At 42.0% G+C, this 57,167-nt stretch overlaps 1 protein-coding gene and 2 pseudogenes across 1 annotated transcript; 1 reads left to right on the top strand and 2 right to left on the bottom strand.

The window, feature by feature from the left end:
• Positions 1-44,258: 44,258 nt before the first annotated feature.
• Positions 44,259-44,919, bottom strand: LOC147614260 (uncharacterized; annotated as a pseudogene).
• A 2,711-nt stretch (positions 44,920-47,630) lies between these two features.
• On the top strand, positions 47,631-48,303 carry LOC147614259 (uncharacterized; annotated as a pseudogene).
• Positions 48,304-52,402: 4,099 nt separating this feature from the next.
• Positions 52,403-56,639, bottom strand: SWI3A (SWITCH/sucrose nonfermenting 3A). Its single transcript, XM_086780809.1, has 7 exons — positions 56,258-56,639; positions 55,285-55,856; positions 54,374-54,862; positions 54,062-54,216; positions 53,872-53,930; positions 53,225-53,412; positions 52,403-53,095 (listed from the first exon to the last, which is right to left on the bottom strand). The coding sequence occupies exons 1-7, from the start codon at positions 56,517-56,519 to the stop codon at positions 52,946-52,948; spliced, it is 1,875 nt and encodes a 624-aa protein (XP_086636935.1). The 5' UTR covers positions 56,520-56,639; the 3' UTR covers positions 52,403-52,945.
• Between the last annotated feature and the right edge of the window lie 528 nt (positions 56,640-57,167).

The following is a 57,167-nucleotide window of genomic DNA, read 5'->3' as shown; positions in this document are numbered from 1 at the left end:
TTGAAGAACTTTGTGTATATATTTACTTAAGACTAGTAATAAAGGTTGTACCAATTTTAAGTTTGGCCAACCTAGTGTGAGAACTAGTCACTTGTATATCATCACTTTTAATACTAAGAAAAATACAATCATTCCCTTGTAATAGTTTACTTGTTTCCCTTCTTCTCCCTTCCATCCACACATTTCCACCTTAGTAGGCAACTTCACCATCGACTTGGGAGATGTGAGGATGCAGATACCATTAGGAAGGGGGGTATACTATAACCACTCCTGTAGTTTAATAAAGTTTCACCCACAAGACCTTCATAAGAAGGTGCTTTGTCATCTTACCTGCTTGAACGGGTCTTTTCTTTTGTAAGATGACATTGGAACATCTAAAGCAACCTTACCTTGAGGATAATGTTAAATACAGAAAGTCGAAGCTTAATGTCAAATACACAAAGTCAAGGGACTCTGTGTTTTAACTAAGAATAGTAATAAAGGCTAGATCATTTTTAAGTTTGGTAAAAACTAGTCACTTGTATATGTCATTTTTGACACTAAGCAATATATAATCATTTGCTTATAATAGCTAACTTATGAGCTTCTCTTCTTCCCTCTTCTTGCTTACTTGTATACTGTTGGCTTCATGCATTCTAGATGGATGCTTGCTTGAATATGATTGCTTGTAGGTTTCCCTTTTCCAGTAGCTTCCCCATTCCTCCCATTTGTGAGAGAGAACCATCATGAAGGACCATCTCTTCTTGCCTTCATCTAGGCATTGATAGCTCTACCTTCACCCCATTGAAAAAGGAGCATTACAGTGTGAACGGAGTGAGAGCACGCGATAGATGAGCTAACACACCTACATTGGGAAGTTGCATTTGTGGGTCTAAGGCAAGATCCAATGACACATACTTTGGCAAGACTAAGGTAATCTCTTAACTTAAATACAAGAGATGAAAATAGAATTTTCTAATGTAAATAAGCTTCAAATTAAAATCAAAAGCAACAAACAAATACATCCAATGACTCTAAAAACTTAAGTTTTTCGGAGTGTGGCCCTCTAATCAACACCGGGTAATATTGGGTGATCTCAATAGCTTGGAATGGATGGATTTAATCCCTAGGCTAGTCCCCATAAATAATGGTACCAAATATGTTCGAGTAAAGAGCTTATCTTCATCTTGCCCGAAGCATGTGTCATTGGTTCTTACCTTCGAGCTACAAACGGCAACTTCCTTATGTGGATGTTCTAGCTCGTCCTCAATGTGTTGTCACACCGAATTGCTCCTTTACTAAAGGAGTGAAGAGAGATCTCTCTATGTCTATATGGAGGAAATAAGAGATCGCACGATGGTTCTCTCTCAAAAAAGGCGGGGATTAAAGGGAGACTAATGCAAGAAGCCAACCTACAAGCAAACCTATTTAGCATGCATCCATCAAGCATCCATCAAGCAAGAAAGACTCAATGGCATACAAGAAAGCAAGAAGAGGGAAAAGAAGAGCTCATAAGTAAACTATTGCAAGTGAATAATTGTGTATTGCTTATTGTAAAAAATGATGTATAAACAAGTGACTAGTTTTTACACTAGATCAACCAAACTTAAAAGCGCAAGGTAAGGCCATTGTATGTGTTCCAGCGTTGCAAAAGATAAGTTCCCATTCGAGTGGGTAAGATGGCAAAGCCCTTACGGGGTAGATTAGGTAGGCAAAACTATGTTAACCTACAGAGTGGTTAACATCCATGTATTTAATTCAAGTCAATTACCTAAATTCTTTAAGCATAGTTATTAGTAATAATTAAGAACTCTCCATGAGTCAATCTTATAAGCTCTATCTTCTGTCATATTTTCTTGCTTGCTTCAATCTATGTATACATGCACATAGTTGGAAGTGCGCATGTACAAGGGTGTGGAAGGCTACTAGTATGTTACATGATCCTTGAGAGGCATGTGTAGCATAGGTTGGTGAAATTCTCTACCCACACCACCCTTATGAGTTGATCTCTCACTAGCTCACCCTTCAAGCAAGGAGTGTTTTAGAGTGCAATGAAGAGATGGAAACAAGTGAAGCTAGCTCACCTTTGACATGGAATTTGCAATTTGAACAACTCTTTGATAAATTACTCATCATGACACTTTTTAAGGCAAGGTAATGAGCTAAAACCCCAACTAACAACTATGGCATACCACATAATAATGGTCTCAAAGAGTAATACATGGCATGCCTCAATAAAAGAATCCAAGAGGAGGTTTTAAAATGGAGGAATCAAAAGTCTCTGCAATGTTGAATACTTTCTAAAGTGTATCATATATTAAAAATGAGCTAGACTATGATAATTTCTTCTCCAACATCAAGATCTAGAAATCAAAAGTAAGACCAATGGATGTCTTCAACTTTCTACCAATATTTTCACATGCCTTAGGTGCACTTCAAAGACCCTCCACTGAGGGCTAGTGAGCCATTCCTAGAGTGGCATGTATGCTAATAACATGTTGTAGGCACCCATTCTAGCTCCAATATTTTAATAAGAATAAAGCACAACCCCAGTTGCCAATATGTTAAGGAAAATTGATGGTGATAAGAATGTAGAAAAAGAGCAAGATAGTAATGTCTTATACTATATGAAGAGGAAAAGAGGGACTTGCATCTATGTGTATGTAGTAGCTCAGTACTCCCAAGCAAGCCAATATGGAGTGCTTTGGGTGTAAACCCGCCCCCCCCCCCAAAAAAAAAGATTAGCATGGGTAGTGTCATCCTTCATGCAAGAATCTACTCAATATATAACTTCACAATATCCAATTCAACAACTAGGACCATCTACCTCACTGAACATTCTTGAGGTTAACACAAATAGGAAATAATGTCACCTCAAGAAGAAGATGTGTAAAGCATGTGAACAAACTCTTAGGTTAATTAGTTTTTGTTGATAATGGTGGTTTGTAAAAAGCACACTTTATGTTTTTTTGAGGAAAAGTAAATTGCTTTTGTAAGGTTTTATAGAAGGGCATGGACCCAAGCATAATAGAGAAGTTAGAGTTTTTGGCTTTAAGAGTCTCATCGAGTTTTTATGAGTGGTATGAGAGCCTTGGAGGCCTAGAAAAAGAAAAATATTTTTTAAAGCTTAGAAGTGTTTTTTTAAAGCAAAAGCTTTTTAAAAGCTTAAAAAATAAATTAAGCTTTTTTTTTTTGAAGATTTATAAATGCCTCAAGCGCAAGAGAGAGGAAGGTGGTGATTAGTAGAGCGAAAATAATGCTAATGGTGGGCATAGCAAAGACACATATAGAGCTCCTACGGCTCTCCACTCCTTCGCCTTCGCCATGTGTGGTGCATCTATCTGCCCACCTCTGTGATGGTGGCGAGACCTCCGTCATGTTTCTGCATGGTGCTCTGACCCCCATACTGTAACCCTCAAGGGTGTGCCGTACATCTTGTGATGGAAGGGGATGAGGTGGGAGTGGCCTTTCTAGGTCCTTTCGCTCAAGAAGGTGGAAGAGGACAGGCAAAGGAACTGAAAGGGCCTATGCAGGACCATGAAGTTGGTGCATGATGAATGATGAAAATGTTTCTCACTGTTGCACATCCTCTATGTCAACCTTAGTCCTCAGCTTGATCCTCTATGGCAACCATAGTCCTTAGCTTGCATTTGGAGATCAAACTTGCAAACCTGAACCTTCCTAGAAAGGTTGCTTAGTCCCAGCAAGCTTCATGCTTCGGTTGGTTTGCTAGCCTTCTTGCCAACCTATCATATGAAGTGGATTGACAAGAGCGAACCTATCATATGAAGTCGATTGACAAGAGCGACACGACATTTATTTGATCTGTGAAGTAATGTGCATGTGCGCGTAAAGTGAAAATGGGTGTGCATTATAAATAAGGTTGCCCACTACCTGTACATAGTGGCATTTTCCAAAATCTCACCTATATTTGGGTACAAAAGGCTTTTGAGGACATGAAAATATAGAGAGGGAATTTGTAGTTGAAAAGCTCTTTGTACTCTCATATGGAGAATTTGACGATATAAGGGCATTTGCAGTGTAAAGATTTTGTGTGCTCTCATGTGGAACATATAGTCTAGTGAATGAGAAGCATTGGCATTGGAAGGTATATATATATATACATATATAAAGAAAATGAAAAGAAAGGCTACATATTAGACCTTACCTGAGGCTACTAGACAAATTAGATTATAACTTGCAACAACAAACAAAAAACCTGAGTGCTCTCATGTGGAACATATAGTCTAGTGAATGAGAAGCATTGGCATGGAAGGTATATATATATATACATATATAAAGAAAATGAAAAGAAAGGCTACATATTAGACCTTACCTGAGGCTACCTGAGCCTACTAGACAAATTAGATTATAACTTGCAACAAACAAAAAACCAACAGAGGCAAGCTACATAACCACAACTAAGCAAATTGCAAGGGAGTCTAGTTTTGTAAATTTCTTAAATAGCAAAGCAACGAAATTTGGTTGCTATGGTCGTTGTTCCAAGAGTAAAATCTCGCTAAGGGTTGATCTTGGTGATGACTTGGATGATGTTATTATGTGCAACAAGATGGTTGGGCGTTTGATTTACTTACACATGAGATACTCTTCAATATTCACTCCTTGTACTCTTTGAAAAAAGGAAAACACGAGTGCAGATATTAATGGTTCTTTGAAATATCTTTATTGTGGTATCCCATTTGAGAAGCATTTGGTATAGGTGGTAGGGCTAGTGGTTTGGCATCGAGAGAATAGTTAGTAGTGCTAGGTTTTCGTAGTACCAAAAAATGGGTTATATTGTGGTTCTTATGGCACTTGTAATGAGCACAAAATTATTATTATCTAGGTCTTAACATTGCTCTATTTGGCTCCATTGTGCAAGAATCCCACAATGAACATGTGTCTCAAGACCTTGAGCTAGCGTCTTCGAGTAGGTTTAGAGATCTAAACGAGTGGCTTACTTTACTTTCAAGGCAAAGTTTGAATGCATAGAACTTGGTGGGATCATCAATTCGTCCCATGGTTTCATAAATTTGATCGAGCTTCTCAAGGTACTGAATAGGATCTCTAGTTTCATCAAATTTAGTCTCATCATCCTTGACATGTGCATTTGCTTGATTTTGCCCAATGCTAAGCCTCTAGATACTATGTTGGTTGTAATGCCGCTTCCCATTTTAAACACCATCTCTCCTTAGTATGTCTTCTACATATTTATGTGGCAGGGAAACATAAGGTGGTGGTTGTGCGACACCCTCTATTTCAAGGTATGGAATCTCTTGGTCTATGGGGTTGGGTTATATGGTTTCCAATGACACTTATCCTCTACTAGCCTAGCTTTGAGCTTGCAAGAGACTCGTTGTGGCTAAGAACACATTCTATGAATGCTTGCGTGGATCGCTTTGTGATAAGATAGTCTCAAACATTTACCCTTCCTTATGTTCCCTATTCCTCTTTCCAAATGAAGAAGAACTGGAACTTGCTTTCGTGGTAAAGGCACTTCTAAAATGAGATTGTGTGGAGAGTGGCATGTGTTTACACTTTGTGTTCTTATTATTGAATATATTGTGGAACACTCATCCTTGGTGATATAACAAAAGAGACATGTCTCGTTTTTCATTAACTGTGGTTGTTGGGCTGCTTGTTAGTCATGGTCTGCTTCTTAGGATAAACCCAGCTTAGGATCAACATCGAATATTTGAAACATTGTGGTATCAGACATAGTTTGACTGCTTCCTATGGTGGGAGTGAACCTTGATCTTCTCCTTCGCCTTCGCCTTCACCTTCGCCTTCGCCTTCGCCTTATGTGGTGCATCTATTTGCCCACCTCTTTAATGGTGGCGAGACCTCCGTCATGTTTCTGCGTAGTGCTTTGGCCCTCATAGTGTAACCTTCAAGGGTGTGCCGTACATCTTGTGATGGATCTTTGCGAAGGGGATGAGGTGGGAGTGGCCTCTTCTCTAGGTCCTTTCGCCCAGGAAGGTGGAAGGAGAGAGTCAAAGAAATGAAAGGGCCTATGACCATGAAGCTGGTGCATGATGTATGATGACAATGTGTCTCACTATTGCACATCCTCAATGTCAACCATAGTCCTTAGCTTGCATTTGGAGAGAGATCAAACTTGCAAGCCTGAACCTCCTCTTGGAACACCCTGTCCGTGCACAGGTACATGTGATGTTGAACTTGCCACGCCCTTGCTCTTTGCCAAGTATTTAAAACAAACACTCGAGCTTATAGGGGCTCCTAGAAAGGTTGCCCAGTCCCAACAAGCTTCATGCTTCGGTTGGTTTGCTAGCCTTATTGTCAACCTATCATATGAAGTCGATTGACAAGAGCGACATAACATTTATTTGATCTGCTAAGTAATAATGTGCATGTGCGCGTAAGGTGAAAATGGGTCTGCATTATAAATCAGGCTGCCCACTACCTTCGTGTACATAGCGGCATTCCTTAAAATCTCACTTGCATTTGCACTTAGCTAGTAGGGAGGAAGGCTTTTGAGGACATGAAAATATAGAGAGGGAATTTATAGTTGTTCTTGGTGTATTATATGCTCCTTCATAGTAGTAGACACTAGTCTTCTCTTGCTTCTTCTTGTACTCCTCAAGGAATGCAGCTTTAATATCCTCTAAAGAAGGTTCTGGAAGATTTGATAAAGTAGAGACTAAATGTCCATACTCTTTGGCATACTTTTTAATAAGATAGCAACATCATCTTCATCATCTATTGGTGCTCTAGCCAACTAACTAGTTGGGACATTAAACTCTTCATGTGATTTAGGTGAGTTGGAAATGAGTCAACTTCATTTCAAGTTTAATAATTTGAATTTTAAGACTAATTTTTGAATGCTTCCCTTTTATCCCAAATAATTTTTCCATAGTCTCCCATGCCTTGAAAGAGAACTTTGTATTTGAGATGTGATCAACCCTAATCTCAATCTTTTGGTATAATTAGTGGTTTAATCCTACCATTAGGAAGCTCCTATCAGCTCACATTGTATTTGTCCCTTGATTTGGTGCATCAATTGCTCACTCCAACAAAAACTAATCTTTTTTGCATCACCTAATAAAAATGACCATTCCTAATGATGGTGATAATCAATCAAAGAAGGAAAAGGTTAAACCCAATAAGAAGATCAACAGTCGCATTTTAAGCATTATTACTACTATTATATTGAAGCTATGATTTTTTTAATTACCCACATGCACTTGTATGGTGAAGGAAATTAAGCTCAATGCATTTATATTTAAATCAAGCATTAAACACTTATTGGGAGAGTCTCCTAATTAAGACCTTTCTATTCATCATCATGGCTACTTCAATGCACCTTGAAAGGTTTAATGGGGTAGGCTTTCACACATGGCAAGTAAGGGTAAAATTCATCCTCATGAAATAGAAATTATGGGCATTACAAATGGGAAAGAGGAAAAACCGAGGACAAGGGAGGTAGAGATTACATGAGAAGCTAAGGATGAGAAGGTACTATTATGAACCAAAAAATAAAGCAACTTTGGAGTGATGATTTGAGCAAGATAGACTTATAGGGAGCTCAAATCCTTTTAGGAGCATGAATAGCAATGGGTTCACTTTCATATGAAAGAAATATCCATGTGATTAGGTGCATTAATCATTTGCTAATCCCAAATTTACCAAGATAGCTCTCTGAAGTTACAGACTACTGAAACCGCGAGATGACATCGTTTTTTCTCAACTCTAATGCCACTTGCGTGTTTGCCATGTCAATTTACCTCGGATCTAGCTCTAATTAGATTTTAATACTTTATTCCTCTTGATATTAGGGTCTCCCAAAATGCAAGAGACTGTTGCAATAGCTCCTCCTATCGGTGCTGTTGGTAATGTTCTTTGATTCCTCCAAGTCGCGTGTGTGCTTATGAGAGTGAGAGAGAGTCTCCACTTGATAGCTTGGCCAATGGTGCCCTATGGAGTCAGGAATCAGTCTCAGGGGGTGCACTACTAAGAGATCCTATGTATTACGTGCGTTCAAGGGGTTCAAAACCCAAAAAACCCCTTTTGTAAGTGTATTTCTATAAATTTACCTTAAAATTTTGAATTAAAATACCCCTTCATTTGAACTCATGTGCTATACTTACATATTTTTAGGTGAAACCCCCAAGGAATCAATGCTCCACTACAAATGGGCTTGACAAAATAGGGAAAGCAAATATAATACCTAATTAGAGCTTAATTATAATTAAGAAAAGATTAATCAGCTAATGGTGGAGCTTAGGAAAGTGACAAGGCTTTGATACCACATGTTGGAAATTCATGGAGGCTCTAATACCACATGTTGGAAATTCATGGAGGCTCATAAACAACAAGAAAGCTTATAGATAAACATAATGAGAGATATTATGATTAAATTAAGAGCACTATGTTAATCACACATAATAAGTGTTGAGATTAGTATAATCACAGCATTAATGGAGAAGTGATAAATCATATATCATTCATGAAAGTGTGCCTCTTAAACAGGCCGAATACAAGGCGTGGAATGTGTCATGGATGATGTGAAGCACCTCCTCACTCATCTCCTACATTCACTAGATGCTTTCCTAAAATCTCTTGTCAAAGTCAACATTGGTATATTCCTAAATGCATGGGAAATACAAGAAACTCAAGTCTATGCTCCGCTCGTATGCTTATGTGTATCCCATGATCCAATATGTGAAGTATCAACAACTCCATGGGTTAAAAATGGATGCATCACTAATCGAATGCTCTTGATCCTCTAATAGATCCCCATGAACATCTAATGCATCCAAATGAAGAGCCTCATGATATTATAATGCATCCAAATCCTTATGATTGTCTAATGCATCCCAATGATCCCCAGGAAGGTAGGTAGGCATAATGCTTGATACTAGCATATCATCATCCACAATGCTCAATGCCACATATTTACCCTCGAGATCATGTGCACATGATATAGCTCACACACATCAATATCACATACATCATCACCATGTGTATCATGTGCATATGTGTCAGTATCATCACCATGTGCATGTGTAGCAATATCACCAGTATCACTATCATCATGTGCATGTGTATCATCGTGTGCACGTGTATCAATATTATCATCATGTGTTTCATTAGGTGCACATATATCAATATCATCATGTGCATGTGTGTGTGTGATACATCATCACATCATCACATCATCATCATTTGCATCATAAAAAAATGAATAATATATATACAGCAAGGACAAGATGCATTACTTGAAATCTAAGCCATCAAGACTTAAAATGCATATAACTAATTTAAACTTAGAGTGTATCTCATCTACATTAAGAAATCAGTAAATAGTCAAATGAAACGATTATCTTGCACTTTTGATGAAATGCTAAATATAAAGAATTTCACTCTAGTGAATCAATCAAATTCAAAAATTAAATCCAACATACATAATAAAGCTTAAATTAAGCTAATCATACATAGGATATTGATCATTTTGTAAGCTTTTTGGAGGACAAGCCTTTTAATTGTGTGCTTGTGTGCATGCATGAAATGGATCTAGACCAAATATCAAAGAAATCAACACATAAAGTCCACATCGAGCTCTATTTGATGAGCATCAAACACATATGACAAATCCATGTGATTATGATGAAAAGAGAAGAAATCCACATGCACATGTAGCAAAGAAGGTATGTGCATAAGGCCTAAGGGATTTAATCTTTCACCTATGAGGATGGCTATCAAGCTTGCCATGAGTCCTAGACCATGAAAGGCTATCTCCATTTTGGAGCCGTGATTACATGTAAGTGTCTAAAGATAAGAATGATCAAAAGATCCCTACAATGAACTCAAAGCCCTATTTATAGTAGCCTTGTCCATGGCCCTTTATTTACATATTTTAGACCTTAGTTTTGCTTTATTGCAAACCATCCCTTCCTAAAGATTTTGTCCTCAAAATCATAGAATATATCTACAATTCAATATATCCTCAAATGAAATCAATGGAAAGTGGTATAGGTCCCAAATATGCTCTCCAAATGTAAGGAAGTCCATAAAACTTCATCTCCAATGCATATGTGTGGAATTGTTGTGGCAGCCCTTGTTGTTTCCTTTGAAAGATTCTTCATGAAATCTCCATGAGATAGGTTGGAAATGATGTATAAACTTTAGCCAAACATGTCCTGCATCATATTCTTCCATTATGATAACCATTGAAGCTTGTTGGAGTAGAGCATCAACCCTAACAATGGACCTCACCAAAACTGTCCAAAAATTACGGCATGCTTATAATCCCAAGGATTGCCCATTTTCTCTATATAAATCATGCCACTTGGTCAAACAAGATCTTCCCCAAATATGCCATAGTGTTTCACATACTCCAAGTAAACTCATCCATGAGCAATGTGGGACTAGCCCATTCAATTATGAAAGAAGTGCTCTTGAAGCATAGTGGACTATTATGGCAGCCCATATCGATGTCAAAACCACTTGCAAATATCTCAAAAAGTGCCTCTTCCAAATCTATCCAGAACATTCCAGAATGCACATCTTCCATTGTAGGAGTCATAAATGCCCATATAATGAATATCAAATGGCCCAACCACATCTTCACATAATAAAGCTTGTTGTTGCACCTAAGATAGTGGTTGACATGCATCCTCATCCACAAATAAATCCATTAAAATGTGAACAATCATCTCATAGATGAATCCCACCACTAGGGTCAAATGGAAATGTATACCTTGTCATCCACAATGTGACCATTATTCCAACCACCGGGCCAAATGAAAAATCTATGAGTATCGCCCCCAAAGATGAGCTAATCCACATAACTACAACCACATGGATGAAATGTAGATCCAAGCCATGTAGAATCCAAAGCAATGGCTATATCAAACTGCCTGGATCGAAATAGAGAATATAGAAATCCCATGTTGGCATGATCCACATCTTCTAAGCCTTAATAATCAAACAAGAGACAATCACATGTCTTCCAAGCTGAACTTGAGAATGGATCATACAATGCATTCTCATCAATCTTCCACGAACCACTTAATGTGTCACCTAATGTATGATCATCCAAGGCATGGTCATCACACGTATCATCAACAAATGAGTCATCATCCCAATGAGTACTCATCCAAAATGTCCTCAATGACGATCTCCTCACAATCTCGTGGTGTCAAATCATGAGCTGAAAATTCCTCAATCAAAGCACTTATGAAAGTTGACCAATCATACCCATTTTCAGCTTGCATATCCCTTTTAACCATTGCCACTTAATTGGATTGAGGAAAATCGATGTAGAGGTTTTGTTAGTGTAGAGCTTTTGCTTGCTGATCTCCCTGCCAAGCCTTCTCACCCTCTTACCAATGTTTAAAATCCAATGGCAAGAGTTGAGACCATGTCTTCACTTCATGTACCTAATCCTCCGATGTACCACTTTTCCAAGGCACTCATGGCGGATTTAAGACATTCTCCCCTTGGCCTCTCCACCAATTGCCAAGGTACCCTCACCACATAACTAGCTCTCTAATAATGCAAGAATTAATGGAAAGCATAGAAATGAATGAGAGCATATGAGACACACCAATGGCATTTATAGAACGTGACAATGTTACAACCTCGTTACAACTCATATATCCAATAGTCTTTTGCTTGTCCCAAATGATTTCAGTCCAAAGCCCCTCACCATGGGCTCAAGAGTATAAAGAAAGGCATGCACATTGAGCATAAGCATGAATCAAATCCATTACAATGCATCCATTACTCAATGCATCCATTACTCAATGCAATCCCCTTTTCCAATATGCACTCAATCAAGCCAATCCCAATGACAATAATGTGGCTTTCATGACTTTCTTGACAAGTTGATTAGCATGTAATCAAAGCTTAATCCATGAGATTAAGGTTTCTTCAAAGAAATCCGTAATTCTTGATAATGGATTCAAGCACTCAAGAAATCTACCAATTAATGTAAGAAAATGTGTAGCAATTGTTCAATGATTACCAAGAGACCTCTAACTTGTGTGTTGATGAAGAAAAGCCTCTTCCTTATGTAGATTTGTGAAGCCCAATCTCTATTTTGGCCCTCTTGAAGAAAGCTCCAAGAACTCCAAAATCATCAAAGACATCACCAACGAACATCTTCTTTGAACTCCCAATGTCAGCTAATCTATGGAAGCCTCCATTTCTTGCACATCTCCAGTGATTGAAGCAAAGAAAACTCCATACAAGTTGAAAACTCCATACAAGTTGAAAATCGCCCGCCAGCTTGTAGGGGCCCTTGGGAGATGTAAATCACACAAAGTAAGCTTAAGATAAGGTTCTAATGCTAACATATAAGGATTATGTTGGATCTTGAACCCTACAACAGCTTGAGAATACCACTTCTAGGGTTTCTTGACTCAAGGGAAGAGGGAGAAAAATCAAAAAATCTAAGCTTCAAAAATACCTCAAACTGGTGCTCTATGTGTTGCTAAAGATGTGTCCGACCAAAGCCCCAAGGTAAGGTTGTGTGTGGAAACGGTTAGTGTGTGTGATGAACCCTAGCCATGGAAAGCTTGAAGAAAAGTGGAACAGAAAGTAAAAATATGATTATCCAAAAATTACCACTAATCACTCCCACTTAGTTTAAATTTGGTCCATAGCCTTTTAAAATTTGGTCCTATGCTCAGATTTGGTCCAAAAAATTGATCCAGTCTCTAATTCTTACCCAAAAACCTTAGAAAAATTTCTAGATGAAGCGAAATTCATGCAATCTCAACATTGTCCATCTTGTTGATCAAGAAAATAAAAAAAAGAAATTTTTAAAAAAATCCAAGAAAGTGGATCAAAATCAAAGCTTTGATACCAATTGAAATGGATCTAGACCAAATATGAAAGAAATCAAAGCTCTAATACCAATTGAAATGGATCTAGACCAAATATGAAAGAAATCAAAGCTCTGATACTAATTGAAATGGATCTAGACCGAATATCAAAGAAATAAACACATAAAGTCCACATCTAGCATTCATTTGAGCATCAAACACATGAGAAATCCATGTGATTATGATGAAAAGAGAAGAAATCCACATGCACATGTAGCAAAGAAGGTATGTGCATAAGACTTAAGTGGTTTAACCTCTCACCATGAGGATGGCTATCAAGCTTGCCATGATCCCTAGACCATGAAAACCCATCTCCATGAAAGGAGCCATGAGTACATGTAAGTGTCCAAGATAAGAATGATCAAAAGACCCCTACAATGAATGCAAGGCCCTATTTGCCCATGGCTTATTATTTACATATTTTGGACCTTAGTTTTGCTTTATTATAATGTAATAAATTTAAGGGGCCATTTCTTACACTAGTTATTTATATGAAGATTTTATCTCACAAAACTCTTATCAATGACCAAAAAACCTTTGACTTTACTATGGCTAAGCGCAAAACACACCAAAAAATCACGCCCGTAATGGATTCAAACACACGCTGATCATGAAAGCCAAGCCGCCCCCCACTAGGCTGCTATAGCTATGGAGTCTCTTCAAGCTTCGCCACCTTGCCTGCTGTCCCAGATTCCAAACAACTAACAACTCCTGCACCTTTTCTCTCCCCCTATAGCAGAACCCACAAGCTTAAACACACAGAAATGGTGTTATTTCTTTAAGAAAAGCTTTAACTCCTGCACCCTTTCTCTCCGCTTGTAGCAAAACCCACAAGCTTAAACACACAGAAATGGCGTTATTTCTTTAAGAAAATCTTTAACTCCTGCATCTTTGCTCTCACCCACAAGCTTAAACACACAGAAATGGCGTTATTTCTTTAACAAAATCTTTAACTCCTGCATCTTTGCTCTCACCCACAAGCTTAAACACACAGAAATGGTGTTATTTCTTTAAGAAAAGCTTTAACTCCTGCATCTCCACCTGTAGCAAAACCCACAAGCTTAAACACGCAGAAATGGCGTTATTTCTTTAAGAAAAGCTTTAACTCCTGCGCCTTTTCTCTCCGCCTGTAGGAAAACCCATAAGCTTAAGCACACTGAAATGGCGTTATTTCTTTAAAAAAAGCTTTACTCCTGCACCATTGCTCTCCCCTTGTAGCAAAAACCACAAGCTTATATAGACAGAAATGGCGTTATTTCTTAAAAAAAAAGCTTAGCTCCTGCACCTTTGCTCTCCCCCTATAGCGAAACCCACAAGCTTAAACACACAAAAATGGCCTTATTTTTTCATAAAAAAAGCTTTTAACTCCTGCACCTTTGCTCTCCCCAACCCACAAGCTTAAACACACAGAAATGGCGTTATTTAAATTATTAAAAAAGCAAAAAAGCTTGATGGATTTCTCCTTCTAGCAGGCTTAAGCTTTCCAATCAAAGCTATATGGCTTTATATATATACACCTTTCATCAGCATTTAAAAAATGCTTGCTTTTTCTAAAGCACCTTTCAAAAAGCTCTTCTTAGCATTTTAAATGCTTGCTTTCTACAGCTAATAAGCAAAGCAAAGGAATACCATGAATGCAAAGGAATACATAATTTATTGTAGAAGCCTTTTTACCCTAGATGAGTAGTTAGCTAGGCTAAATCATCTTCATAAGTAACAAAGATAAACTATTGTTTCTCTTTTTTAATAAATCGTCACAATACTAGAAGAAGCATTTATAGCCACATTAGAGTCTTTGGTTCACTAGCATATGATCACAAACTAGATTAGAAGAGGCCAAAGATGAGACGCCTCTGGCCATGCATCTTATTTTATTGATTCTGCCCTTGTTGCTTCCACATTATATGAAGGAGCCACTTTCTCATTTTTTGATGCATTGGAGGATGATCATTGGGTTATAATCATGCATTCAACCTTCTAATGCTGAATCTGCTGACATTCAGCATATTCAATAGAAATTGAAGAGGATACAACCATTGTGATAGCAGCCGGACACGCGCTGCCTCTGGCCATGCATCTTATTTTATTGATTCTGCCCTTGTTGCTTCCACATTATATGAGGAGCCATTTTCTCGTTTTTTGATGCATTGGAGGATGATCATTAGGTTGTTACAATCTTGCATTCAAACTTCTAATGATGAATTTGTTGACATTCAGCATATTCAACTCATATTCAACAGAAATTGAAGAGGATACATTAATTGAAGAGGATACAATAATTGTGATAGCAGTCGGACATGCGCTGCCTCTGGCCATGCATTTTATTTTATTGATTCTGCCCTTGTTGCTTCCACATTATATGAGGAGACATTTTCTCTTTTTTTGATGCATTGGAGGATGATCATTGGGTTACAATCATGCATTCAACCTTCTGCTTGTTGCTGATATTCAGTAGATTCAATAGAAATTGGCCTTGATGCATTCAACCTTCTGCTTGGCTGACATTCAATAGATTCAACAGAAAATGGCCTTGATGCATTCAACCTTCTGCTTGGCTGACATTCAATAGATTCAACAGAAATTGGCCTTTTTTTAATGAATTGGAGGATGATCATTGGGTTACAGTCATGCATTTAACCTTCTGCCTGTTTGACATTCAACAGATTCAGTAGAAATTGGCCTTGATGATTTGGTCCTGATGTTACAACATGCATTTGATGTTCAAACATTGGGCTTTTGCACTATTTAAGTATCCAGTTCATAGCAATTGAGGGGGATGTCATGCTACCTCTAATGAAGCTTTTATGCTGCCTCTTATCATTAAATTGTCAGATGCCTTATTACATATGTAGTACATGTCTTGACATTCAGTATGTAGTGTCACAATTGAGCAGATTTTAGCATTGCCCTAGCTTCCGCATTGGCAGCACAAGCAATGAAGCAAAAATGCGTTTTCTTTATGCTTGTCTACACTGACAACTATTGCCCATGAATTTATGACACTATGGTGTCAAACAATGGTATTTGTTTCTGATAGTCACCACTTGAGGTTGTCAAGCTGAGTACAATGCATCATTCACAGCTATTGAGGAGTGTGTATAGCTTTGTTGTCTTACTATCGACACATCTTGGTATTGGACAACTATTTTCTACCACCATTTTTCAATGACAGTCACATAGCATATATGCAATCCTACTGCGGACTCTGGTTTTTATTGCAACATAGCACATTCAGGTGCATTATCATTATCAGGAGAGGCTCCATGTAGGAGAGATTTCCTTGACCTATGTGCCTACACATGCTATAGTAGCATATGGGCTTGCCAAGTCCCTTTTTAGGGTAGTCTACTACATCCTGTGCACATGCACTTTAGGGGGGTTTGTTAGCTTGGAATTCCCTGGTGTGAATAGGCCTACACACGGGTCCACTCATTTCATTTCATCATCATCAAGTACTTTCTGGCATGGAGCTTCATCTCTCTCGCTCTCTGAGCTTCTCTATCACTAAATGTGCGTGTGTGTCTGTGTGAGTGGATCATGCTAGTCGGTACAAAACTGACCTGGGCACTCTCAAGGTAGTTCCTACTGAGGAGTTTCTTCCTTAGCTAGTTAGTAAGACTGACTTGGGCACTCTCAAAAGGTAGTTCCCACACTGAGGATGCAAAAGAGTTGTTGAGAAGGAAGGCCTATTTTTCTTAGAAACATTATCTTTGGAAGCGAATGTAGTGGGTGCATAATCTACACAGTGCTCATAGAGATTTACAAAATAAGTGAAGAGAAGAAGTGAATGGCCGACTTAATTGATGGGCACTGAGATTGTCATCTTACAAATGGTCAAGACAACTAGATCCACTAGGAGAGTTTGCAAGAGAGTGAGAACATTTCTTTCTCTTATGACCTGCTCACCATCACACAACACCTATTTTGGTGCACTATGAGGTCCTGATTACCTATATCTTGTGTGTGTGTGAGTGTGAAGAGAAAAGAGCTTGAGAGAGAGAGAGAGAGAGAGAGAGAGAGAGAGCTCCCTTTACACCAACTCCAACCCCGACAAGAATGTATGGCCTCTCCCATACCACCAACACCCCATACCCATTGATAAATCTAAAGCACTGACATATCCGTTGACTAGCATGACTAGCAAAGTCCATAACCAACTTCCTTACTACCTAGCTGCGCTAGCAAAGCTCCAAGTCCCTTGGTGAGAAGACTGCCATGTCGGCACACCAAGTCCCTTGGTGAGAAGACTGCCATGTCGGCACACCAACCTCGACATCGGCAACCAAGAAACAGTGTTGTCAGCACAAAGCAACCACCAATGAGAATAAGACCTTATCTGTTTGTTATTGGCACTCTAAAAAGCAACGATCAATGTCCCCGCTCTTATTGACAACTTGTAAGTGTACGTAACCACTTTACCCTCCTTTTACTCTTATTGACAACTTGTAAGTGTACGTAACCACTTTACCCTCCTTTTACTCTTATTTTAGCTCCACTATGTGGGTAGAGCACTCCCTGCACAATGTGCTTGGACTTGTGAAGATTTCTATATCAGAGAACCCCCCATCTTGCCCAATCGATTGGGCAACCCAATCATGCTCTATGGAGTTGTCCAGATCCATGCGCCCAATGATAGTCTTCACACCCAATAATGATTCGATCCACCATGCTCTACATCTCTCTCCAAGGCACAACACTTGCCTCTATCCATGCTACTCAAGCATGATTGGGATGCCCAATCAATTAGGCATCCCAATCACGCTCTATGGAGTAGTTTGAATCCATGCACCCAACGACAATCTTCACACTCAATAGTGATTCAATCCACCATGCTCTACATCTCCCTCCAAGGCATAACACTTGCCTCTATCCATGCTACTCAAGCGAGGTTGAGATGCCCAAAAGGTTAAAGCATCGCCTACATGCCCAAGGTTGGCAGTGTTCGTCATTCCAAAATTTCACCCCCAAAGTTATAGACACTCTATAATGCTTCCTTTCTTTCCCTCCTGCCAACATCACCATTCTTCAATCAATCGAATAGCCACCAACATTTTAAAAAGAGACTCAAGAAAACCTAGATCCATCTAGCCATGTCTTGTCTAGCAAGCCACCCATAGTTCGTGATTACCAATGTTTTTGCTAGCTTAGTTGTCATTAATTCTTCCAATGTCTCTTTAGCAAGACACCCATAGTTTATAATTGCCAATGTATCTACCAGCATAGGTGTCCTTCTAAAAGACGAATCTCATTCTACCTACCTTATTGGCTAGCCTTGTTACACATCAACTACCAATTTCCTATCAAACCATGTGTAAGACTCAAAGAAAGCAGACAAATAAGTATCAAAGAACACACTGTGTTGGAGTTTTGATTGTCAAAGGCATAACTTGCCCAATGCCCATGCGTGCCACTTGTAATATATCCATGAGCTCTGCGTGTAATAGAAGCATAGGCACTATTCTTTCACAAATCTACATTGAGACTCATCATCAATAACCCTCCAAGTACATCTATGGAAATAAGTATCAAAGATCACACTATGTTGGAGTTTTCATTGTCGAAGGCACACCTTGCCCAATGCCCATGCATGCCACTTGTAATTATCCATGAGCTCTGCATGTAATAGAAACATAGGAACTATTCTTTCACAAACCTACATTGAGATTCATCATCGATAACCCTCTAAGTACATCTATGGATGGGGGTACCATGGCGGATGCAAGCCAAGCCCATGGTATAACCCATCACCCCCTAGAGAACCCTTGAACTTATAGGTACCTCCAAAGTGCTTCAATGCATATGTTTTCTTCTACCCTAATTTAACACCAACAAAACCTTTCCTTGGTCAATGTATTAGCCCTGAAGAACCCCGATCTCTATGCATCATACTATGAGACATAATTCCCTATCATGCTAAGGCATCTCAAACTGCCATCTTTCCACGCCACTCATCATTGCATGGGGTCTAGGCCCCCATTCCATCAATCCCATAGTGCGGATGACTTTTACTAACCACCTCATGTTTAAGGTTCAACACTACTTCCATAACCAATGGAGGCCATGCATGAAAAACCTCTATATCTCACTTATCACTTTCCATGCCATGCCATTAGATCTACCCACCACCAATGCTTCCTATCCCTTTGCCCCACATCTTGCTATGGATCAGTCCTAAACTATACCGCTTAATCTTGGTCACCAAACTTTATGGCATATCCTAGACCATATACACAATCCACTTTGATAGCAGTAGCAACTTTACCACCAACTTGGGTGACTCGACGATGTGGTTACCACCATTAGGAAAGGGCATATGTTAACCACTCCATATTTTAACATGGTTTTGCCCGTATGACCTACCATAAGGCACTTTACCATCTTACCCACTCAAACGGACACTTAACTTTTGTGACGGTGATAGAACATATAAAGCAACCTTACCCTATGCTTAATGTTAAATATGGAAAGTCTATGGACTGAGTGTAAAAAGTTGCTTAAGACTAGTAATAGAGGCTGGACCATCTTTAAGTTTGGCTGGCTTAGTGCGAAAACTAGTCATTTGTATATAAGTCAATTAAATTGCCAATAACTAAGACATTTATAATCATTCCCTTGTAATATTTTTCTTATAATCTCTCCTTCTTCCCTCTTCTTTCTTGCTTGCATGCTACTGGATTCTCACATGCTTGATGGAAACACTTGGCTGGACTATCTCTAAGTTTGGCTGGCTTAGTGCGAAAACTAGTCATTTGTATATAAGTCAATTAAATTGACAAATAACTAAGACATTTATAATCATTCCCTTTTGTAATATTTTTCTTATAATCTCTCCTTCTTCCCTCTTCTTTCTTGCTTGCATGCTACTGGATTCTCACATGCTTGATGGATACACTTGTTTTTGAATCAATGTCAAGGAGCATTCTAATGTGACAATGTAGTGAGGGCCCAACAAACGAGCTAGCGTACCCTAATGGGAAGTTTCAATTGTGGCTCAAAGGAAAGGCCCACAAATAGCACATGCTTTGGTAAGTCTAAGGTAAGATCTTGACTTGAACAACAATACACAATGATTCCCTTGCAATAGTTTACTTGTGAGCTCTCCTCTTGCCTCTTCTTTCTTACTTGTGTGCTATTGAATCTTTCTTACTTGATGGATATATGCTAGATAGGTTTGGTTGTAGGTTGTCATCTTGCATTAGTTTCCCCTTTATTCATTGCCTTTTGTGAGAGAGAACCATCATAAACATCTCTTGTTTCTTCCATCTCTCCAAATTGAGGACGCAATGGACAAGCTGTTAAAATCACAAAGACTAAGGGTATTAGCTCAAAGGTTGATTTCTATAGTTACTTGTAAAAGGTAAAGTCAAGGGTAAAAAAGGTAGCACATGGAAAGCATAAGGTGGCATATGGATTGTGAGAATTTATTGACACATGGATGCCATTAGGGTGCATGTAGCTTTTGGATGAGTGCCCCTTGAGAGCTTTAAAAACATGTAAACCTTAGCTTGTTTTGTAACAAAGTCGAGATAGAAGAACAATTGGGGTGTTTTGAGAGTGATTGTTGAGAGTGTATCACAAGTAAATTCATGTATTACAAGAGAATTTAGGATGCTTATAACATGTAGTCCAATTATCATAAAAAATAAGAGTGCATCACAAAATCAAGATAGAAGAACAATTGAGGTGCTTTGAGAGTGTATTACAAGAATTTTTTTGTATCATTTACAAATAGCTTATTATGGTACCTCTTATTTTTTTAGAGCAAGTTCTTGTGTGCCTATTTATGTGACAGTATGGGTTGAGAGTGTATTAGAAGAAAATTCTTATATACCTTTAGATTTTTTCATTGGGGAGATCAAGGCTTTTGTGGTTTTGCTTGTTTCTTTGTTTTTTGCTTATCATAATTAGAACTAGTAGGTTGTTATATATCTAGCCCCATTTTTAGGATAAGGTTGTTTCTATTAGTATGTGATGTGATCCACCCAATGCTCCTTATTGTTGAGACTTTGGTAGCCATACGCACTTGGCTTCAGTTGATATTACAATTCTTTGTGGGCTTTGGATTTATTGTGCATTTCCTAGCTTTGGTACCCATATGAGAATTTAACCATGGGAAATTAAAAGCTCTTCTTTAGGCACCCATTTTTGTTAGATTACTTTGGAAAGTAGAGGTCATGATCATTGTGAAGAAGTCTTCCTTCTAGGGGTGTTTGGTTGGCTACTTGTTTATAGCATTGGGTGGCAATTTGTGGTGGTGTTGTTTTAGTAACACTAGTCATGAAAAAATAGCACGAGTCGTAGTCATTTGCAAGGGCTCATCCAAAATCTCACAACTTGGAAAATGGCCACTTTTTCAAACATGTAAACCCATTTAACAAAGAGTTGTAATTTTGTTTTAAAAAAGGCTATTTTTTTAAAGAAAAATATTATAGCATTACTCGATGGTTTCTTTGTCTTGACAGACAAGCTATTTTTCTAACAAAAAAACAACATAGACACCACCTACAAAGCTATGTTTCCAAAACTTAGCAAAACTTAGTCTCAATCAAATTTGAGACTCGAGGAAAACAACTTTCATGGTTTTGATGCTTCTAAAGTTGGGCATTCAATGAATACACAAAAACACTTTAAGAGATATCAGGATACTATTAGATCGCTCGCTGAAGCTCCCGCTGCTCGCCCATCGCCGCCGCCTTCGCTTCTTGCTCCCCCCCTTCTACTCGCCGTTGCGCCCCCCCCCCTTCTCGCGGTCCTGCCTGCTTGCGCCCCCCCTCCTCGCTGCTGCTGCGCCTCCCCCTTTCTCGCCATCTCATCCCCCCCCTCCTAGCCTCTTCGCGCCGACTCACCCCCCCTCCCTCTTCGCCTATTCGCCCTCCCTCCCCTTTTTTGCCTGATTCGTCCCCCCCCTCTCCGCCTGCTCGCGCCCGCCTCCTCTCAGTAGTGCCCCGCCCCCCCCCTTCTTGTTGCTGCCGCCCCCCCCAGGGCTTCTCCTTGGGGTTTGTTCGCCCCCTCCCTGCTCTTTCGTGCCTTTCTTCACCCCCAGGGGGGTTTCTGTTTTTTTTTTCCTCTTCTTCCGGTCTTCCGCCTCTTCGTGTGCAGCCCGTTTCTTGCAGGTTTCCCGTTTTCGCCTCGCCTTCGCCTGAGCTTCAGACTCTGATGGAGACTCCTCCCGCCTCGCCTCAGAGGGACTCATCCGCAGCCCCCTCGCCCGCCCCCGAGGACATCCTCATCAGGCTTTCTCTTTCGCCGGAAGAGGAAGCGAGCCTCACCGCAGAGGTGGAACGCCTCCAGGCTCATTCCACCATCTGCCGTATAGTCGGCACTCGCCCCAGCAGAGGGGAGATCAGGGATCTTCTTCAGGCCCGCCTTCTAGCAGATGTGGGCAAGATCCTGGATGTACAGCTCTTGGGCCGGGGACATTATCAGATCGAGTTCGAGGCCGCCCAGAGCGTTGCCAAGGTCCTTGCCATGAGTCCTCTGGACATCAGGGGTGCTCGGGCTTTCTTCGGGCCTTGGCAGCATGGATTTGACCCAGCTGCGGCGGAGCAGGGAGAGCGCCTCTTCCATATTACAGTTTGTTTCCCTAGTCTCCGCCGGGAGTATCTTCCGCTCCTCTCCAGGCTCGGAGCATTGGTGGGCTCGGTTCTTGAGACGGGCCCCTCAGCAGCTTCAGTGGTGGCCAGAGCAGCTGGGCTACCTTCGGTCAGAGTGTTGGTATCTGATATCTCCTCCCTTCCTAAGGTCATTCAGCTACCTAGGATAGGGGGGGGTGGATAGATCAGAGAGTGGAGTTCTCGGGGCTCCCGAACCAGTGCTTCATTTGCAGGCAGGTCGGTCATCTGGCCAAGGCCTGCCCTCGTAGGAGACCCTGACCCTCACCACCACAGCAGCAGGCTACTGATGGCCCGCCCACAGATTCGGCTCGGCAGGCTGCCTCCGGGACACCTGCTCAGGCCACAGAGACCTCGGAGTGGCAGCCTAGACAGGGGCGCCGCCGAGGGAGACAGCCACAGCAGCACGCCCAGAGACCGCTGCAGCACAGCAGCCACAGTCTCAGCCTCACTGGGTTCCCGTGAGGAACAGCTTTGCTCCCCTTCAGGAGGAGACCCCTGCAGCGACTGAGGACCAGGAGATGCCAGCTCCCCCTTCTTCACCCCCCCCACCCCCGTCCCCTCCCACCGCCTCGTCTCCACCTTCGCCTCCTCCCGCCTCCGCTCCGGTTTCGGCAGCGGCTCCCTCTCCACCTCCCTCGCCTCCCCCTCCTCCCCCTCCGCCCGCCTCACCTTCCCGGGAGACTCTGGCAGTTCCCTGGCGCTCACCTGCAGTCCGGAGAGCGCTGAGCACTGACCTCGCTCGAGCATCACAGAGGAGACCTATGCCGATTAGGGCCTCACGGATTTCATCTATCCGCAGTCGGCTGAGTCGCCTTGGCATTAGACAGCGCTCGGAGGCCTTTGATTATACCTTTACACGGCTTTTTGGAGCAGAGGGCCCCCGTGAGCCAGCACCCATTCGAGTTCATGTAGTGATACCTCCGGCCCGCAGGGAGGAGGCACTAGACTCAGCGGTGGCCTTCTCGTTCCCTCTATGTGGACCTTGTGATCGAGAGTGGACTCTAGAGCTCGCTCTCAGCACTTTGAAGACTCAAGCAGTTGAGTTTTCTCACCACATGAGCGATTTGGAGGTGACTGATGTGATAGGCCGACTTTGGGAGTTGGCTCATTTTTTCTTGGATCCCGGGAGTGTGGATACCTCAGGGATTCGGCATTTGGTCGTGCGCATAGTGGCAGACTTGGCGCGCGACCCTGGATATGTGAGTATACACGAGGTTTCTCTGTCAGAGCAGGAGGCAGTCGCCATGGGCCACAGCCACTGGCGCCTGATCCGGGATTCTTGCAGTACACCGGGTGGGCAGATTCGCAGCCGTTCGGATGGGGACTACTCTCCATCCAAGCCGCTTGCGAAGGCCCGCCGTACGGCTGAGACAGCATCCACCTCAGCAGGGCATCCATGAGGATCATCTCATGGAATGTACAGGGCCTTGGCGGAGCACACTTTATACGCTATCGAGGTTGCTTGAGGCAGGATCTTCAGAGATGCCTGGTTGGTGGAAGCATTGACATTTTGATGATGCAGGAGCACCACTTGGGTGAGAGCAGGATCCGGAGATATGGTTCGGTGATGCCTGGTAGATGGGACACTTTTTGGTCTGCAGGGTTTGGTCCTTTGGGTGGACAGGGAGGAGTATGCATGGTTATTGTAGATGTATGGCGGCAGGCCATTGTGGATTGAGGGATCATTGTGCCTGGTAGAGCACAGTATGTCATTCTGAGGATGCATGATGAGCTATTGGGTGTGCTCAACATCTATGCACCCAATCATGCTAGTGCCAGAGTAGAGTTTTGGACTCAGGTTACAGATGCATTGCCAGAGGCCGCACATTGGTGTGTTGGGGGAGACTTCAACATGCTCGAGGACCCGGCAGATAGGGTGGGAGGCAGTCATGTTACAGTGCATGGCACGGAGCTTGCAGCTTGGGACCGGTTTTGCATGTCACTGAGGATCACTGATGCATGGCAGCATGGGGCTTTCTCCCGGTCTCAGGACAGTCTTAGTTTCTCTCGGTCGGATCACCGGCAGGGAGGGACTAATCTATCTCGGATTGATCGCTTTTATGTGGGCGATTGGTTAGGGGAGCGAGGGGGCTCCGTCGGCATTCTTGCTGGCACCTCATTTTCAGATCATGCGCCAGTTATATTGACATTGGAGGAGGGGACACGGGAGCCCAGCTTGCAATTGAGGATCCCAGAGAGGGTACTTGCAGATCCCAGTCTCGCTGAGGACATTGAGAGGATCTGGCATGATAGTCAGTGCTCTGACCAGGATGCAGCGGGCCAGTGTGCCCAGGGACTCATTGATCTTAGCTCTTTTCTACATGCTGCAGCTTTGACACGACTGGGAGAGATTCGCGAGCGGGAGCAACGGCTGAGACGCAGCCTTGCTTCGCTACAGCGCCTTCAGGAGCAGCAGCCTGCATGTGAGTGGGTGGCGTCCCAGCTGAGCCAGGCACGCCAGGAGGTTAGAGAGGTAGAGGAGCAGAGACATGAGTTTTACTATCGTCGTCAGGCCTCTCAGTGGACGCAGCTTGGTGATAGAGTGACTGGGGAGTTTTTTGAGATCACTGGACCCCGTCATGCGCGAGCAGGAGTTCGCCAGCTTGGTAGACCGGATGGATCGATAGCTACTGAGCTCGGGGAGATCAGAGCCATTGCCACTGCTTTTTATAGTGACCTGCTTTCAGCGAAGCCTGCCACTGAGGATCGAGATGTGTGCAGACAGACTGTGTGGGCCCATGTGCAGAGGAGGGTCACAGACCATATGCGCACAGTTCTAGGTGCGCCTCTGTCAGAGATTGAGCTTGCCGAGGCCTTGAGGGTCCTGCCGCGACATAGTTGCCCAGGGGAGGACGGACTGACGCCGGCCTTTTTTATGCGCTATTGGGACCTTTTGGGGCCAGGCCTCCGCAGGGGCTTTCAGCATGTTTTGGACACTGGGGTGATGCCGCAGAGCTTTTCAGAGGGCTTGATCTATCTTATCCCCAAGGGGGAGGGAGTATCGGATGACATTCGGCATTGGAGGCCTATTACGATCCTCAATACTGTCTACAAGGTCTTAGCAAAGGCCTTGAGTTTGAGGATCCAGCCCTTCCTGGGGGAGTTGATTCATGCTACTCAGACAGGATTTGTCAAGGAGCGCAGTATCCTTGACAACATCTTTACTTTCTGGGAGGCGACGGCCCGAGCTAGGTTTCTTGGCGAGGACTTGGTCGTGATGCTTCTCGATTTTGAGAAGGCATACGATAGAGTTGATTGGGGATTCTTAGAGGGCACTATGCTACGCCTGGGCTTTGAGCCAGGATGGATCAGAGGGGTGGCAGCTTTGTATTCCACAGCTCGCAGCCAGGTGCTGATTGCAGGAGGTCGGGGGCCGAGTTTTGAGCTGACCAGATCAGTCCGTCAGGGGTGTCCTCTCGCCCCTTTCCTTTTTCTCTTCTTTGCGGAGGCTATGAGTATGTATTTGACGGCAGAGGAGGTTGGTTTGAGAGGACTCCAGCTCCCAGTCCGAGGGGAGGATTTGCTTGATGCTGAGTTTGCAGACGACACGGGCTTATTTTTGCATGGCCAAGAGGCCAATCTTATTCGGGCAGAGCAGTCGCTCCAGGTTTTTAGTGAAGCTTCGGGAGCATTGATCAATTGGCGCAAGACAGTGGCCTTTTGGATCAGTAGTGCTCCCACTCCGGCATGGAGCCCGGACCCCGGTTTTAGATGGATTCCTCCGGGCACAGCAGTGCGGTATTTGGGATGCCAGATTGGCCTCGATTTGTCACCTGAGCAGCAGATTGCCCCGCTTCTTCTGAGCATTCGGAAGAAGCTATTGTATTGGAGTACAGCTCGACTATCCTTGGCTGGGAGGGTGGTGGTGGCAAATCAGGTGCTGTTAGCGACTATGTGGTACATTACGTCTTGCTGGATTTTCTCGAGCTCTTGCATCAGCCAGGTACAGAGGCTGATCAGGAACTTTCTGTGGTCTGGGCGGGACGGTCAGCCAGCTCGGGCAAAGGTTGCATGGGCAGTTATTACACTTCCGCTGGCTCTCAGGGCGGTTTGGGCATTATAGATCCAGTCGATCAGAGTAGAGCCCTATTGGGGAAGCTTATTGTTCGGGGGTTGCTTCCAGGCGCTGAGCCTTGGAAAGAGCTCCTCTTGCAGCGACTGCAGGCCCGGGTGCCTCCTGCTGCAGGGGGTACTTGGGCACCAGAGATTCGCTGGATCTTCATAGAGATGAGGAGGACACGCCTCAGTAGAGGATGGGAGGACAGATTTGCTTTGAGTATCCTGAGAGCTTGGGAGCTGCTGAGACCGGGGCTCTCTCAGCGGCCTCCTTCTTGTGTTGAGGAGCGGGCCAGGCAGCCGCTCATCTGGAGCCCAGCGGTTCGTACAGAGCAGGGTCATATGCTGGGTTCTCGGCCTCGTCTAGCCTGGGGACCTTTAGCGGCAGGCCCAGCTCGTAGTTTTGGAGACTGGCAGGCTTTCTGCAGTCTACCAGAGGAGACCCAGGTAGAGAGGCTGAGTCACTTCAGAGGGGGGTTGATTATGAGGGATGATATTCAGGAGGCACTTACAGAGGAGTGGTTCACACCTCTCGAGCCAGTGGCCCCACGGTGGATGGGAGCCTTTACACAGTTGGAGATCCTGATTGCTGTCAGAGCTAGCACTGAGGATGGCAGATGCCTCTATTATGAGATTCAGGATGAGGGCAGACTCCAGAGAGTGGAGGTGGAGTCACCTTTGGTTGCAGAGTGCACCTTTCAGAGGATTCGGGTAGTGGCTGCCGCTTCTCGGAAGTGGCATATTGACCCCGACCCTGCTGACGTGCTCCCGGATTGGCGCATATGGGCATATGCAGCGCGCCCCTTGGCCCGGCTATAGTGGGACCCCGGGGAGTACGAGTGGCATGATCCTTATGCATCCCTTGAGGCCACAGAGATCACCTTTTTCCAGTATATTGTTCGGCTGGGACGACATATTTTGACGGTGAGGAGGACGGTTTCTCCAGCGGGCAGCGGGGCATTGGCGATTGCAGGGACTATCACAGGAGTTCCTGGAGGATTTCTGGGCTCGGCTCTGGGCTAGTCGACAGGCCCGCAGGATCTTGGCTTTTCAGTGGCTGGTCGCCCACCACAGGGGCTCAGCAGTTGGCACTTGGCTTGTTTACAGCGGTCTTCCAGCGGCCTGCGTCCGATGCGGCCACCCTATGGAGACACAGAGACATTGCCTTTGGGACTGCCCTCAGGCACAACAGATTTGGCTGCGGATGCTGCGTATTCTGGCCCCCCTCTCTCCAGAGGGTATGTTTACGTGGGGTGCCGCTGCTTGGTCGACTTCGTCAGGGCCTGCTATGGGCTATGAGATGGAGCAGGGCAGTCAGGCAATCAGATTTATTAGGGGCTAGCCTCGCCTGGTTCCGGCACCGGATTTCTCGTCCGCCAGCTGGACACAGGAGAGGGATTTACGATAGGAGCTCCTCAGCAGCCTCACCATCTGGTTCACCTGGAGGGCCCGGTGCTTTACGGCCTTTGAGGGGAGATTAGAGCCACCAACAGAGACTGTTCGGGGGATTTGGCAGGAGTTGATCCACACCCTGCGAGGACAGTACGACCACATCCGGGGAGACTCGGATGAGGCGATCTTACGGCGCCAGGCCTTTCACACCACTTGGCGCTGCGGCCCGTTCTACACCCTACACACGGGATCCCCCCGTTGGCACTACAGGCCACCTGTTTGGCTCTTCCCCCCCCTATTGTATGATTTAGCCGCTCAGTTCTTTAGACTGATGCTTGTATTTTGCAGCACCTAGGGAGAGTCTCCCGGGCTACCATGATGTATTCACTGCTCTTCTCTCTGTTAGGAGCAGGAGAGATCTCTTTTGTAGCCCTACGGGCGTTTTTTACATAACTAATGAAAGGATCTTTTCTCGGAAAAAAAAAAAAGATATCAGGATACTAGGTCTACATTCATGCAATTCTCAAAGAAGCTTGATGAATTTATAACCCACAAATAAAACTCCACCACATGCGCATTAAAATTCAAAACATGGCAAACTTCAGCAAACAATTGCTGCAAACAATTTGAACTACAAATCGAAACAAGTATCTTCTCAAACAAAAATGACAAGTTTAAGTATGTGTTAACGTGATCTAAAAAGTCATGATGATGACTATGCTTGAATGGGATGCTCATCTTCCTCCTCATTCCTCGCCTCCTCTCCCATTGGAGTGATTGTAAAAGTAGTGTTAGTAACTGGCTCCTCAGCCTCTGGGCCATCTAGCTCACAATCCACAAGGTCAAATATCTCCCCAACCTGCTCACTACCAATCCGAGGATGTGGCTCTCTAGATACATCAAAAAAATGAGGATCAAATTCCATGCTCTTCATTCCTACCTCCTGGAACTCATCTGGTAACTCCTTGAGAGCTGTCACTCTTTGCTTGATAAATTTTACCTGGAGTGGATCACATTCCACTGCAACCACATTTCTACCTCTTTTCAATGCACTAATAGTTATGGTACCAGTCCTTGCAAAGAGATCCATCAACCACTCTCCTTTCATAGAAAGTAAATCAATTAAATCCATCATCAAAAGCTGCGGCTTTTGATATGGATTTATGACTCCTTGTAGACCTGCACTGGTGTGCTTGAACTTTTTGCAAACTCTTGGTCATTCAAAAACATTTGTGTGATTTGGTTTCATAGCAAAATTGTATGATCCTCTACTTTGCACGCCCAAAGATGAATAAAAACCAATTGTAGCAAACTCACAAGCCCAAGAAAGATGATCAAGTTTATAACCATGGATGTTTGGCATTGTCCTACAAAACAAAAGTTAACATCTAAGAAAAGAGCAACACATAATAATGCCTTAATGCTAGTATCAAAATATTCAAAGGTTTTACTTACCATGTCATCATTTGACATGTCATGTTTGAGTCAGTGAAGGCTTTTTCCATTGCAGTAATTTGATCATGGGCATGAAAAAATACTAGTGCCAAAGAGTCACAAGTAGTGACCTCGCTAAAAACCTCTATGAATTTTTTGTAGGTAGATAATCCGTACTTCACATCGTCATTGACTGAGTTCGGAGCACAAAAACTATAAGGAGCATCTGCAATGGCCAAAGTGTAAGGCATGCTGTGACAAAAGTGTCTATGTCTTTAACTCTGCCTTCATGAACACACCAATGAGTAGGAGACTCCTCTACATCATTGGGAATGAAAAGTGTGAGACCAGGAGTGATTTCAATGCTTTGGGTTTTGTTGCGTGACGAGTGAAGATCAATGCAAGGATGCAACAAAAAAGATACTTAGGGCTCTTGTAAAGAGTTCCAAGTTGTAGATGAATGTGGGAGTGGGCTTGACAATAATCCCACATGGGAACTTTTGAGAGTTTTAGAGTTTTTGTATAAAAAGTGGCTCATTTGAGAGCTTAGGGACACATTGGGCAAACTCATGTTTGAGCTCTCTTGAGACTAGCTCTCCCTCTTTTCCCATAGATGTGCAAGCTCTTCTCTCTCTCCATCTACATTGTTGTAAGTTCTATTCTTTTGTTAATTCAATGCAATGAGTTGATATTTGTCTCTCTTCTCATGTCAATTCTCTAGTGTGCATGTTTCTTATTGATAGCTTCAAGATTTGTGTGCATGCTAGGGAAATGAGTATTTGAGAATGAAGAATGCTTTAATCTTGTGTATGCAATAGCTAAGCTTTCTTCTTGTTTGGATGTATGGATGAGTGGAATGTGGAGTTGAGTGGGCAATAGAAAGATTGAGCTTGTGTGTGTGTTAAGTCTATGTCAATAGTAGTAGTATTCCCAGCATTCTCTCCATCAATTGGATAAGCTTTTGTGCACCGGTACGGGTTGAATCCCTAGCTCCGAAAGGGATGCAAATCCCATTGGATTGAGCTAAGTGTGGATTATACTACTCTTGCTACAAGTGAGAGAGTTTTCCGTCTCTCCATTGGCGCCGCTGCCAGGGAGAAGACTCAAATCCGGTTGAGAGTGTGTGGAAACCACCACTATTTCCTCTTTTGGTTGTAAAACCATTGAGTGATTAGGTTAAGTTCGGGTGTGTGATCTCGGTGTGAGTGGATAAGGTTAGGATAAGAAAAAAAAACCATTGAACGGTTGAGGTTTCTCCCACATTGTTTTTTATGTTTTATTGCTTTTCAAGTACCGTCATTATGCTTACATTCATTGATTTTTTTGGTCATTTCATGCTTTCATGCTTTTCGCTAACATGTGATTAGTAAAATAAAAAATTAAAAAAAGAAAAGAGGTGTGTTGCTAAGCTCTTCCATAGCTTATGCAAGCTCCATAGACTCCCAAGCGTGAAGCCCGCTTAAGGAAGAGAGAAGAGAGGGAAAGAGAAGGGAGAAAAGAAAAGAAAAGAAAAACGTGGAGAGAGTTGCTAAGCGAGGACATTCAGTCTTTCCTTTTCCACGTAGGCACCAACTTTTGCATTTTAAATGTGCGCAATAAATTAAGGTTGCTAGGCTTGTGTTCATGGTCTTATATAGTATATAGAGGCCTTAAAAAAAAATGAATACGCTGAAGGGCAAGGGGCAGTGAGGCGCAGCAAAGAAGAAAATTAAAAAGAAAAAGAAAAAGAAGAAAAGATAGTGAAGCAGCTGAAGGCGGCTATATATATATATATATATATATATATATATATATATATATGCTGCAGCCTGTAGAAGGCATTGGTGAACGGCGAGGTCGGCTGGCCGCGTGTGGTGGCGTAGGGCGAGGAAGCGGAGGTGGAGCCTGTAGCGTGGAGTGAGAGGCCGTAGGCGAAGCTCCTGTGGGAGGTGTGTAGGTGTAGGCGGGCTGTGGAGGTGGTGAACGAAGAAGATCGACGAGAAGAAGGTGTCGCAGCAGCAGCAGTGTGAAGGCGTTGCTGTAGGCGACCAAGCACCAGCAGTGTAGAAGGGCTGTGGGAGGTAGAAGGTGCAAGCAGGCGACGGCTGGCAGAAGCAAGACAGGTGAAGGAGGGCCGCAGCCAGTAGATCTGCGGGTGGTGGCGTGGAGGAGCAGTCGAGGCGGCTGAGTGAAAAAAGCCGTAGTAAGATGACTGGCGGCTGGCGACTCAGAAGAAGGTGTCGAAGCAGTAGCAGTTAAAGGCGAAGGGCTGTGGGGGGCGTCTTCATTGGGCGCAGCAGCAAAAGCTGTCGAAGTGTGGAGAGGCCGTCGAACAGAAGCACCTGCAAATGACATGGCCGTGGAAGTGAAGGCAAGCGAGTAGGTGGGTCGCTGACTGACCTTTGGAGGGTCGAAGTGGAGAGAAGCGCGTGGATTGCAGCAGCACGTGAAGGCGCATTGAAGAGTGTAGCTGGCGCTGGGCTGGAGCAAGCGGACAGAAAAAAGAAACACCACGTGGGTGCAGCGAAGAATCCGGCGCGGAGCGAACTGATAAGGTTAGTTCCTTTTCCTTGTTTTTTTGTTTTTTGTTTTTTTAATTATTTTTTATTATTTTTTCATGTTTTTGTATTAAAAATATATATATATATATATATATAGTAATTTAAAAAAACAACAAAACAATAAAAAAATATAATTTTTAAGAGAAAAAAAAGAGAGAGAAAAGCGAAAAAAGAGAGGAAAGCGGAAAAAGAGAGAATAGAAAAAAAAGAGAAAAAAATTAAAAAGAAAAAAATTATAAAAAAACAAGAAAACAATTATTGTGTTCGTATTTTGAGTCCATTTTTCATTTCTTAATTTTCTGTAAAATTTTGCATAAGTAAAGTAACTTGCATTTTTTTGAGCATTTCTGTAATTGTGTGCATAATTAGTATTTTTTTTAGCGTAATTCATATTTTTGTGTAATTAGGAAAAAAAAGGTAAAAAAATTAAATCATTTTCAAAAAAAGAAAAAATTCAAAAAAAATAAGATAGGTATACACATATTCATTTTAGTTGCATTTAGTGGTTAGGTAGGGTAAATATATATATATATATATATATATATATATATACATATATATATATATACATATATATATATATACATACATATATATATATATACATATATATATATATACATACATATATATATATATACATATATATATATATACATATATATATATATACATATATATATATATATATATATATTTATTAAAAAAAACAAAAACAAAAACAAAACAAAAAAGAAAAAAAACACATAAAAAACCAAAAAAATTTGACCTTATGCACTTGCGGTCGGGACGTCTTATAGATTCTGCCATAGGGCCTAGGGCACCTTCTAGAGTACCTACGCAGGAAAGTGGGACCCAATCGGTAGGAAATTTGGCAGATATTGCTGAAACCTTTTCCGAATCCCAATCCGACACCCTTTCCTCCAGAACAACTAGCTCATTGTCCATGGACAATCTAGGGCCATCAAATAGTCATCCCTTAGCCCCAAATAGGACACCCACAAGATCTTTTAATCCATTTGAAGCCGACACCATGGGGTTAACACTCAATGTGAGACTCCAATATGTCTACACGAATGCTCAAGGAGCTGAGATCTTTAGGGATCCACAACAACGGTATCTTGTTAAGATAGCAGACATTTTCTTCGAACTTGATAGAGCACCTCTAGTCAATGACCAGGGTAACATGTACATGGGTGGAGATGGTATTCGCTACGAAGTCGCCTACCATCCAGAGAATGTAGACAAATTAGGGGAGCTCTCTAAAAGCGAGTTCTTAGACTTATCAAAGCTTTCCAAAGCAAGGGAGTCTAGAGATGATTGGCTCATTAAGCCGGACATGCCTGGACCATCTAATGCCCAGTCCTCAAAGCCATCCATAGATGATTTACTTCTTGTAGATCTAAATTTGGAAAGGGATAGGAAAGGCAAGAGCAAAATGGATCAGGGGGCTGAGAACCAATGGGAGTTTGTACGACAAATTCCAGTGACAAAGGTCTTACAGGATGACCCACTTCAAGAGGTCTATAAGGACTCTTTAGAGGGATATTATGCCACAACTAGAATGCCAGAGCTAGATCTTCCTCTAGCACTGGTGGTGGTAGTTGAGAAGCTTGCAGGACACATGAACCGAATCGTTGATAAATGGGCCAATGAATACCGAACCTTAGATTGGAAGGAGATTCGGGAGCTCACGTGGAAAGGACAACCATTATTCATGGAAGTGTTCTCAACAAATACAGCCAAACCAGGAGAGACAGCCTTTCTTGGAGAAACTGTTGCTCCTCCCCTACGAGAGTTCACTAGAGAGGGACCCTCAACATCTAAGTGGACCACTGCTAGTAGCCCAACTCTAGCACCAAGACATTATCCGACACCAAAAGTGCGACCACAGATCACACCACAACAACATTTTTCTCACTATAACAATCGGAGGGTAGGGGAGCCAACTCGGCCTCCCATAAATGCACCTCCTGAAATGCGGGTGACAAGATCTTTGGAGGGGTTTGGTGAGGCTGGTAATAGGGGACCCTCACCAATTTGGGATGCATGTGGACCATCTTACCAAAGAGAGGAACAATTCCCACTGAGAGTGAGAGGCCGTAGGCCCTATGACGAGTATTCAAGACAAGTAAGGCCATCAACTCTTCAGAAACTGGTAAAGAAGTACAAAGGGTCGGGAGATCCATACGACCATGTAGCAGCATTTAGGCAAGCAGTTCGAGCTGAGCAAGTGGCTGACAAGCATACTCAAATTGAAGGATTTGGCCTTACTCTTGAGGGAAAGGCCCTTGCTTGGTTTCAGGCATTAGAGGCTTCAGACAAATCTTCTTTACGAGTTTTGGAAGAGAGATTCATTGCTGCTTTTTCCTTGATGGGAATTCAACATGACACGGTAGCACACATCTACTCTTTCAGGCAAGGCGAGACTGAGAGTGTTAGAGACTGTGTAAATAGAATGAAGCAGTACATTAATCGTTGCCCAGAAGATGAGAAGTCCGCCCAGAGTCGATTAATTTCTCTCTTCTTAAAAGGACTCAAAAATTCAACACTGCATACACATTTCTATGCAAAGAAGCATACAAATTTCAATGAGTGTTGCCATGATGCTATGGATTTCACCGATAACTTCAAATTCCAAGATGGTACTGGCCCTGAGGTGAAACCTAGAGATCAGTGGGGTGATGACCAAAGTTCAGGTCTAGCGCGCTAGTAAATCCATACCAGATAGCTAACCTAGTACTAAGGAGATTGGGACAAACCTATCGCCCACTCATGTCATCGCTCAAGGCAAGCAGCTCGATCCAATACAACAGTACCACAGTTTCCACCAATTGAAAGATATTGTCTAGGGTGTTGTGTACAACACTTCCCAAAGGATTGTTTGCTGAAACCACATGAGGAAGGCACCTCTCAACCAAAGGTCTCACTCAACCTTGTAGGGGCAGTTCCATCACCACCTTCATCTGAGAATGAGGATGTCGTGCCACTTAGAGTCATGACGATCACGGACACGAAATGCCGAAATGCAAACTGATGAGACACCTCGAACTAGGGATGCGAAGGCAAATCTAGTGGACAAGACCCTACAGTCCAATAGAAAAAAGACCACTAGGAGGAAAAAGAACCGCAACAAGCGAACTAAAAGTGCATCCACTAGTTCTCAAGAAGCCTCTAAACAAAACATGAGGGATCAAACTTTTACATCCCAAGAAGTGCATGAGGAGCATCAACCTCAACCTGGGCCTAGTGCTAAACAAGATGAGGCTAGTACGACCGAGGATAGTTTTGGGGGTTCTGTTTTTGTGGATAAGGTGAATGAGACTCTAGATGCCATCATTGATGCTCATAGAAGTCGCATTGCAGCTTTATCTGAGCTACCCAAGAAGCTTCAAGAATACCCAAACCCTTGTGAGGAGAAGATCAATCTAGCTGTACATCAGCAACTCATTAGGGAAGCTCAGTCAATACTTGAGGGACCACCACCACCTATTCCTCGGGGCCCAACCTCTCTTAAGCCAACATTAGAAACCATACCAGAAGTGTCATCAAGTCGAGAAATGAGAAGTGAGCTCATCTCACAAGCTCATAGCGAGAGGTCTGCACCAATTGACACCCCATTGAAAGAAGAAATTCTGCCACCACCTAGCCTTGTCTTCCCATGCAATGATGAAGTTATTGATGCTAACGAGGACATGGCAAATGAGATGTGGGCAGCAGTTCACGAGAAAGTTAATGAGAACATGTCCTCTATTAGTTCACCTCCATTCTCTGAGGTGGATTTTACGAGGGGCACAGAAAACAATTCTAGACGCCCAAGCATCCAGGAGGAAGTTCAAACAATTGTTTCTCCTAGAAGTAAGCATACAATGAAAACCTTACCATCATATCTGGGAGAATATGAGAACTGTTCTCAAACCTTGAGGATACCCTCCATGCATAAAAGGTTGACAAAGGAGATGGATATGGGTATCGTGCAAGCTATTTTGTTAGCACCAGTGGCTTGTACCTTACCTTTGCTTGATTCGATAAAGCTTCGACCTGAGTTGTGGAATGATATTGCCACATGTTTGTCAGAGCAGGTATTGCTACAAAAGGGTCACCATGAGTGTACTATACACCCTGAGACAAAGCATGTTATGCCAGTTCCTATTAACAAAGTAGGAAAATTTTGTGAGGACGATCAGGGAAATGCTACCCTCCCATTAGAAGTGCGAAAAGTAGCTTCAACTGCAATATTTGATAGTGGTGCAGGAGTGGGCATTGTGACAAGGTCCATTTGGGAAAAGTGGGGCAAATATTAGGAGTACCAAGATGCGCTTACAGCTAGCAGATGGAAGCTTAGAACATCCCCTTGGGCTGCTTGAGAACATATTGGTCACCACATGTGGGATTGAATATGAGCACACCTTTGCAATAGTGGATTTTGGAAAACATCCAAACTATGAAGTGATATTGGGTAGACCATTCATGCGACAATTTCAAATGATTCAAGATTGGGGATACAATTATTTGTACCTCCGACATGATTCTGTCATCACAAGGGTCAACCTAAGGAATCACTCATATCGTGATGTAACAAGGTCTCCAATAGATGAGTTTGATTCTGCTTCATCTGAGGGCTCAAGAGTTACATTGTCAGACGGGAGAGAAGATCTGTGGATGTGTGGAGCCTCATGTAGAGATTTCAACACTGAGAGACTTAAGGGTAATCGAAGTGTATCAGACGAGGCATACATTCCACAACCCTTCCCTGAGCATTTAATTGATCCACTAGAATGGAGTCATGTCCTTGCAACATTATCGACATGTGCTTTACCTAAGCCAATTCAATTTTGTGACTCAGATGGATATGACATTATTTCTATATGAATGGTATAACCACGTGACCTTCTAGATGATTTGTACTATAGGAATGCATCCACAACAGCTCTACGTGTCGAGGAAGTCTCAGTGGAGGATTTAACACTCGAATCTGCAAATGATGCTGATAAGGAAGATGGATGGGACTCTGATTATGATAATAATGTGATAATCCCTGAGGAAGAGTTAGGAAAGGCACGCCTACTCTTGAGAGGAAGGGAGGTTCAAGTAGAGATCCCTCGAAGCCGACCCAAACGTAAAACCACGCAAGAGTAGTATGATCCACACTTAGCTCAATCCAATGGGATTTGCATCCCTTTCGGAGCTAGGGATTCAACCCGTACCGGTGCACAAAAGCTTATCCATTTGATGGAGAGAATGCTAGGAATACTACTACTATTGACATAGACTTCACACACACTCAAGCTCAATCTTGCTATTGCTCACTCAACTCCACATTCCACTCATCCATACATCCAAACAAGAAGAAAGCTTAGCTATTGCATACACAAGATCAAAGCATTCTTCATTCTCAAATACTCATTTCCCTAGCATGCACACAGATCCGTTCATGGGACATTGTGGCTATTACCGTAGATTCATCTACATGTACGCTATCCTAGCCAGACCATTATATGCTCTTCTTGTAAAGTTTAATTGGACTGATGAGTGTGAGGAATCCTTTGAAAAGTTGAAGAAAGCATTAGTGACTGCACCCATCTTACGGGCACCAGATTGGAACCAAATCTCTCATGTCCATATTGATGCTTCAAACTTTGCAATTGGATGTATTTTGGCTCAATCGGGAGAACATAATAAGGATTTCCCAATCTCATATGCTAGTCGACAGTTGAACAATGCTGAGAAGAATTACACCACAACAGAAAGAGAAGGATTGTCCATGATATATGCAGTGAAAAAGTTTCGCCATTACCTTTTGGCAAACAAATTCATATTTTTTGTGGACCATCAAGCATTGCTATATTTGGTCAATAAGCCTTGTGCAACTGGAAGGATTGTGAGGTGGTTTATCATCCTTCTTGAGTTTGATTTTGAAGTGGCAGTTCGAAAAGGAACAACTCATCTTCGAGCAGATCATTTGTCTCGAATCACCTCGGGTGAAGCTCCTGTGGGTGTGGATGATGATATGTTAGATTCAACACTTTTCCTTGTAGAGACAGCTCCTAAATGGTCTGAACCCATCTTAGAAATTTTGACAAGTGGGCAGATACAACTAGCGGGTCCTAATGTGGACCTATGGCGACCATTCAAGTTAATCTCAGGGAGATTATATCGTCAGGGTAATGATGGAGTGCTGCGGCTTATACCTAACCCCGACCAATATGAGGAGATCTTAGAATGGGCACATGCAGGTATCGATGGAATCCATGCATCAGCTACTACTTGTGTGCGACGTATATCACAGGATGGGCAATGGTGGCCTACCATGCATGCAGATGCTGAAAAATTTGTTCGTAACTGTGCTTCATGTCAAATTCAACAGCCAATTCATAATGTCACATTATTCCAAATTTGAACTACACCAAGTTGGAGTAAGTATATTGTGGACTATCTTCAGCATGGTCAGACTGATCGAAAAATTCCTAAACATCGAAAGCGTGCTATTAAAGTTGAAGCGGCAAACTATATGCTGATAGAGAGCCAACTCTACAAGAGGGGCAAGGATGGCAACTTACGCATGTGTGTATGTGAAGCTGACTACTTGAAAATCTTGACTCATGCACATGCAGGTGTTGGGGGTGGACACTTTTCGGGCAATACCACAGCTAAGTTGATTAGGTGGTCTGGGCTTTGGTGGCCAACCTTACAAATGGATGCCAAAGAATATGTAAAACGTTGTGACGATTGTCAAAGGACCAAACCTCCCATCACAAAGGACAATATGCCATTGCGGCCTATGTTAAGCACACGTGCTTTTGCAAAATGGGGTATTGATTTTGTCGGTCCCATTAAACCTCCAGCTCGTCACATGCATGCAGAATATATTATAGTCGCAACTGACTATTTGACCAAATGGGTAGAGGCAAACGCTACAGTCAAAAATGATGCCAGAACCACAGCCAAGTTCCTGTATGAGTACGTGTTTACATGCTATGGCTTACCTATTGAGATCGTTAGTGATCAAGGTGTGCACTTTGTGAATGAGGTCATAGAGTTTTTGCTTCAAGAATTTATGGTAATTCACAAGCGTTCGGCACCCTATCATCCCCAGACCAATGGACAAGCTGAGAGTACTAACAAGATTCTCTGCACAGCACTCACAAAGATTGTTGAGGGACATAGGACTGATTGGGAGCAAAAGTTGCACTCAGTTCTTTGGGCATATAGGACAGCCTATAAAACATCTGTGGGCACAACCCCATTTGAGCTTGCTTTTGGACTAGATGCAATTCTTCCCATTGAATTTCTTGTACCTACTCTACGAGTTGCCAAACAATTGGATTGGACTGGCCATGAGCTTTCACAACGCATTGACGAATTGGAAAAGCTTGATGAGACTCGCTTATTGGCGGTAATGGGGATGTATGCTGAGAAGAGGAGACAAAAGCAATGGTATGATAGAAATGTAACAACTGGCCAATTCAAAAAAGGGGACCTAGTGCTCTTGTACACACTTAAGAAGCATAAGCGAAAGCTCAAGAAACGTGGCCTAGGACCGTTTGTGATTAATGAGCTTACTCCAAGTGGTGCTGTGCGTTTAGAGACACTAGAAGGTGAGCAAATGCCTAACTTCATTAATGGAAGTCGTCTCAAGAAATACAATGAATCATTAACTGAAGCCATGCTTCAACAAATGCATGCTGCACAAACACGGAAAGAAGCACTTGACCTACTTAAACGTCAGGCTCAAGAAGAGGCTAAAGCTAGAGTTGCAAAAGCTAAGGAGCGTCGCAAAGCTTCTATGTTGGCCTTACAGTTGGCTACTGATGAACCATATGTCGATCCATTCGATATTCAAGTGTGCCTTCATCTTCATGAGACTACCTACTTTGTCTCTGCCTTAATTGACTCTGGTGGGTGCAGATTATAATGTTCTCTCGTTTGACACATGGAAAGCCTTGGGACAACCAACACTTGTGCAAATTCCTGTTGACTTACGAAGCTTCTCAGGTGAAGATAATCCTATAGAGGAAAAATGTGTCATTATGATGTCCATTCAGGATCACCAGATGTCAGTGCCCTTTTATGTGGCAAGTAAGTCCAAGGCAGTAGTAGAGGCTGTTCTCGGTCGATCGTGGTTAAGTGCTACCAATTGCGCATTAGATTGGAAGAATAGACAATACAAGTTGCAAATTGATTCTGATTGCATCTTGGGATCTGCTACTCCACGAGCTTTATCATGTCAAAAGAGTGGTGTTTCTACCCTACACAACCCACTTTCAAAATCTGCTCTTGAAGTTCCAACACAAATGATGTGGATAATTGATGAGTACTCAAGTAAGGGCCATGGCTGGCATGTTCCAACTACTCTAGTTGCTGCTCAAAGAAGACCAGGCAAGAAGGAATTATCAATTTGGCTACCCAAAGATGCGTACAAACTTGTACCATCTAGCCCAGTTGCTAAGCCTCCTAAAAAGCACATCTTTTCCAAGCCTAAACCTCGGATTGTTACTCGTTGGGTCCCAAAACATGTTCTTAAAGCACAAGGCTATTATGAGGGTGCAACAGCACTTTGGCTTCCCAAATGCCGTGGTTTGCTAGGGGTAAAAGAGTGTATCAATAAGATTCCAAAAGCCACCCTCGGTCTTCCATATCAGTGGGTGCAAAAGAAATCAACACAAACTCTTCAAGATAGGATAGGTGGCTGTGATAGCACCTACAAATCTACTTGTGTTGATCTTCCTAAAACATGTATTGAAACACAAGTTGTCCCAATTTCTCCTTGTTACACAATTCCACCATCACCTTATGTACCTAAGACAAGTCCAAATGAGTCTCATTTGAGCATAGATTCTAGCACTTCAATGCCTAAATCCTCTTATCTTGCTCAAATTCCAAGACAATTGCTACTATTCTCACCTCTTAAGAAGGACATACCCAAAACCAAAGATAAGGCATTAACACTACAATTGAAGCTCTTTGGTAGATCAGTGTTTGCATAATGTGGTTCCTCGTGTGGTTCCTTATGCCTTTAGAGGATTGTGTTCTTTTTGAGATAATCTTGTTTTTGATTAGAATTGTAATGATGGATATGAGTGTTCTAAATTTCATTGTTCTACGCCCAGATAACTCCTGATGGATATTTGGCAAGATACATGTCCACCATGCATTGACCCTGATAGTACTCGACCTGATCATCGCGGGGGTTATAGTGCTCCTCCATTTCAAACTCATTGTAGGTACTTCTATGCTCCCTTAGGTGAAAATTGCTGTGGGCATCACTTTGTCACGTTATTCTATCAACAGCATCACCCATTTCCACATTGTCAAGAGTGTGCACGACTCGTATTAGGAGAAGCTTCACATATTTGTTGGATATGCTGCTCTTACTTTAGACGATATGGCACGGGCTTAATGAAACAAATTGTGGGAATTACATCCCAACGCCATAATCTTCTTAATGTGAGAATACCAGAGAGAGGACCAAATCAACGTAGGTTACGTGAGGAGGTTCAAGCACAACAATGGAGGGATACATGCTTAAATGACTTGCAACCACCGATCTTGCAAGCCCTCCTTCCCCAAGCCTCATCATGTCAATATTGGATCAATATGAGTACCTATATTGCGCAGTTCCAAAATCAAAATTGTCTGCTGAACCTTCCCATAGAACCAATGCCATATTTTAGCGAGGAAGCACTCCTTCCTCTACCACCTTCTCCAGAGGCCGGTTTTTGTGAAGGGTTGTCCCTGCATCTTGAAGAAATTGATACCATCTTTCCAGCAGACGAGGACACGGATCCACCACCAGCGCAAGGGTAAGCATAGCGACTCCACAATAAGATCGACAAGCCAGGGCACTTTTCTCCCATTGGGTTTTTCCCCTCGGCTATATTCGGTGATTGGCACCAATAACAAATTTTATTCCTTTCTTTTCTTTTCTTGTTTGTTAATAACCATTTTGCAGAGATCTCAGCTAAACAAGAGCATCAAACACGCCCCAACAATCCACCTACCGTGCACACAAATTAGGAAGGGGGGAGACATGCTACGCCTACAAAGACCAAGGAGGAGCAATCTGCACAAAATCAACAATGCATCAATTCAAACGAACAACATCAACGGCGGGCACTACAACAGGTGTATTCAAATCTTAATCTTTTGTTCTTTATGTGCTTTTATCTTTTGGATATATGGTTTGCATGTTCACACAATGTTGGCTGGTTTAAGTTTTTGATTAGTTGTTAAAATATGGTGAGTGAATTCTAGATTCTTAGAGGACTTAGTAGAAGATATTTCTATCTAAAGACAGTGTAGGATATATACCAATGGAGTATGCCAAGTTCTTATGCTTTCAAGGTATATTAGTTATCCCTAGTGGTAGCTACCTCTTAGGTATGAGCTAGGTGCTAGGATTAATTTTAAAAAAAATTTAAAATTATACCCCAAAAAATATATATATACAAGTGAATCGAGACATGACGTGTCTACAGCCATGTGGAATGCTTGGTAGGACCTGGGGTTGTCTTAGCACCTTGGGGCCGATACCTTGGTTTCCATGGGGTGAACACTGACGTCTAAAAGCTTCAAAAAAAAGAACTTCAAGGAATCTATCGCCTTGATAGATGTTGGTAGGACTCTGGGGTACATTATGGGCCCTCGAGACCGATGCCCTCATCTTCATGGGGTACTCCTTATGTCATAAAAGAAAGCAAAGGGTCTGTCGCCCTTGAGATACTTAGCGGCTTTTAGATTCTCTTGGCGGAGGTCTCTTGGCCATTGCTTGGGTCTCATTGGGATGGAACCTTAATCTTTATCACCCTCTACACAAACATCAAAAATTTTATTTAAAAATATATATATATATTAAAAAAAAAGAGGTCCAATCACCATTGCTCATATTTAGGAGTAGGTTTGCCACATAGGAATAACTCAAATACTTGTAGGACATTGAGACTGCGGTCATAACCTGTGGTATGCAAGCACACTTGCCTTTGCATAGCACTATCTACCACTTAGTCTCACTTTGACTAGTCTTTACTCACCTATTTTAGTACTCTTTAAAACTCTAATCAACCTTTCACTTGTATGCTCACATGTGAAATTGTCATTGCTATTTTTTCTTTTCTTCTTTTCTTTTCTTTTTTTTCAATAAAAGGGCTTTACTTGTATCCATTGTTTTTTGCAGCACCGCGCTCGAGGACGTGCGCAAAATAGGAAGGGGGGAGTGTTGCGTGATGAGTGAAGATCAATGCAAGGATGCAACAAAAAAGATACTTAGGGCTCTTGTAAAGAGTTCCAAGTTGTAGATGAATGTGGGAGTGGGCTTGACAATAATCCCACATGGGAACTTTTTGAGAGTTTTAGAGTTTTTGTATAAAAAGTGGCTCATTTGAGAGCTTAGGGACACATTGGGCAAACTCATGTTTGAGCTCTCTTGAGACTAACTCTCCCTCTTTTCCCATAGAGGTGCAAGCTCTTCTCTCTCCCCATCTACATTGTTGTAAGTTCTATTCTTTTGTTAATTCAATGCAATGAGTTGATATTTGTCTCTCTTCTCATGTCAATTCTCTAGTGTGCATGTTTCTTATTGATAGCTTCAAGATTTGTGTGCATGCTAGGGAAATGAGTATTTGAGAATGAAGAATGCTTTAATCTTGTGTATGCAATAGCTAAGCTTTCTTCTTGTTTGGATGTATGGATGAGTGGAATGTGGAGTTGAGTGGGCAATAGCAAGATTGAGCTTGTGTGTGTGTTAAGTCTATGTCAATAGTAGTAGTATTCCCAGCATTCTCTCCATCAATTGGATAAGCTTTTGTGCACCGGTACGGGTTGAATCCCTAGCTCCGAAAGGGATGAAAATCCCATTGGATTGAGCTAAGTGTGGATTATACTACTCTTGCTACAAGTGAGAGAGTTTTCCGTCTCTCCAGGTTTGTTGTCTCCTCCTCCTCTCTAGACGACAAAGGGAAAGAAATTGCTCAAAGTCAAAAGGGATTTTCTTGATAGCAACCTGTGGATCTTTGTTCTAAAAAAACCAACAAGAAAGATGTGAGAGGTGAAAAAAAAAGGTTTGTTAAACAAAGCTGAAAGCAAGACAAACTACTCAGCGTGTTACCAAATAACAACATGTACTTCTCCAACACTTGAGGTTTGCTTAAGTCTGGATGGTAGAGCTTTACCTCATCCCAATTAGAGCAATTCAACTTTTCAATCATTACTCTCTACATGTGAAGCATGGTTTTTTGCCTAATAGACAACCAAAGAAATTAGAACTGATGAAACAAGTAAAACTTCAAAAAAAAAAGTCAATTTAACAAACAAACCTTTCAAATTCTTCTCCCATTTGCTCTAAAGAGATGATTCCACCCTTCATGCGTGAGAGAACTGCAATGATTAATGATTTCTCACGAATTCCTTTGCAAATCTCTCCATATTGTTATCTTCATTTCTTCGAGAATGGGCTTTGGTGCTTTATCACTTGAGGAACCTTTGCCTTTGGAAGCTGCAGCAGACGACTTATTGAACTTTTGACCTTTTAACTTTCCTTGCTCATGTATCTTAAAAATATCATCTTGTAGATCCCAAATTTCTCCATCACGAAAGGCAAGTTGAAAATAGTTATCATATTATTTCACATTAGGCTTCTGACTTGCTCCACAACCACCTTTCTTTTTTAATTCAAGACCACACTTTTCACAAAGTGTAGCTCAAAACTTGTCATCAATTTTCTCACCACGCTTCAAGGAATCAATTCACTCATTTACGACAGAACCTTATATTTTGAATGAAAGTCATTTCCATTCTAAAGTCTGCATCAATATTATGGTCAAGGGAAAGTACCTGTGCCTCCTCATTTGTTAAACTAGCATACACACAAAACATTGCTGTTTTGTAAGTCTCAACATGCTCATATTTGGCAGCAAGCTCTTGCTTGGCAAGCAAAGAATGAGTGCCCCCAAGAACCCACTCAGCATTGGCCTTAACCCAAGATTCCTTATTAAGACATTGTTGTCTATCCATTAAAACAAGCAAGGGTAACATAATGGAATTCGGCTTATTTTTCATTTTATGCTTTAGATTATGAACATGATGTTCAAACAATAGTGCAAACCTCTAAAGGTCTTCTTCCTATTTGGGGATCCACTGGTGGACCTCAATCACACTTATGGGCAAAAATATAGGAAAAAAATCCACCATGTTATTTTGCTTGACCCTCTTTCTTCAAACATTGAAAGAGCTTGAATCTCTTGTGTCGAGTAAGGGAGCACCATGACCGGATGGAACAATCTCTGATTCATGAAGAAACTTAGAGGCCTTTTTATTTACTTGAATTTTTGCTTCCTTTCTTGCATGTGATAGGGGTTTGCATTAATGGAGAGGGGGGGCGTTCTTCCTCAACCTCTTCATCACTTGAAGAAATTGACACTTCTTCTTCCTCTCCTTCCTCTTCAATGTACTCACTTGAAGAGTTCTTATCTGAGCCAAAAAAAACCCTTTAGCACCTCACTATAGGCTCTCCCAAATGTCTACAATAAAAAACAATGAATTCAATGATATGTTTCAAAAAAAAAAGAGACAAAAGTTCAAAAGAGAATAAGAAAATTTTAGTTCTTACCAAGCCTCGACTTTGCATTACATCGATCATCAAGTTTTTTGTGCTTAGAGGATTTATTTCATCCATCGTAAAGTCCTTCAATAAAACAAGAACAGCAAAGCGAGTGGAGTCATCACACTCAATAAGAAAATATACCCTATTTTTACCTTTGTGTTCTTACACTTTCTCGATGCGCCCAACAAAAGAGTACTTGTTAGAATCACTTGAAGGTCCTTTGTGTTTTGTAATAATAAAAAAAGGGGTTGTTGAATCAATTAATTTCCTACGCTCCCCATGACGCCCAAAGCTGAGTGTCCAAGCATGGTCGTACTTGCTTTTGGCAAGAACTTTATCCCACATGTATTTTGCTTGAGAGCTTTGAAGGGTGTCTGCCTCTCTCACAAGTGTTAGGTCTTGCCTTTTTCCCTTTCTAACCTTTTGGGGGCGATGCTCTTTGGTGTGCTGAGTCACTGGCTTGCGAGGAAATTGTTCAGCAGCAAAAGCCTCGTTACTTCAAAACTCAGACTCTGTGGTGCAAGAACTAACTGAGAAGACATTAGTGCTCCTGAGTGTCCCCTCCTTAAGTGTGAATTGGGTTGAGGTTGCACAAAATCTTGCCTTGAAGTTTTAGAATTCTTGCTTGCATGAGATTGAGAAGCCATGATCTACAAAAAAAGGAACAACCATGGCTAAAAGTTAATCATGGATTCTAGAATCCACTAGAGAGAACAAAAGAAGTGATCCCAAAAATAAGAAAAGACTTGAGATCAAGAAGCCATGACCTGTAAAAAAAAGTAACAACAATGGCTGTAAGTTAATCATGGATTCTAGAATCCACTAGAGAGGACAAGAGAAGTGACTGGCAAAACTAGAATAAAAAAATAGTAGAAAGAGGAGTGGGATTCTAGAATCCTACAAAGCGGGGTGGCTGATAGTGCACATAGGTTAGTGCAGGCAACCGGGTTTGGTAGCATAAAAATCTAGGGTCGACTGTAAACGAAATTGAGGTAATGTATCGGGAGCAGCTGATCGTGTGGATAAAACCATTCTTTGCATCCCTCAAGCCCTAACCATAGCTAAGAACATCAATCAACTCAAAAGCTTCAAAGATTCAATAAAAAAGCTTCAACAATCCCCTCTTGTCCGCAGCCTGTGCATCAACAAGAGAAAATAATCAATCTATGTAACTTCACCCCTAGCCTCCCACCACCCATGTGCCTTTTCAACCCTTTGACTCCAGCGAGGCCACTAACATGCCTTCTCTACCCGTCCCTGAATCCCTTGCCTTGGCATCAATTCCGCTTGCCTTTGCCATGGCCTCCCTTGCACAGCCACCTTTCCATACCTTGCACAACCCTTTGCCTTTACTCAAACTTCACACATCTCCCAGATAATTTTACTAAAACAGAGGTGTACAATTTATATGTGGAGTCACAAAAAGAAACTCTAAACCCCACTCTCTCACTTCCCTCTTTCCTGAGAATATGGATACAAGATTTCTCTCATGTCAAAATTCCCAAGAAGAGCAAGATGGGTGTTTGCCAAATATGTGCGAAGTTGAAAGCAAAGCGAGACACAACAAAGACTACAGAAGAAAAATGTATGTTAAGTTTGAAGTTCTAGATCTTTTAAAGTGAATGCGTTGGTTATTTTCAATTAATTTTTGATATTGAAAAAATATTGAATCTCTTTTGCAATGCCCATTCTAGATGCCTTGAAGATCCACAGGGAGTAGCAAAGCACAGAGTGCCAAAAATTAGCAAAGCATAGGAAAAAGTGTTTAGAGAAGAAGGAGAAATATTTAGGCCTTGTCATTGATGGCATGGATCAAAAGAAAACTAGGTTGCCTCATTTTATGCATCCTCCTAAGAATCTCAAGGAGGAAAATTTTATCCAACTCCATGCTGTAGGAGCCTTAGTTTTCAATGGTGTCATGTCATCAAGGATCTTTGTTAATTTTCCTAACATTCGTAATGATCCTAATTTGACAATCACCATCATTCAAAACATCATCGTAGAATGGCAAGGCAAACTACCACCCGTTCTCTACTTAACAACTGGATAACACTAGCAGAGAAAACAAAAACCAAGTTCTCCTTGCGTACTTGAATATGCTGGTAGAAAAGAAGATATTCACGAAAGTCAAGCTTGGTTTTTGTTGGTGGAACACACACATGACTAGATGTTTAGTAGGTTCTCAATCAAATTGGCAAAGAAAAGTGCATTTGACCTTCCACAGATCTGCACCTTATTTTAGGATGCCTATGTTCCCAAGCCCTCCATCAAAATCATGGAAGAAACATATGATTTTAGATGCTTTGCAACCAGCGAGGCCACTAACATGCCATCATTTGCATAGCTCAATGATCATAGTTTAAGCAAGTGGAGGAACATACTCTCATGTGGTCCAAAAATACTCAAACTCTAAAGATTGGTTGCCAGCAGAGGGTTTGAAGTTCTTACTATTCGTTCCTTGTGAAATTAAACAAGCAAAGTTCTCTACAATGAATGAGGCACAAAAAATTGAGAAAGAAAATCGCTCTGTTGATTTCCTACAATGTTTGAACGAGATCAAGGAGACAATACACGTTGCACATGTGTTTTTTCCAGTTAGCTCACTGGCATGGTGGGAGAGTTTTTTTGCAAAGCAGGAGAAGCTGGTTGAAGTGTTTAGGGATGACACATTTTAGCTACAACATGCACTTGTGTGGCACGAGAGTGGCCTTAGTGAAAGGAGTGACAATGATGTAGCTGCTGGTGTCAGTGATGCGCCAATATCAGCAGAGTTATTATCTCTTGTTCATGGAGAAACAAGGGAGATGTATGTTGGTCCTAGGAAGAGCAGAAAGAGTTGACAACAAGAGAAAGAAATCTGGGAAGTAAATGTAAATGAGCTAAGCAAGGGCACAATGATCGTGGTTCTTGCTACCAAACGATGAAAATGATAATCCATTTTGGCTTTCAAAAGTCACAAAGGTTTTCAAAGAGCTTGATGTATTGAATGTTGTGGAAGTGTATTGGTATCGGACAACTAGAGAAGATCCATTGAAAGGCAAGTACGATCCTGAGATGTTGAAATAAAGAAGAAAGGGGGAAAACATGAAGTTGTCATCGCCGTGTGGACATGCTCAATCTAGAGGATGTAGAAATCCTTGTGTATGGGTTTGATTTGAAAAAAATTGGTCACTTGCGCAAGACAACCGTAGAGATATTGAAGCAAGATCTCTCTTAGTTGCAAGGAGAAGTATTTGTTTTCTGCAATTATTGTAATGCTTTTTGTACTCAAATTTTCATGGAATGTGATGGTTTTGGTTTGGTCCAAATTAAGTCTTTTTTGAGAGTTCTCTTGATTTAAGTGATCAAATGCATTCTAAAATGTCTGAAAAGAGAGCCATATTTATTAATTTTTTAATGCCCACCTACATAAAAAGTGATTTATTTTAAACAATCTCTAAAAGTAGTCCTTTTTTAATGTTTTTAGGCAAAATGGACTTAAGTGAACGTTTGCACGATTTTGTGAACATTTTTCATGACTCGTTGTTTAGTGGCCTTGAGTAGCCAAGACCTCCATTATCACGTGTTATTTCTTGGGTTTCACTTAAGGATAGTTTGCATTTGACGAATGAGAGGTTATTATGTTTATAGTTTACATGCCTTAATGATGAGGGAATAGTTGATAATGAGGCTTGAATTGTTGCCGTTGGTGATACTTTCTCATCCGTCAAGTACATGTTAGAATCTCCACCATGGTGATTTTCTTACATGCTAGCTAATGTGGCACTTTGTGGTGGTTATCCATCGCCTTCCTAGAAAGATTTATTCTTTCATAGTCCATGTAGGAGTTGGCATAAAATCTACAGAGCATAGTCAATGTAGGTTTAGTTCCAATGAGGAATTCTAGGCTTCCAACATTGATATCATTATCCACCACTACTATACATATGTATTGGTGGGTCTACGTTCCCCAAGACATGAGATTATGACTAGCACAGTGTGTTTAGAAGTGCAATCCAAGTTGATATGTAATCCTTTTTTTGGGAACTAATCCTAGATTCAAGCAGGTTCACTAGTTGGCTTTGTTGTGACTTTCTCATGCTTTGCAATCTATTTATTTGTTTTTGGTCTATCTTTCAAGTATGACTTTTTTCTCTTAGCCTTTTATTCGCACTTAGCTTCTTTTCCTTGGGGATCTAGAGAAGCAATCATGAGTAAGGTGTCCATAGTTTCTTTTGAGATTGCTACCATTGTGATATGTCCTCATCTCCACTCCCTCTAGGATTTCAATTCTTATGGGCCCTTGGGGTGTGATCTTAGTGATTATGAAGAGACCTAGGCCTCTGTACTTAAAGTTTTCATTTTCTAATTATGAAGGGACCTAGGCTTCTGTACTTAAAAGTTTTCATTTTCCATTTTTTGATATTGTGCATCAAATCCATGTCACCTTTGGAATATAATAAACCTTAAGTAGCCACAAGGCTGATTGGACTAGAAGTCCATGCTCCATTTCTTAAATTGTTATTGAGATATTACAAGTGTAAGGATCATCTATCTCTATCTTTGTCATGCAATATGGAAAATTATCAACATTCGTTACATTGTTTCACAGATACAACAACATCACCAAAAAGTGTTGGCTAGTAGAGGCCTTCTTATAGAACCTTGTGTGGAGTAATATTTGTAGCAAAATCTCCTCATTATACAAATCTTAAATGAGCTTGTTTAAGTATGGTAAGTTATTTATTTTCATGCACACATCTTCTTAGGATATTGTCTTGTCTCATTTTCTACAACATTCACTTTTTCAATTGATAAAGGGACGCATCCTACCTTTACTCAAGGGTTTATCTTGTGTTGCTAATCATACCAAATGTTAGCATTCGCTTTCACCCTATGAATATTCCATTTGCATCTAATATATTTCTTGTCTTCAAGTAGATCTTCGAGAACCCATGTTTGATGTTGCATTAAGATGTTGTACTCTTCACCCATTGCCTTTCTCTAGTGTTCATATTTTGAAGTTTTTTCAGAGGTTTTAGGCTCATCACCTTAGCCATGCGTGCAGAAAATATGTTGATACATCTACCTTTCTAGTTGCTTTCTTTCTCTACTTAATCTTCTAAGTGCTTATGGTAAATGTTTTTCTTATTCATGTGTATCTTCTTGGACTTCTTGGATCTTTACTCCGGCTTTATCATGTTCTATTGTGATTGTTGATTCTTGGATCGTGGTTCATTAGGAAAAAAGGGAGCTCATTTTGGGGTCTTTTAGAAGAGAGAGAAATTAGGCTCTCAACCAATCAGGAGTGGGCCAACATTACATTGAAAATTCAACAAAAGAAGATGAAAATAAGAAAAAGAAATAGTACTGTATGTTCGTAGAAGCGTGTCACAATAATAAGGTGATCCAATTTGAATCTTTAAAAAAATTATTTTTTGTGCAGAATTTGGTGATTCTGATACCGCAGACGTGTCTGGAACGGCCCAAAATCCCAAAAACGGCACTAGAAACACTGGACTCGGACATCCGGAGGCCCGAAAACGGCCAAAAAAGGCTCCAAAAGTGGATTTGCAGATAAACGCGATTTGGTACCTTCTTCCGGAGGCCCGGAAACGGCCAAAAAAGGCCCCAAAAGTGGATTTGCAGATAAACACGATTTGGTACCTTCTTCCAAATCGCGTTTATCTTTTTTGGCCGTTTTCGGGCCTTTTTTGACCGTTTTCGGGCCTCCGGATGTCCGATTCCAGCGTTTCCAGTGCCGTTTTTGGGGTTCTGGGCCGTTCCGGATGCGTCTACGATGTCAGAATCGCCAAATTCTGTACAGAAAAGTATTGCTCTTAAATGAACATTGAATGTAAAGCATGTGAAAGAATATATTTATTCCTTTTCACATTGACATTTCTGACGCAAGTATCCATATTTTCTTGCTTTTGTAGAGAGAGAAAAGAGAAAATAGTGAATTTCTTACAGGGTCCCAAAATGAGCTTCCATTTTTCCTAATGGAACATTAAAGTGAATGTATGGTCATGTTCTGTGGTGGATGATTAAAGTAGGTTACATTTTAGTCACCAATAATATCTCAACTTCTTTGCCCTTGTCCTTTTATTTTAATTTCAGGAGGTAAGACCATTGTCTCTAAAAGACTCTCTATTTGACTCCCTCCTTTCTATCTTCCTTGGCCTCCCTCTTCTTCTAGGCACTACCCCTTGTCATTTTAGCCCCAAATAATTACATCTGGTTGCACTTATTCCTAGCCTTGATGTTTACTCTCATGAACAATATTATGAGGAGATGACAACCACCACCATAATAAGGTATCTTCATTTCAATTTGGTTATTAGATTCTTGCAAAAAGGATTTCATTAAAATTAAGCTATCAATTAATTGCTCACTAATCTTACCTTCATCATCGTCTAATCACTTTGTCAATGATGTTGATTGAAGCTAACCTCAGGATGAGTTTGAATACTTACGTTTATAGCATGCTTTATGTCTCCCAAATGTTCAATAATCCAACATAACCTTGGGTCAAATTTGAAAATACTTCAAAAATATGACACTGAAATGCTTAAGGCCTACCTAACCTATGCGTTTTTGAAATCTTTTTTAATGATCTTTGGAGATGTAGCACCTTGCATTTCCTTGTAGCCTCAAACCATCGGGATCCAAAACCAGCTATGATCAAAATGTGTGCGCTTTATGTTCACCAAAATTCAAAGACTACCGAGGCTTAGCTACCACAATTCCCATTTAAGTTGCCTGGATGATCTGGGTGCTTTAAACACGATTTACAATGGATTAGTTCTACTAAACGTCTTTAGACGTTCTCCACAAACAAAAGCCTTAAACCAACAATCCAACCACAAATAGCATCATGAGTGTTTAGAACATCATTCCAGCCCCAAATAGTTAAAGAGGGCTTCAACTTCTGGCCCCTAACCTGGTTACCATACCACATTACCTTAGAAATTAAATTCTCCTTGCTCCAGTACTGCCAATGTACATCATAAGGGCTGGTGATGACAGCATTGTTAAGAATTGGCACTAATCTGACAACCCTTACAAGGATACATGGAGACCCAAAATAGCCTAGGGTGCATGATACATGTATTGGTTCTTTTGTTGTTTGTATAGGAGCTGCAGCCAAGCTGCATGCACCCACAGATGCTCAAGGGAAAGACCGAGAGTGCTGCTGGGATTGCTTGGAGGCAATGCATGGACACATCACTGTTGAGAGCTGTAGAATTTTCAAAGAACTACCTAAAGGTGCCCATTGTGGCATATCACAGAAACAACACCCCAGCACCTCAAAAACATGCCAAACATAGTTTACAATTTTTTTGATGTACACAGTAAGCAGCCTGTCCTAAATTTGCTTATAAGGGTTGGCAGGATACGCCATGGCAACCCTGTGTCTAACGACTATGCAAACTAAAGGAAGCTGGGAATATCAAGGTGGTTGTAAACAACCAAAATAGGTGAGAAAGAGAAAACTTGTGTTCACCCAGGCCCAGCATTGTAATTGTAATGGGAAAATCGTATCCAGTCAGCAAGCACCTGCGCTTGTGCCCTTTCGACCTGTGAATGCTCCCTCTCTAGCAAGAGCTCCAGCTCCTCAAAATGTTCCACTTTACTGTCAAGCTTTTTTAGCTGCATATACCCCATTTTTCCAGGAATTAGGAAAATTTCCATACGAGGCTGAGAAACCCAGAGACTCTCAGCACTTGACCGCCACACTTCGTACACAACCCCACATTATCCCTACATCATCACATTTACCTGATTTTCAATGATACTGGCCATTAGGTGCTCAATTTCACGCTCCTCCTGATCAGCTAGCAGCTTTGCATTTGCTGCTACTGCACCAATGGCTGTCGCAATGCCCGCTCGAATCTGTGTAACTGAAGGAAGTGGATCTTTTGAAGGTGTGGTCTCAGTTTCAGCATCCTTAGGCAAATGCACTAGTTCTGAAAGTGTAAAAAATGTTGAAAGAGTCAGTCATGAAAATAAAAGCTCCAAGAATTTGAGCCTTCCTACTCTTATGAGTGCAGTGTGCACACAATGTCCACCACTGAAGGCATAAAAAGCCAGATCCCAGTTTTCCACAACAGCAAACAAGCCTCTTGCTTTCATAACTGTGCTTTGCTGCTGGAGAGGGGTCCTTAAGCTAAAAAGCCCAGGTTGTGAGACCAATACAAAAAGAAGGCTGATTAGTTGAACTATCCAACCAGAACTATGGGCTTTTCAAGGTACTAATGATGTAGCTTCTGTCCTGAAGCTACCAAGACCATTGGAGGTACTAAGGATGTAGCTTCTGTCCTGAAGCTATCAAGACCATTGGAGGACTCACAATGCGTTTTACATCACCCTTTATATGACTCACCTGTAAAAGCATAGTACTTGGGATTCAAGAAAACGATGCTCACCTTCATTACCCAATGGCACATCCTCTCTCTGTTCATCCTCTGCTTTGACATTTTCCTTACTGCCCCATTTAGAAAATGAGACAGATTGATTCAGAAAGCAGATCAAATAAGGCAAAACAAATTAAGAGCATCAGACCCATTTACAAAGAATGGCCAGATACAGCAAACCATGATAGCAAAAAATATCAACCTTGCAGCCTGAGATCCGCTTGGAACTTTGTGAACAGGCTGGGCAGAAGACAAAAATTGAGAGGCTATGGGGTCCTCCTCTGCAAGTGCCACCAAAGCTGCTTGTGCTGCTGCTGCAGCTACACGTGGGCCTGCCATAGCTGACAAAAAGGCTACCTACCATGAAAGATGTGATTTAGATACTGGCCATGCTTAAAAATACATACTCGAGTAAGAAATATACTAAGACATCTGCCATATCATGAGTCCACCATCCACATTCATCTCATCAAATCACCATATCAAACTTTAAAAGGACTATGCAAGTCATAACCTGAGCCAGAATTGGGTTGCTGGCATCAGCAAAAGGTGTCAATCGCTTTCGTTTCAAAGGTGGTCCACCTGCGTCTTCTACTGATTCAAGGTGTTCATTACTGTCATGTAGCTCTGTAGCATCAGCCCCATTATTACTATCCTTCTGTTCTGACTCCATACCCTTATCAGGGGCATCCATTGTAATATCTGAAGTGGCCATTAAGTCTGGCGGAGAGGCACCCAAGTTGCTGATGAGAAATTGATCTCCAAAGGGCAGCTTCATGAAATGCATGATACACGCAGCCTTTGACTTTGTTCCCACATGAAGTGCCACCCGGTCCCAGTTTTCTCCATATTTGGCTATGGCTTCAAGGAGGCAGAGTACTTCTTGCCTGGTCCAATCATCATGAGGCAGTTGAGACCCCACATTTGTTTCCTTTGATATAAAGTCATCCTTCAAAAAGCTGTCCCCTGTTGAGAAACAGGTTTGGCAAAGCACAAACCCTGCCTGTAACAAAAAGAAGAGCTCAGCAATCAGACAATAAGAAAAGGAACCGGCAACAGCTGGTCATGCTAGACAAGAAAAGCAATAAACCTTTCCAATAATCCTTCTCCCATTTCCAACTCTGAATACTCAATAACAACCCTTGCCTGGCTATTTACAGGCAAAACTCGTCATACCGGGCTTACAAGCTGCCCAAGCCTTGGCCAGGATGGTTCATAGGTGCTTAGGCAGCCCTAAGCTTGGTCCAAAACTGCCCGAAATTAGCCAGCCAATGTCCATGAGGAACTAATTAATTGGTGCAGGTGACATTGGCATCAGAGGCTACAGTCTTCTTGTAAAGAACATGAAAAAACAAATCTAGAGTCTTCTTGCAATATCATGGCAGTTCACTGGTTGAAGCAACTGTTTGCAGTAAAAAGACTAACCCTTTTTGTGTTTTCAAAACGTTTCTCCAAACAGTCGGCTCCACAATTGCTGCAGCTAAATGTGGTCAACTTGTCAGCAGACCCATCCACAGCTACCAATGGCGCATCTATGGAAGCAGACTTTGCAAAAGCATCCCTGTAAGAAGCCAAATTTGACGATGGAACCGTGTCAGCAGGTTTGCCATTTGGTGCCATTCCTTTTTGAGATGTGCCCACTGTTGTGCATGGATACACTATCCGCACCCCTGGAGGGATGGTCTGAGACGTTGCTGAGGAGAGAGCACTCTCTGCAGTGGCTGCCTGCTGCTTGCTTTCAGGTGCAATGTGGTGATTGATTAAACCCCAGTACTCAATGCAATCAAACACCTTCCTGATTAGGTTCACGTCTCCTACAAGCATCTTTCTCACTTCGGTAAATGTGAGAAACCTCCGGGGATTTTCCCTGTATTTGTTGATGATAAAGTCCCGATACTCTTTGTACACCTTAGGGGTTTTGGAGAGTGAACGGCCGTCGAAAAACTCAGCCAGGGCACGTCTCTCGATGGCGTGAATTTTTCCCCAAGAAAACCAGCCTGAACAGCCAGACAAGGGTTTTCAGAAAATTTACAATCCAAGAGACTGGGGCTAGCAAGTGAGAATCAGTGCCATGCAAGGAAGTAAGGATTTGGCAGGTATGGCAAACCGTGTCTGTCATACTGCATGTTTTTTAAAGTTTAGCAAGTGGGATAACAGTGTCATGCCAGCATCTGATGATGTATTTTAGGGTTTAAGCAGGTGAAGGAAAACAAAGGCGGCCGGCCCGGGGGGGGGTATAAAGCAACTCCCCATTTCTGCCTAACCCTAACTCTAATCCTAACCCTAACCTAACCTTACCCCATCTAAAAAAACCAGCCTTTCAAGCAACTGATTTCTCTGAAAATCAGAGAAAACAAATTAAAGGATTACGATTAGGGCTTAGGTCAATGCAACATACCTGCGTAGCCCGGAATGCGATACATTTCTCTGGTAAGAGCTTCACGGACCTTGGGAGAATCGAAGCTCTTGGTGGAGCCATGCACGGCATCAAGGCCACCGCTCTTGTTAGTGTGTTTGTCGGGGGCAGCCTGGGCGGCATCGGGCGACGCGAATGTGGGAGGCGAGCTGGGACCGGCGCCTGTGGCCTCCAATTTGCGGCGGCGCTGCTGAACCTCCCTGTCTTCTTGGCTGGGCGTGGCAGCGTCCAGACCCTCCGCCATCTCTAACTGCACATCACCCGATTTCCAACGAGCTGAGCTATGGCGTCGAGCAAGCGCACACAGGTTTCACACCACTGGAGCGGACGGCCGTTCTGTGAGCAAGGTATACAAAAACAATTATTGATATGGCTAGGATTTTTTAAACTAGACTTTACGAGTCCCTCCCCTAGTTAATTGAATTAAGTATAAGTTAGCATATTCCAATTTCTTCCAAGGAGGTTCTTGTGTTACTGAATCTTTCAAATTTGCGTGCGGGAGTATAGATTTCATCAAGTCGAGAGAGGAGCAAAGAATAAAAGGTGGGGCCATGGGTGAAGAACTTTAAGCTCTTAACCTTGGCCAAAAGGTCTCGAGTAGCGCCAATGTCATCTTCTGCACCTCCAGCTACCCAAACCTAGTGCAACGTTCTCATGTCTTGTAACAAATTCATGTATGTACGCCCCCCAATGCCACAAAATAGCCCCATATCAAATCATGCAGCTATATAAATGCACTCATCCCCCAGCTTAAGTGCTTTGTCCATGGTCTTGTCCATGGTCAACTATACATGGTTGTTTGAGCTTCTTCGAGTGCAATCTTTCTCTTTCCTCCATAGATCTTTCTCATTTAGAGGTGTTGAGCACTTGCACGCAGAGGCTTTTTGTTAGA

The sequence above is a fragment of the Cibotium barometz genome, chromosome 42, assembly GCF_041138505.1.
Source record: "Cibotium barometz isolate CiBa-2024 chromosome 42, ASM4113850v1, whole genome shotgun sequence".
Lineage (NCBI taxonomy): Eukaryota > Viridiplantae > Streptophyta > Polypodiopsida > Cyatheales > Cibotiaceae > Cibotium > Cibotium barometz.
This window is presented reverse-complemented; position numbering and strand designations above follow the sequence as displayed.

Coding starts and splice junctions, on each gene's coding strand:
- SWI3A (XM_086780809.1), bottom strand. CDS start 56,519: ATGGCGGAGGGTCTGGACGCTGCCACGCCCAGCCAAGAAGACAGGGAG. Junction 54,863..55,284: donor GTTTTGAAAACACAAAAAGG/GTTAGTCTTTTT, acceptor TTTTTGTTACAG/GCAGGGTTTGTGCTTTGCCA. Junction 53,413..53,871: donor TGTGCCATTGGGTAATGAAG/GTGAGCATCGTT, acceptor TTACACTTTCAG/AACTAGTGCATTTGCCTAAG.